Below are 52,798 nucleotides of genomic sequence, written 5' to 3'. Positions count from 1 at the left end.
GAGTAATTTCATTGTTGCATATGCTTGCTCATCATCCTCGCCGCTTTGACTGGACTGCATAAATATTTTCCAAATACTTGGGGTCTCATGGCGCGGACGACTATCCCACAGCGTAGAGACATCTCCCTCTTGTTTTCTAGCAGGGTTCCGGGATCTCAGTGTATCTCAGTTGCAGGCTCCATCCGCGCTAGGGCCAGGGCATGTGAGGGAGGCAGCTCTCATCCGTGTTTCTCTTTCTCGCAGGATTTTTCTAAAAACTCAAGTTCTTTGGAAATAGTGTAATTGCCACTGTATTTGTCATAAGATTTGGAGAAACAGAACTTGGTTTGGAATATATCATGAACAAGTGCTGAGGAGTGGAAATAACCACAATATTTTCTGAAGACAAGAAAGGAAGTTGCCTACCTTGAGCAGGGATACCCCCTGAAGGTGAAGGGGATGTGGATGTGATTAAGGGAGGACCATTATCATCTAGCTGAGGCTTTTGGGCTTGATTTAAGAAACCGCGTGACCTTGACTAGAGCAAAGTCTTGACCCCCAAGGAAAACACAAGGAAAAAATATATACTTAAAAATAATATTTATTTATTCAATAGAAATTTCTCAAGTGTCCAATATTTGTCAGGTGCTGGAAGAGGCACCACAAATTCTCAGAGACCAAAGTGAGACTTTATCCCTGTTTTCATGTAATTTATAGTTGAGTGGAGAGAGCTGCTTTTGATACTAAATTACAAGTAAATGTAAAATTATATTGTGGTTGACATTATGAAAAAAGGGTACAAATGTAATATGTCTGTAAGTGGTATGTAAAACTATAGTGGGGAATGACTCAATACTGAGACCAGCGAGAAGACTGATAGCCCTGCATGTAGATGAGTGAAAACCTGGCCTATGGTGAATGAAGGCTGTGAAGATGCATCAGAACAGGATACATGTGCCTTCATTTTGCCCTAGTTAGTAGAAAGGAGAGAAATCAGGTTTCTGGTTGGAGCATTACCCCATGCACCAGAAGGTCTCAGGTTCTATCCCTGGTTAGGACTAGTTTGGAAGGCAACCTTTCTCACATCATTGTTTCTCTCTCTCTCTTTCCCTTCCTCCCTCTCTAAAAATTAATTTAAAAACATTCTTAAAAAAAATTATTTCAATGATTATTTAAGGCTATCAAGGAAAGACAAGAATATTGTGATGACATGTACGGGAGAGTGGCAATCTTGATAACACCGATAATCTGTTCATTGCTATGCCCAGGTATTGTGCACTTGAGTTTCACCGTTAATAGCCTCAACTGTTATGATTTTCTATTACGGGGAAGAGAAGAGGTAGGATTGAGTTACTTCTACCAAGGAAAGTGAGCATATTTTTAATGAGACTGTGTGGAGTTCTTTTTCAGAAGGCAGCACTTCTCTGAGAGTCCCTCTGGTTCTCAGATAGACCTGGCTCACAGTCACAAAGCAGATCGGATCCATTCTCATAACACCAGAAGACTTGACAAAAATTCTGGGCCTCAGGCTCCTGAAATTCCAATATTTCACCCTGAGTAGGACATGGTACCCACAGACCACCCAGGTAAAATAACCATCTGCTAGACACTCCAACCATGATGTTATGTGAAAAGGAGAATAAAATGAAATTCTGGGCTTTGGAGTTATTCAAAACTTGGTTTGATTTCCAGCTCTATCTATTCTCTGGGAGCCAGACTGCTGAGAATTAAATGAGTTAGAAATCATAAATCTTTTAGAACAATGCCTGGGACATAGCAAATGTCCCACAAGTGTTATGTATGCATTTGTGTGTGTGTGTGTTTGACATAAATGTGAATATGCTGTTATTTTGTGCAATTTAATAGTTATTATTTTTCCATAATCATATATAGTACATGGATGTCTATCTCATCCATATTTCAAAAAAACCTAGTATTTTATTATATGAATATACTTTATTTGTTCTCTGTATTGGTGGCCAGGTAGTTTGTTTGCAGGTTTTTGCTAGAATAAACCATCGGCCATAAATATTTTAGTACTTGCCTCTTTGTACATGGGGGAGCATATTTTCCTAATTGATAACTAAATGTAAGTATCACTGTCTTAGTGTGCACGTTTTCTATTTTAATAGCTACCTCTGAATCAATTTACACTCAAACCTAAATTGCATTTCCTCCCATAGTCACCAACACTAGGTATTATCTGTCTTTTCAGTTTTTGCCAATCTGATGGGCAGTAAGTGGTATTTCATTATTGCTGGATTATTAATAAGATTTATTGTTTTATGATATATTGCAATCATATTCCATATAATTTTGCATCCATTTAAAATTAATATTGTACAAATGCACTTTTCTCATGTTATTAGACAAAATTATTTTCTAGTCTCTATAAACACAGACAAGAACATTGCTAATTCTTGTCATATTCTTTGGGCCTTAAAACATGTTTAATCAGGGTAGCTATCACATATCTATTGACAGCATGTAACCCCTGAAGACAAACGAGCTTTAGCAAAGTAATTTGACACATTTTACAAAATTCACAGGTGAAGTTTTTTCTCCCCTGGTTACTGTTTTAGTAGCAATGTCAATGAAACATGTTAGACAACATTGCATGAAGCACTGGAGACTGCTGTCCAATTGAGGTGTTGGTTAGCAGTGGGACACAGACCGCAGTGTCTCACAGCCATAGGAATTCCATGCTAAATTACTTAATAATGTGCTTTGTGGTGGATATCTTAAATTGGCACTCAATCCCCAAATTCATTCTAAGAGTGCCTTTCCTGTATGACGGAACCTGAAGCTAAACACTGTAACTCTCAGAATCCCTTGCAGCTCTCATTCTAGTACACATTAGATTATATCAATTCCAGTGACTAGTTTTAAACTTCAAAGGTGAGAATGCAATGAAGAGCATCTTCCTGGGTCTTCAGCTGTTGAGTTTTGTTGCAGCCATGTTCCAATGTCCTATCCCCAGCTTTGCAGGTATCAGGGAGCAGTTATGGCCACTTTCTGATCCCTGGATCACAGTGACAGCAATAAGCTCTGAAACTCAGCAGGTTCAATGGCAACCTCCTGATTGCCCACCCTTCTTCTTTTTTTTTTTTTAAATTAAATCTTTATTGTTCAGATTATTACATTTGTTCCTCTTTTTTCCCCCCCATAACTCCCCTCATCCCAGTTCCTGCCCCACCCTCCGCCCTCACTCCCCACCCACTGTCCTCATCCATAGGTGCACGATTTTTGTCCAGTCTCTTCCCGCATCTCCCACACCCCTTTCCCCCCCAAGAATAGTCAGTCCATTCCCTTTCTATGTCCCTGATTCTATTATAATCACCAGTTCATTCTGTTCATCAGATTATTTATTCACTTGATTCTTAGATTCACTTGTTGATAGATGCATATTTGTTGTTCATAATTTGTATCTTTACCTTTTTCTTCCTCTTCCTCTTCTTAAAGGATACCTTTCAGCATTTCATATAATCCTGGTTTGGTGGTGATGAACTCCTTTAGCTTTTCCTTATCTGTGAAGCTCTTTATCTGACCTTCAATTCTGAATGATAGCTTTGCTGGATAAAGTAATCTTGGTTGTAGGTTCTTGGTATTCATCACTTTGAATATTTCTTGCCATTCCCTTCTGGCCTGCAAAGTTTCTGTTGAGAAATCAGCTGACAGTCGTATGGGTATTCCCTTGTAGATAACTCGGTTTCTTTCTCTTGCTGCTTTTAAGATTCTCTCTTTGTCTTTTGCTCTTGGCATTTTAATTATGATGTGTCTTGGTGTGGTCCTCTTTGGATTCCTTTTGTTTGGGGTTCTCCGCGTTTCTTGGACCTGTAAGTCCATTTCTTTCACCAGGTGGGGGAAGTTTTCTGTCATTATTTCTTCAAATAGGTTTTCAATATCTTGGTCTCTCTCATCTTCTGGCACCCCTTTAATTCTGATGTTGGTATGCTTGAAGCTGTCCCAGAGGCTCCTTACACTATCCTCACATTTTTGGATTCTTTTTTCATTTTGCTTTTCCCGTTGGGTGTTTTTTGCTTCCTCGCATTTCAAATCATTGACTTGATTCTTGTGCTCCTCTGGTCCGCTGTCGGGAGTCTGTATAATATTCGTTATTTCAGTCTGTGTATGCTTAATTTCTAGTTGGTTCCCCAATATAACATCGAGGGTCTTATTAGTTTTCGTGTAGATCTCATTAAGTTTATCGGCGGCTTCTAAACAGTTCTTGAGAGACCTTAAAAGTGTGGTTCTGAACTCTATATCTTCCTTTGACAATTTTGTCCTGTTTCTTTGTCTCCGCATTTTGTTATGCTTCCTTGGTGCACCCCCTAGTGGTCTTTGTTCGCAGTCTTATAGTTAAACCTTGATTGTTGTAGCTAATACCAGGGAGGGTTTGACCTCCAGGCCAAGTGGCTATGAGAATCAGCTGTGTCAGCAGTGAGAGAACTTCTGTCCTCTAGGGAGGTGCTAATCTAGCCTTTGCCTGAGGCTATCCAGCAAATGCCTCTGTGCAGGGCTTGGGTAGGGCGGGTCGCACAGGATCAACAGGGTGGGCCAGAGAGAGCAGTTATGGCGGCTCTCAGTCCTGTCCCCAGGGGCTCTGCCTCTCTGAGTCCCAGCACCCGCTGCAAAGCTGGGAGAGAAAGCTGCACTCTCTCTGACCGAAGCCAGACAGTCCCGCTTCTCCCGTTTGAGTCTGGGTCCCTAAAGACTCGCCTGTATCTGGAGCTCAGAGTCTGCGACTCCCTCTCGATTGAAAACAACAGCCGCGCCCTCCGCCGCCAGCCCGCTCCGCGCACTCCGCACCTCAGAATTTGACTTCAGCACTGCGCCTCCTCTGAGTGTCCGTATGCGTTTCTCTTTCCTCCTAGTTGTAGGACTTCCACTCAGCCAGCGTTCCTGTGGTTCTGGGTGATGTCCCTTCCGTCTTTTAGTTTTACTTTTGAAGTAGTTGTTCAAAGCAGCAAACTCCGGTGTTAACCTATGCTGCCATCTTGGTTCTCTGGTTTCTAGTTTTAGCTAGTTCTGTATATTATCCTATATAATAAAAGGCTAATATGTAAAGCGACTGAATGGCAGAATGACCGGTCGCTATGATGTGCACTGACCACCAGGGGGCAGATGCTCAATGCAGGAGCTGCCCCTTGGTAGTCAGTGTGCTCCCACAGGGGGACCACCGCTCAGCCAGAAGTGAGTGCAGTGGCGGTGGCAGGAGCCTCTCTCACTTTCATGGCGGTCAGACATCCCCCGAGGGCTCCTGGATTGCAAGAGGGTGCAGGCTAGGCTGAGGGACCCCACCCTCCAGTGCACAAATTTCATGCACCGGGCCTCTAGTTTTATATAATTTATGGTATGTTGGCTGCTTTCTTCAGAGATTCATCCAAAATCCCTGAGGAAATACTCGATGATGAAAGAAATTACCTTCAAATGTATTCCGAGCTTGCTAATACTTGCTATTCTGTACAAGTTGTGTTTTAAATCTGACTAGTGTTGAGCCAACTTTGGGTTTTCATTTCATGAACTTGTTGGATGTTGTTTGGGTACTCATGGACTTTAGGACCAAGTCTAAACTTCAGTGCACAGTGGAACGTGGTAACCGAGATTCTGTCTTAACTGTCCCTGATGATGACCCCATCCCAAGATGAACACGGACTAAAGTCAGGATAGTGTGTTTGCTGTTAAATGAAGAATTACCATTAAAAAAACAGAAGGGGTTGGAAATCCCTCACCCTCACTGCTGAGAAATCAGGAGCCCGGGGCAGGGGCTCAAGTGATAAGCAATGAAGGGAACTCGGGCGAGCTGGTAACTTTCTCTCGTGTCAGAATCTCATTTGTGAAGTGAAGGAACTGAATTGGATGATGTTATTTCCCAATGACTGACCCATTTGCCCAAAAAAGATGGCTTTTCTGAATAACTGGCAACTGAGAAAGCAAAGGTTTATTATCATAAAGATGGAGATTCAGAGACAAACAAAGGAACAGCATTATAATATTTAAAGATATAATGAGAAATGTGTTCTTATTAGAAGATATTGAGTTGATGGAGGAGTGATATGTTGGTTTTCTGCCATCACTGTGAGATATACATGCCCTGGCATCCTGCTGGCTTAAAGGAAGAGAAACATGAAACAGACCTGGACCCAACTTCCAGCTGTGACAAGCCCAGCTGAGCCCAATGCCCAAAATACCTTAGTTCCTTAGGTGATCTGCATGTCATAAGTGAGCATTAATGTTGCTTTACACTATTAAATTCTGGGGCTGTTTATTATTAATCATTTGTGAAAATAGCAAACTGATATAATCCCCTAGCCACTTTTCTACTTCAGTGTTTTGTTCTTTTCCTTGCTAATTTGTAAGAACTAAAGATATAATTGCCTTTTTGTCTTTTTTATCTTTTTCAATTTCCCTCGAGGACATATGCTTTTTGTTGTTGTTTGTGGGGTTTTTTTTGTTTGTTTGTTTTTTGAGAGAGAGATCTATTGGTTACCTCCCACAAATGCCTAGACTGGGAATTGAACCTGCAACCCAGGTATGTGCCCTGATCAGGAACTAAACCTTCTGGTGTATGGGACAATGCTCAAACCAACGGAGCTACCTGTTGGTCTTACGTCACATATAACTTCTCCAGTTTAGCATTTTATTTTTGGTTACTGTGTTTATTGATTTACAGAAGCTTTTTATTTCTTTATGGACAAATCTGACACTTGTCCTCATGGCTTCAGCCTTTGGTGTTATGCTTAGAAATGCCTGTCTACCTCATGATAACATATGTCTGTTTCTTTTAGTACTTTTATTATTTCAATTTTTTCACTAAAATGACTCCATTTGGAATTTATTTTTATAAAGGATATGAAATAGGTATCTAATTTGTATGAATACTTGGGTCTGTTTCTAGTCTTTCAATTCTCTTACATTGTTCTGTCTTCTATCCAGTTGCACACTATCGTGCTGTTTTATTTCATTTATTTTAATCTCATAGTATGATTTTATTTGCATTGATAAAATGATGCTGTGCCATTTGAGGATGCATATGCAGGTATTAAAAATAGGAAGTAAAGGAAGAAAATGGTAGTCACAAAATTCAGGGGAGTGGTCACTCCGGAGAGTGAGGGTGGGGTTGTGAGTTGGGAGGTGCACACAGTTGGCTTCCGGGGTGCTGCCAACATTTTATTTCCTGACCTGAGGGAGGTCACACAGGGCTTCACCTTTTTAATAATTCTTTTGACAGCATCAATATGTTTTACTTACTTTCGCTATAAAGACAATTTCTCACAGTTTAAGACTGTTTTTAGAAGTTCGTACTTACTAGGAGTCTGTAAAGAGGATTTTAAAAATAGCCAGAGGGGGTGGATCCTTACACTTGGAAAGGTTCCGTGCTGTCAATATAGACGTTACACTGGAACGGTTCACAGTTCATGAAAGTGGAAGATCTCTGCGGGTGGCTGCTCACAACCTCCACACCTCCTTTTCCATTAGACTTTCAGACTTCCAAGTCAGGCCCCTTCCTTCTCGTTCCTTCTTGCCGCTGTGCTAAATGCCCACGTCCAATTTAGGTAGGCAGCGTCTGTGCCTGGCTCCTTCCCCCCCTCTGCCCAGCCTTCTCTGGTCTTTCTCAACCATCCTTACTACCTGTTTGAAACGCTGTGAAGATCACCAAGTCTTGACAGTGGAGCTATCATTGCCAAGTGTTCCTCACACACTTCTGATCTGTGAGTCCTCTTATCACCCACAGTCCCACGGCCTGTTGGGTAAAGTCCAAATTCTCTGCAGGCCAGCACTCCTGGCTCCAGTCTGCCTTTGGCCTCATGCCTTTGACTTTGTACACAACCCCTACATTCAGGGCAGCTGAACTTTGTGCCTTTCCTCTCTGAACAACCTTCCAGCCTTCCTTTGTGCTCCCACCTCAACATCCCAAACAGCCCTCTCTTCAAGGCCTCACATGCTCTCTTCACGGAGCTACCTTCGCCTCGGTTCTGTCCTGCTCCTCACATGCCCCCAATCTTTTCTCCCGTGGATATGACCAGTTAGCAGACTTGTCTGGTTATCTTCCCCACCCCTCCCTCCGCTCCCACCCCTCCAGTGCCCTGTGTCCTTTTTTGCTCAGAGCCCCTCCTGGGATTGCCCGTGACCTCCATGATGAGGCCCGGCAGGGGTGAAGGCCAGCAGACCCCCTTCAGTCCTGTTTCAGGTCACTCCCGAGTGTGAACCCTCTGCTCCAAGCAGAATCTCCTCTTCTCTGTGTCTGAAACACTCGGTGGTGCCCAGGCCACGCCTCCCGTCCATTCTCTCCCTCCACCCTACCTGCCCTCTCCTTTATTTGCATGTTGAAACCCAGCTCCTCCTTTTGCACTGTGTTTAGATGGCACCTCCTCTCCATGGAAACTTTCCTCATTACTCTGGTTAAACTTTCTGTTTCCTACCTCTGAGCTTTTGTGACATTTAATTTCTACTGACATTGGTTATAAATGTCCTTAAATTCTCCGTTTTGTATTTAGTGCTCTAGCCAATTGAATGACCAGTTCTTGGAACTGGTGTGCTGTTTCTTAGACTTCTATTTTACTATCTCCCAGGGCTTTGAGTGTTGTGTCTCAGTGCCATAGGCTACTTAGTGAAGACATGTTGATTGAATGACTACCCGTGTACCTAATTCAATTCTGAGTAAGTACGGGTTTCCCTGGCTTAGGCAACTGCTCCTTTACCTTCTTCATCTCTTACTTTTCTCGGTTGCAGGATGGTGATGATTTCATTCCATAAAAGAATGGGACAAAGCTAAATTGGACAGATGCTCTATACTTTTTAATGTTGTATATTTTTTAAAATATATATTTTATTGATGTTTTACAGAGAGGAAGGGAGAGAGAAACATTGGTCAGCCGCCTCTTGCACACACCCTACTGGGTATGTGCCTATAACCAAGGTACATGCCCTTGACAGGAATGGAACCTGGGACCCTTGAGTCCACAGGCCAAGGCTCTATCCACTGAGCCAAACCAGTTAAGGCTCAATGTCGTATATTTTTATTATCACTTAAAATAAATTTGCTTCTTAATTGAGAGGAAGCCAGTTTCTCTGGGGTGTGGCTGCATTCCCCAGCTAACTTGTGGTAAAAGTTGATAGGGTTTGGATTCTATTAGATAACTTAGGGAAAAGAAGACATCCAATGCACAATTTCAGTAAACTCTACTTATTAAAGGCCCTCAAGCTCTGTACCCACAGGGGAAACAGGCGGTGCCTTTCCCCTTAGGTAAGCTGAGGCCTGACCCAGCCCTGTGCTTGTACACCATCAGACCCCTACTCCCAGCTCCCTGCTGGACATCTGCATTTGGAGGACCCACCAGCACCTTGAACTCGTGACAACTGATACTGCCTCCTTGTTTCCCCTCCTCACATCTTCTTTATCTCACTCGGTGGCACCACCTCCAGCAGTTCCCCAGGAGCCGCGGGAGCCAGCAGAGCCCTCCTGCCCTCCTTCATGGCTTCCACTCCCCACACTGGTTTTCCTAATGAAAACCACCATTGCTTTCATCCCTACATTTAGCCCCCTCTGTTCAACCATTGTGGAATGCTCTTCCTTCTGTGGATTTTCATAGCTCCATTCCGGTGGTCTTTCTAAACTGCAAATGGGCACCTTTGCCAAGGAAACCATACTCCTCTCCTGTTTGCCTGGTGACAAACTCATCCTTGGAAACCCTGCGTGGCTGTCAGTACTGGCCTGCGAGCACCGTGGCTCACTCACTTTTGCTGGACCCAGCACGCTGCCCAGCACCGAATAGCAGATGCTCCGTTCATGTCTGTTGACTTGACTGTGCAAATCAGCCATCGCAGGCAGGTGATCCAGCAGAGAGATGAAATACACTCTCTTCTCTTTTAAGTAGGCATCTTTAAGCTCCCCAGCAGCTAGTAGCCGCCGCATGACGTTGTCCTGCCCTGTCCCTCTGTGCATTTGACAGGACGATCCTCCCCGTCTTGAGCGGCATCTGCTTCTCATCAGCCACAGTGTTCGGGTTGGTGTGACCTTTGTGGGTCACTGAGTTTGGAGTGAGTAGACCTAGGAACTCATTTACCTCTGCTACCAACTAGCTGTGTAGCCCTGGACAAGATAAGTATTTTTTTTTCCTTTTCAACCTCAGGTTTTCCTTTTGTAACATGGCAGTGGCAGTGGGTTAGGGTAAAAGGAGTGGTTTTAGAAATTCTCAGGGGTAGAGGTGCAACAGCTGTCAGTGGGGCCCGGACCTGGCCTCAGCCAGAGCAGCTCTGTCTTGGTGGTTTTGTGTACACACCTTGGTAATACTTCATTGAGCAAAGTTTCCTCAGTCAAAACCTGTTTGAAAATCCCCGGCTAGATGAATTTTAAAATCCCTCCTCCCCTTTTATTATCTCAGGAACGACAATTAACAATCTTATTAATCAGAATAGGCTTAGCTGGTCTTCTGAAAAGGATTTTTTTGCCCTTTTTAACTCCTGGGGCAATTTCTCCCTTTAGTCTTCTTAAAACTGAAATCTAATCATAGGTTCACTGGTTCTCTGGACTGACTTGTACAATCTTGGCCTGCTTGTATTTTTATTGTCTTTCCAACTTTTGCTCTTAGTTCATGCTGAGGTTTGCTGGTTGATTATAAAACAGCTCCGCAGTGAGGTCATCCTGGAGATTAGCGTGCCACTCCAAGTGCTCAGAGGCAGGCTCAGACTTGCTTTCTATAAGCTGAGTGGATAGAGAAGCAGTGGGCATTGAAGCTTTCATTTTAACACTCACCATTGAAAAAAGCATTTGTTTAAAAAAATTAAGATGCAAACTAAAATTCAGTGTATTTGAATATAAAAGGAAAAAAACAACAATACAGGCCTTTGTTGGGTACCTACCATGTGCAAGATTCTGTGCTGGGTGTGTGTGTGTGTGTGTGTGTGTGTGTGTGTGTGTGTGTGTATGTTGGGGGGCGGGGGGTAGTAAAAGCCAAGACTGCATCATGTTATGTCTTAGGGCTTCTAGAGATCAGAAATCTTCCAAGAATGATTCCATTAACCTAAAATTTGAGGTTCATAAATGTTTGTTTCCTATTGAAAGTAAAAAGAGTCCTTGTGAGCCATTTTGACTTTGTTGGTCTAACCTTTACAGATGAATTTAGTTCAGACTTGCTCTTTGCGATCTGACTCTGAATTCTTTGCAGTTTGGACATGAATGGTTCAATGGACAGAAAGCACACTACAAACTCTGTAATAACTGTTACTTAGTGACTGAGTTACTGTTTTTTAAAATAAAGCAAACTTGCCAAAGCAAGCATGGACTTTTGCCTCCATGCTTTTTCACGCGCTGTTTTGTCACCCTAGAACATTCTTCTTCCTGTCCTTACATCTTATTACTATGACTAACTGATACTGTAAGTCTCTGTTTAGAGCATGATGTCATTTGGGAAGCTCTCCTCAGTCTGGGTTATGCACCCATCTGTGTCCTCCTATAACATCTTGCGCTTATGCTTGCTATAGAGAGCACTTGTGTTTTATTGTCTGTTTCATCATAACTCATATAAAGGACTTACTGGGCACTAACAATAAACATACAACATACATATGAATTCACTTAATCTTCTCCATGCTATGAGGTAGATACTGTTATCTTCACCATTGTATACATGGGGAAACTAAGATATACAAGGTCAAGTGACTTGCCTGGGTCACATAACTAACTGAGATTCTAATCCAGGCAGTCTAGCTCCAGAGTCTATACTCTTAAGCATGATGCTTTCCACTACCAGGTCATTGTGGAACCCCAGGTGTATCTTTCTCCCAGGTGTATCTCAGGAGCCAGCAACTTGCTTGGCCGTTAGAAGGCATTAAGGCATACTTGTTGGAAGAGTGGATGAAGCCTCATCCTCACTTCCAGGAATTTCCTGCCTGGGGTCTAGTCACAGAGCTATATAATATGAGGTCAGACCCAGGGCTGAGGGCCTGAGGGCGAGGGAGAGACTCATGCTATCTGGAAGGTGGGGGCCGACGTGTGGGCTCAGCATTCTCCCACAGGAACTTGGGTCTCAGCCAGAGAATGACGGGCCTCTCTGGTTGTGTCAGGACAACCTGAAATGTGTCTTGTGAATCTTGAACTGGTTACCCAGATGACCTTAATTTTAAGAGAAATGTTATGTGTTTGCTTTGTGGAAGTCTATTGAAAACTAAAACAAAAATTTCAATGCCAAAGAGTGAAGAAATTAAACTTGCACAGAACCATCTGTACAGTGGAATTTCCAAAGCTCAAAGAAAGAGCAATTTTCTTTTTAAAAGGATTTTGAGTCTAAAGAGCTTGTGTAAAAGAAGCTGTCATGAGCCAGCCCAGCTTGCAATGCCCCAGGTATGGGCAAAGGTGGGCTGAGGACAGTCGTGAGGGAGGACACATCCTGCCTGCCCTGCAGCTCATTCATCCCGAGAGTTAGGGGCGAGGCATTTACAAGAGCTGCTAAAATTAACAGGTGTTTTTACAGCACTCATTCATGCATGGTCAGGTAGCCTTTAATTTACAGAGTTGATACATTTCAGCAGGAATGTGAGAAAAATTTTTGGTAACAAAGTCTGTGCTTGGTCTTGTCCCTGCCTATGAACATGCCAGATTCTTTCCAAGCATGTGGATTTCTTGCCCCTTCCGCTCCTCTGGGCTCCTCCAAATCCTTCTTCCCCTTTTCCACTGAGCCCTTCCAAAGAACTCCACTGCTCACTCATACCCCCATTTTGGGGAATACGACAACATTTGTAATTTGTAGGTAAAGGCAGTATAATATGATTCTCTCCCACATCAAGTTGTGGCATTTAAGACCTGCTCTTGCCAATTTCTTTGGCATGCCACTTAACCTCTCTGAGCCTTCACAATAATAACAGTTCCTGTGAGGGAATTATTATGGGGATTAACTGAGAAGATTCATGTAAAGTGGCTGGCACAGTGCCAAGCACGGACCACATCCTCATAGGCCAGTGATGGCGAACCTATGACACGCGTGTCAGAGGTGACACGCGAACTCATTTTTTTGGTTGATTTTTCTTTGTAAATGGCATTTAAATATACAAAATAAATATCAAAAATATAAGTCTTTGTTTTACTATGGTTGCAAATATCAAAAAATTTCTATATGTGACACGGCACCAGAGTTAAGTTAGGGTTTTTCAAAATGCTGACATGCCGAGCTCAAAAGGTTCGCCATCACTGTACATAGGCCAATCCCCTACAACAGGGCCCCAGGTGCCTCCTTTTGTCTCTGGGTCCTCTCTGGTGGTGTCCCAGAAGTGACTTTGGGGTTAGAGATGGTCTTGTCACACACCACATACAGTAGACACAGACACGGGGGAGTGGGACAGGGACTAAAACTACTCATCCTGCCCTGACCGGTTTGGCTCAGTGGATAGAGCGTCAGCCTACGGACTGAAGGGTCCCAGGTTCGATTCTGGTCAAGGGCATGTACCTTGGTTGCGGGCACATCCCCAGTAGGGGATGTGCAAGAGGCAGCTGATCGATGCTTCTCTCTCATCGATGTTTCTAACTCTCTATCCGTCTTCCTTCCTCTCTGTAAAAAATCAATAAAATATATTTAAAAACAAAAACAAAAAACACACACAAAAAAACCCTACTCATCCAGTGTCTGTGTCCCTTGTGATGGTAAGGAACCCTTCTCGGATACAGAATAGGATGTGTTAGAGCAGCTTAATTGCTGGCTTATTTGTTAATGCTCCCAATGTTAGCTAGGATCTTCAGCCAAACTCTCCCTGGGGACCCACCCCTCTAACGCATCCTACCAGGTCTCCAACTTCCTCGTACTTACTCCCCCACAGAGCAGGCTGCAGGGATTTTTCATGGGATTAAAGAATAACTATTCTGAAGGTCTCACTATGAGTAAGCAAAAGCTCACTGGGGCAGAGGCGCTCCAGGCTCAAAGTCAGTAACTTGAATTTGGGCGGCCTGATCTCACAGTGTGCTGCTGGGGCAGAGAGAAGCCATAGAGCTGAGTCCTGGCCACCCTGGGTTTGGGGTCTGCCACTGTGGACAGGAACAGGCCAGTCTCTGCATGGGGTTTTTCATTTTTGAAATTCTGAGTTCTCAGTTGTTTAATCCAAATTAGCTGGAACTATGGGGTGGTGAGTGGGTGGCCTGGAAAGACCTGAATTCTGGGCTGTGGGTTCAGCATTTGGCCCTGACCATGATTCACGGAGAAATTCTTTTAAAAACATAAACCCTATCACTCTGTGCCAGACATTTCCAGGCTGTTGACAGTTGCTAACATTTGCTAAGCATTACTGCTTTGCTTAGGCAGGCCCTGTGCTGTGTGTTTGACAGGTGTTGTTTCATGTCACCCTCATTAACACCCCTTCAAGGTAGGCATTATGTCCCCACTCTGCAGATTCAAAACTGAGATGCAGAGGTTGGAAAATGGCATAAAGTCAAATAATTAGAACGTGGGAGAAATGAGACTTGAACCCAAGTCTGATCGATGCCCAAGCCTGTGCATTTAGTAGAACAGAGGAAAAACATCAGCAAATTCTCTGCTTTCCCCCAAACTCAGTGAAATCAGTGGGAATAGAAGTGCTTCCCTTTCCCAGGTAACATAGTCGCCTAACTCCAACACCTTGGAAAAGGGGTGTGAATTTGCCTCCAGAGTTGCCTCAGGGAGGGAGGCTTATGCTGGTGACACAGCCAGCACCATGGGGCTGGTACTGCCTGGTGTTGGCAGAAATAAGGTCCCAGCAAAACTTGTTCTGTGGGAAATGGGGTGTGAGGACTCTCAAAGGAAAGTCTAGATTTACTTGTTTGTATAAAGCGCCAATTGCAACAGCCTTGGTGAGATTTTTGCCTTGTGACCCAGACTGTGAATGTTTGCTGCAGAGTTTGCTTTAGGCAGGAGGACTTGGGTTGGGCCTTATCCAGGTCTGAGGTCAAGGTTGGGTAGAGACCAACAGATGTGCTTTCCAGATTGGTCAGCTTCTCTCCTATCTGCCGTCCCAGGATCTTAGCCAGCACCGGACCCAGCTCTTTCCTTCACAGGCCCCAGGACAGACAGGCCTGAGAGCTGAAGGGATTTGCCCAAAGTCAGAGCTCCTCTTTGTCCCTGGTAAATGGACACATTGAGAACATTGTGGGGGAGGTCTGCCCCCAGTTACTTCTGTTAGCACTTAGCTCTCCTTTTGTGTTGAAGTTTCTCTTCCAGAAACAGACACTTCAGTAAGTGCAGTTATTTGTTGGAGTTTTGCCCCTCTTTTCTTCCCCCGGGGACTGTGATGAGCTTCCAAGTGAGTCAGTGCAGCCTGACTTGAGAATGCCTGAAGGGTCAGGCCAGGCCAACAGGTTATTTATTCAGAAAATGTTTGTGGAGCTCCACTCCCAGAGCTGGAGGCTACTGCGATCACACCACGACTCCTGCCAGCAAAAGAGCTACCACTTTGGTGGAGGCCGCCTACTGATCAGGCGACCTGAGGTACCGTTTCAGAGGATGACTGGGGTATTCCTGGAGCAGAACTGGTGTTAACTCACCCAGGGAGGACTCTGCAGGGGCAATGAACCAGCTGGGAATGGAAGAATGAGCCAAGAAGCCGGTGAGGGGCTCCAGGTTGCAGAGAAGTGACAGTTTGGGGACTACATCGAGTCCAGTGCCTGGAGCAAGAGCTGGAAGAGGGGAGAGATGAGGCTGGAGGGGAAGGCAGGGCCAGGCCCTGTAAATCTTGATGAAAACACTGGAACATTTTCATGAGAGTAACAGGGTGTGAGGCCTCAGGTCCATCTCTCTCTCTTGCTTAAATTGATCTCAGAGAGGAAAGGGAGAAGGGAAAGGAGAGAGAGAAAGAGAAAGAAACATCAGTGTCAGAGAGAGACATCGATCGGTTGCCTCCCATACATGCCTTGACCTGGAATTGAACCCGCAACCTAGGTACGTACCCTGACCAGGAAATCGAACCCGTCACCTTTTTGGTGTGCAGGATGATGCTCCAACCAACTGAGTCACACCGGCCAGGGCTCAGGTCCACACCTTGTTTGCAATCTAAGCATGTGTGACTGTCCACAAAAGTGCATTGTTCTAAGAACTCTGGAGGCAGAATAAGTCAGGGCCTCTAGGCCAGGGATCGTAACTAGCCCTGGTGCTTCACACTGGCCAACACACCAGCCTTTGCCCTTGGACATCGTTTGGTACCAGATACTGGGGCCAGGACGGCTGCTGTGCATCCCACTGCTCTGTGCTTTATTTCCTGCCACCAGTCACAGCACACACTAGATGACATTACTGTGGGCTCAGGCTCTTATCAGCACTGCGGGGAAGGGCTCAGTCCTTAAATGTCAAACATCATATATTTTGTATATATTTTTTCCTAAATGGGACTACCTTCTTGCATGTTATTATTATGAAAGTAATATGTTTCTTAGTGAAAAAATAAAAATCCCAGAAGTGTATACAATAGAAAGTGGAATTTCCCGCCTCACTCATGATCCCATTTCCCCAAGAAAACCATTATTCTCCCAGACTTTGAAAGAAGTGCATATATATGTGTGCCCAGACAGTATCCCAAGTCAAAGCAGGCTCTCAAGCCCCTCAAAATGCCCTTCAGCTCTTTCTGGAAGACCCTAAAAGGGTACCCCACCTGTGTCCGTAAGCCTGTCTGTTGGATGCGGCTCCACAGGACAACTCTATCCTGCTTCTCGAAGGCTTCTTTTGTAGCCACTGCTCACAGAAGCTTGGAGAATATCGCAGAAGCCAAACACCAAAGTCCATGCCATTGGTGCTGTCTCCAGATGTCACCAAAGTTTCCAGTTCTTGGCTGGCAGAGTTGGGACATGGGGAAAGGGCCATCTGCTCACAATGTGTCCACCACCCTGTGTCATCCGGGGCTCCAGGCCTGCCCTGCTTAGATCCCAAGCGTTGTGCAGCAAACCCAGGCGCTGCATCGGGCTCCCCACTGTGGTCTGTGGGGCTCATGCAGGCTCTCCTCTGAGCTCCCAAGGTGGTGTGCAGGGCGTTTCCAAACACTGCTGGGGCTCTATTGGATGTCGGGTGGGGCTATCCTCAGTGCTTCATTGGGCTGCCCAAGGTGTTGCGCTGGGAGGCTTCCCCGGGTGTCTAGGCACTGCTCGGGGCACCTTAGGTGTTGTGCGAAGCTTTCCCGGTGCTGCACCGGGCTCCCCGAGGTGTTTCTTTGGTGCTGGCAGGCGCTGCGCGTGCTCCCTAGGTGTGAGGTGGGCCTCCCGGGCACTTCCCACGGCTCTCCCACACGCTGCGCTGGCCTGGCCTGGCACTGCATCTGCTTCCCAAGGTGTCGCGCTGCGCTCTTCCAGCTCTGCTCAGGGCTCTCCTAGGCGTTGTGCGGGGCCTCACGTTCACTGCCCCGGGCTCCCTAACACATTGTGTTGGGCTATGGTAGGCGCTGACCTGGGCTTCACAAGGTTTTGCACGGGATTCTGGCAGGCGCGGCAGTGGGGGCTTTTCATGGTGTTGGGCTGGGCTCTTCCATGCATTGCGCGGGGCTCTCCCAGCAGCTCCACAGGCTCCCAAAATGTCGCATGGGGCCCTGGCAGTTGATGCGCGAGGCTTCCCAACATTTGGCACAGGGCTCTCCCAGGCATTGTGCCAGGCTCCCCCCAGCGCCCCCGGGCTCTCCAAGCTGTTGCGTGGGGTTCTAGCAGGCACTACATGGGTCTCCCCAAGTTGTTGTGCAGGGCTCCTCCAGGCACTCCTCGGGCTCTCCCTGGCAGTTGCGTGATGCTGTCTCCTGGCTGCGCTGGGCTCCCCAGTTGTTGTCTGGGGCGCAGGCAGGTGCTGCTCCGGGCTTATCAAGGTGCTGCGAAGCGCTCTTTCAGGCGCTGCTGGCGCTCTTTCAGGCTTGTGTGAACCTGTTTCAGGCGCTGCACTGGGCTCCCCAGGGTGATGTGCTGGGCCCTGGCCGGTGTTGCTAAGGCTTCCGAAAGTCTCACACAGGGCCAACAGGCACTGCTCTGGACTCTCCCAGATGCTGTGTGGGTCTCTTTTGGGTGCCGTACTGGGCTCCCCAAGGTTTTTGCGGGGATCCCCAGGAGCTGCTCGTTTTACTGTTGGAGAAGTAAAAAGTTGACTGAAAATAAATAATATCCGGAAAATGTGAAAAATAGTATAACCCAGAAATGGACTAATTTATAGCCATATAAATCATGTTTTTCTTTTAACAATGTTCACAAATAGTTTATAAAAAGACTTATAAAGAGTTGTGTAAATGATTATAATTTTATGTTTTAATTATACATTAAAACATTACTCATGCCCTAGCTGGTTTGGCTCAGTGGATAGAGTGTCGGCCTGCGGACTGATGAGTCTCGGGCTCAATTCCGGTCAAGGGCACATGCCTGGGTTGTGGGCTCGATCCCCCATGGGGGTGTGCAGGAGGCAGCCTATGAGTGATTCTTCTCATCATTGATGTTTCTATTCCTCTCCCTTTCCCTTCCACTCTGAAATCAATAAAAATATATTAAAAAAATTATTTATGTAATGTACAGACAAAAATACTGAAAAGGAAGACTTGAAAGACATAAAATGCCAGCAGGGGCTGCTGGTGGGTGATGCCCATTTAGTCAATGGGAAATTTTGCAGTATCCCAATTTTCTACAAGGAATATGCACTACTTAGGCAAATTGGGGAAAAAAAATTAGGTTTTTGTTTGATTTTAAGAGTGTCATTTGACCATCCTGGTGCAGTTAGGCTTTCATCATTCCTGCCAGAAAAGGATAAGAGAATAAAATGTTCCTAGATTTTTTTAAAGTGCCATAATTAGACAATACTTCAAAAACAATTTAAAAATGACTTAGAGTTTTCTAATAGTATTGCTAACAAGGTTTTTAAGGAATTAAAATTATAAAAAAAAAGTTGTGGGTTATTTGGAAGGGAACAATCTTTCCACACTAAACTATGATCCCTGATTATTACACTAAGAGAAAACCTGAAGCAATCTTCAGCCTTTGAGATATTGACTAATGGTGCACTTCTGAAGCTTCATGGAGTCTCTTTGCCAGTTGGGCTGCAGGATGGGGAGACATGAAGTCCCCCACCCTGGCTTAATAGCCCATGCCTGGGAATGCGGGAGCTACCCACGGCAGGGTCTCCACGGAGGGTGAGAGGAACTCCCAGCGCACACCTCTGAAGGGTGTGGCTGACACCGCTGGCCCCTGGATCAGCTGGGGTAGATGGACCTTCTGGGTCATTACTGTGTATAGATGTGAAGCTGTAAGGGTCCCCCCATGTAAAGGTGAAAACAGGTATATCTTGGAGATACTCTGGTTCTACTCCAAGGCATCACATTAAAGCAAACATTGCAATAAAGCGAGGCACTTTTTTTTTTTTTTGGTTTCCCAGTGCATGTAGAACTTATATTTGAAATATACTGTAGTCTGTTATGTGTACATTAACATTATGCCTAAAAAATGAAGCAGCCCTAGCCTATTTGGCTCAGTGGCTAGAGCATCAACCTATGGACTGAAGGGTCCCAGGTTTTCGATTCCGGTCAAGGGCACATGCCCCGGTTTCAGGCTCAATCCCCAGTGTGGGGCGTGCAGGAGGCAGCCAATCAATGATTCTCTCTCATCACTGATGTTTCCATCTCTCTCTCCCTCTCTCTTCTTCTCTGAAATCAATTAAAAAATGTTTAAAAATGATGCATACCCCTTAATTTAAATATACTTTATTGCTAAAAATACTAACCATCATCTGAGCCTTCAGCAAGTTATAATCTTTTTGCTGACAGAGGATCTTTCTTCGATGTTGATGGCTGCTGACTGATCAGGGTGGTGAATGCTGAAGGCTTGAGTGGCTGAGGCAATTTCTTAAAAAACCACAGTAAAGTTTTCTGCATCCACTGACTCTTCCTTTCAGGAACAATTGTTCTATAGACTGTGATTCTGTTTCATAGCATTTTACTCACAGTAGAACTTTTTTCAGTATTAGTCAATCCTTTCAAACCTGGTGCTGCTTTATTTAAAAAGTTTATGTAATATTCTAACTTCCTTGCTGTAATTTCAAAAATCTTTACAACATCTTCACCAGGAGTAGATTCCATTTAAAAAATAGAATCTCTCTGTCCTCATCTATTAAAAATACCTCCTCACCCATTAAAGTTTTATCATAAAATTACAACAATTCAGTCACATTTTCAGGCTCTGCTTCTAGTTCTACTTCGCTTGCTATTTCCACCACATCTACAGTTACTTCTACCACTGAAGTATTAAACCACTCAAAGTCATTCATGAGGGCTGGAATGAACTTCTTCCAAACACTTGTTAATGTTGATATTTTGACTGCTTCCCATGAACTATAAATGCTCTTAATGGCATCTAGAATGGTGAATCCTTTCCAGAGGTTTTCAATTTACTTTGCCTAGATCCATCAGAGGAATCTCTATGGCAGCCAGAGCTTTATAAAAAGTATTTATTAAATAAAAAGACTTTAAAATTGAAATTACTCCTTGATCCATGTGTCCAGAATGGATGTTGTGTGAGCAGGCATGAAAACAACATTAATCAGAATTCTTGGCTGACCAGGTGCATTGTCAGTGAGCAGCAATATTTTCAAAGAAATCTTTCTTCTGAGAAGTGGGCTAAAGTATTCAGTAAACCATGTTGCCAACAGATGTGCTGTGACTCAGGCTTTGTTGTCCGGGAAAAGTAGATTTAGGATATTCTTTTTTTTTTTTAATTAAATCTTTATTGTTCAGAGTATTACATTTGTTCCTCTTTTTTCCCCCCATAACTCCCCTCCTCCCAGTTCCCACCCCACCCTCTGCCCTTACCCCCACCCCCCAACTGTCCTCATCCATAGGTGTATGATTTTTGTCCAGTCTCTTCCCGCATCTCCCACACCCCTTTTCCCCCCGAGAATAGTCAGTCCATTCCCTTTCTATGTCCCTGATTCTATTATAATCACCAGTTCATTCTGTACATCAGATTATTTCTTCACTTGATTCTTAGATTCACTTGTTGATAGATGCATATTTGTTGTTCTTAATTTGTATCTTACATTTTTCTTCTTCTTCCTCTTCTTAAAGGATACCTTTCAGCATTTCATATAATACTGGGTTGGTGGTGATGAACTCCTTTAGTTTTTCCTTATCTGTTGCCGGGAGCCGGTCCATCCTTGCTGTTTCAAGGGACCTGGCATATATGGCATACTGTTCTTGGCACTATGTGTTTTAACCAAGGTCTCTGAGAAAGGTGGTTTCCCCAGGTAGGGATTTCCCCCTGAAGTTAGGGAGGGAATAAAACCCCTCAACTAAGTGCCAGGCGGGTAATTAATCCCTTTAACTACGAACAGTCATGCTTAAACTACATAATCTTTTCTCCCTGGAATGGAGATAAGAAACGCCCTAACCTTTGTAATAGAGATTGATAGGATTGAATCAACTGGTATAAATACAGTTGTAACAAGACAGAAACACACAGAACTCAGAACACAGAACTAAGGACACAGGGCTTGGAAGACAGGACCAAGAGAGACAGAGCCTAGGCACAGAACCTACACAGAACATTCTCTGGGGACAAAAGAGCTTCGCTGGAGAGAGCATGCCGGAGGATCCTGGACAGAGACTGGCCTCAGAGCCTGGAGGTGGAGCCTGGCGAGAGAGCATGGCAGGGGATCCTGGACTGAACCTGACTGCGGAGATTGACAGGAGAGCCTGACTAGAACCTGGTGACTGAACCTGACTGGAGAACCTGGACAGAACCTCTCTGGAGATCCTAAGCAGAACCTCTCTGGAGATCCTGGCTGGAGATCCTGGCTAGGCTGCTGATCAACTGAACGCTGTCTCTGTGTCATTCCTTCTTCGCCGACTCCGTCCACGCCTTTGGGGACCCCTGGACCCGCTGGGGCTGGACCCCGGCATCTGGCGCCCGAACAGGGACCCCTAGGTAAGCGCCCTGCACTCGGGACGGATCGGACTCCACCGTAAGAAGAGGGTGGATAGTCTTCGCCGACTCCGTCCACACCTTTGGGAACCCCTGGAACAGGATTCCCTTAGGTAAGCCCCCCCCGCCCCCCGCCCTTGAAAACCCCCACACTCGGGACGGATAGGACTCCACCAGGGTGCTACAGACCCCCCTATAGAGGATAAATAGGGTAAGAAGGTGGATAGTACAGAACTTAGATGGAGAAGATGTGCCATACTGAGTCCAAAGAAAGAAGACTCTGTATTGATCTTTAGATTAAGAAGATGTGCCATACTGAGTCTAAAGAAAAAAGACTCTGTATTGATCTTTTAACATATATGCTTGCTAGCAGAGGAATTAAGGTTACTCCCAGTCAGACAGAACGTTTTATACAAGAAGTATGTCCATGCTTTTCTGAGGAAGGAAAGGTAAATGTAATGGCATGGGAGGAGGTAGGCCCAAGGAGCCTTATCCTTAACCCCACTGCAGCCTTTCTACCCTGGGAAAGTGCAGGATTGGCAAGCTCTCCCTGGGGTGATAGATCAGGACTCAGGTAATAGCAGAAAGCGCCAATCCTACTCTTAAAATGGATACAAGAGAGCATTTCAGGTTTTTCTTTTTAATGCTTGCTTTTAAAAAATAAAAAAGGGGGAATTTGCCGGGAGCCGGTCCATCCTTGCTGTTTCAAGGGACCTGGCATATATGGCATACTGTTCTTGGCACTATGTGTTTTAACCAAGGTCTCTGAGAAAGGTGGTTTCCCCAGGTAGGGATTTCCCCCTGAAGTTAGGGAGGGAATAAAACCCCTCAACTAAGTGCCAGGCGGGTAATTAATCCCTTTAACTACGAACAGTCATGCTTAAACTACATAATCTTTTCGCCCTGGAATGGAGATAAGAAACGCCCTAACCTTTGTAATAGAGATTGATAGGATTGAATCAACTGGTATAAATACAGTTGTAACAAGACAGAAACACACAGAACTCAGAACACAGAACTAAGGACACAGGGCTTGGAAGACAGGACCAAGAGAGACAGAGCCTAGGCACAGAACCTACACAGAACATTCTCTAGAGACAGAAGAACTTCACTGGAGAGAGCATGCTGGAGGATCCTGGAGAGGGACTGGCCTCGGAACCTAGAGACAGAGCCTAGCGGGAGAACTTGGCAAGGGATCCTGGACTGAACCTGACTACAGAGATTGGCAGGAGAACCTGACTGGAACCTGGACACTGAACCTGACTGGAGTACCTGTACAGAACCTGGCTGGAGACCCTGACAAGCGAACCCGGCTATGATGATCAACTGAACGCTATCTCTGTATCGTTCCTTCTTCGCCGACTCCGTCCACACCTTTGGGGACCCCTGGACCCGCTGGGGTTGGACCCCGGCAATCTGTGAAGCTCTTTATCTGACCTTCAATTCTGAATGATAGCTTTGCTGGATAAAGTAATCTTGGTTGTAGGTTCTTGGTATTCATCACTTTGAATATTTCTTGCCACTCCCTTCTGGCCTGCAAAGTTTCTGTTGAGAAATCAGCTGACAGTCGTATGGGTACTCCCTTGTAGGTAACTGAGTTTCTTTCTCTTGCTGCTTTTAAGATTCTCTCTTTGTCTTTTGCTCTTGGTATTTTAATGATGCTGTGTCTTGGTGTGGTCCTCTTTGGATTCCTTTTGTTTGGGGTTCTCCGCGCTTCTTGGACCTGTAAGTCCATTTCTTTCATTAGGTAGGGGAAGTTTTCTGTCATTATTTCTTCAAATAGGTTTTCAATATCTTGGTCTCTCTCATCTTCTGGCACCCCTATAATTCTGATGTTGGTACGCTTGAAGCTGTCCCAGAGGCTCCTTACACCATCTTCATATTTTCGGATTCTTTTTTCATTTTGCTTTTCCGGTTGGGTGTTTTTTGCTTCTTTGCATTTCAAATCTTTGACTTGATTCTTGCGCTCCTCTGGTCTGCTGTTGGGTGTCTGTATAGTATTCTTTATTTCAGTCAGTGTATGCTTAATTTCTAGTTGGTTCTTTATCACAACCTCGAGGGTCTCATTAGATTTCTTGTAGATCTCATCAAGTTTATCGGCAGTTTCTAGAAACTTATTGAAGGACCTTTAAAGTGTGGTTTTGAGTTCTATATCCTCCATTTCTGTCATGTTTCTTTGTCTCCGCATTTTTTATGCTTTCTTGGTGCACCCCCTTGTGGTCTTTGTGCACAGTATTGTTGTAGTTAAGCCTTGATTGTTGTCGGCAATACTGGCGGGGATTTGACCTCCAGGACAACTGGCTATGAGAATCAGCTGTGTCTGCAGTGGGAGAACTTCTGTGCTGGATCTCTAGGGCGGCGCTAATCTAGCCTTTGCCTGAGGCTATCCGGCAATGCCTCTGTGCAGGGCTTGGGCGGGGCGGGTCCCAGGGGATCTACAGGGTGGACGGAGCGAGCAGTTATGGCTGCTCTCAGTCCTGTTCCAGAGGCTCTGCCTCTCAGAGTCCCAGCAACTGCTGCAAGCCTCGGAGAGAAAGCTGCCTTCGAGTTCTGATGTCTAGGCTTCGGTCAGAACTCGACGACGCAGCTTTCTCTGCCCGAGAGACTAGCGCCAGTTGCTGGGACTCTGAGAGGCAGAGCCCTCTGGAACAGGAGACCCCCCTCGAGACGCAGCCCATCCCACCTGCTCGCACCTCTGCACCTTAGTATTTGACTTCAGCACTGCGCCTCCTCTGAGTCTCGGTATGCTAGTCTCTTTCCTCCTAGTTGTAGAACTTCCACTCAGCCAGCCTTCCTGTGGTTCTGGGTGATGTCCGTTCAGTCTTTTAGTTGTATTTTTGAAGTGGTTGTTCGAGGCAGAAAACTCTGGCGTTAACCTTTGCCACCATCTTTGTTCCCTAGGATATTCTTAAGGGCCCTATGATTTTCAGAATAGTCAATGAGCAATGGCTTCAACTTAAACTCACTGGCTGCATTAGCACCTAAGAAGAGAGTCAACCTGTCCTTTGATGCTTTGAAGCCAGGCATTGACTTCTCCTCTCCAGCTATATTGCATTTTCTTCCAATATAGAGCCCCTTTTGCCACATTGAAAATTTGCTGTTTAGTGTAGCCACCTTCATTCATTGTCATAGCTAGATCTTCTGGATAACTTACTACAGCTTCTATCTCAGCACTTGCTGCTTCCCCTTGCCCTTTTATGGTATGGAGATGGCTTCTGTTCTTAGACCTCATGAACCAGCCTCTGCTGGCTTCTGCTTTTCTTCTGAAGCTTCCTCACCTCTCTCAGCCTTCACAGAACTGAAGTTAGGGCTTTGCTCTGGATTCAGCTTTGGCTTAAGAGAATGCTGTGGCTGCGTTGATGCTGTATCCAGACCACTAAAGCTTTCTCCATATCAGCAATAAGGCTGTTTTGCTTTCTTCTTCTTCTTCTTTTTTAAATTAAATCTTTATTGTTCAGATTATTACAGTTGTTCCTCTTTTTTCCCCCCATAGCTTCCCTCCACTCAGTTCCCACCCCACCCTCTGCCCTTACCCCCACCCCCCCCCCACTGTCCTCATCCATAGGTGTATGATTTTTGTCCAGTCTCTTCCCCCACTCCCCACACCCCTTTCCCCCCGAGAATAGTCAGTCCACTTCTTTTCTATGCCCCTGATTCTATTATATTCACCAGTTTATTCTGTTCATTAGATTATTTATTCACTTGATTTTTAGATTCGCTTGTTGATAGATGCATATTTGTTGTTCATAATTTGTATCTTTACCTTTTTCTTCTTCTTCCTCTTCTTAAAGGATACCTTTCAGCATTTCATATAATACTGGTTTGGTGGTGATGAACTCCTTTAGCTTTTTCTTATCTGTGAAGCTCTTTATCTGACCTTCAATTCTGAATGATAGCTTTGCTGGATAAAGTAATCTTGGTTGTAGGTTCTTGGCATTCATCACTTTGAATATTTCTTGCCAATCCCTTCTGGCCTGCAAAGTTTCTGTTGAGAAATCAGCTGACAGTCGTATGGGTATTCCCTTGTAGGTAACTGAGTTTCTTTCTCTTGCTGCTTTTAAGATTCTCTCTTTGTCTTTTGCTCTTGGCATTTTAATTATGATGTGTCTTGGTGTGGTCCTCTTTGGATTCCTTTTGTTTGGGGTTCTCTGCGCTTCCTGGAGTTGTAAGTCTATTTCTTTCACCAGGTAGGGGAAGTTTTCTGTCATTATTTCTTCAAATAGGTTTTCAATATCTTGCTCTCTCTCTTCTTCTGGCACCCCTATAATTCAGATATTGGTACGCTTGAAGTTGACCCAGAGGCTCCTTACACTATCTTCATATTTTCTGATTCTTTTTTCATTTTGCTTTTCCAGTTGGGTGTTTTTTGCTTCTTCATATTTCAAATCTTTGACTTGATTCTTGGGATCCTCTTGTCTGCTGTTGGATCTCTGTATATTATTCTTTATTTCAGTCAGTGTATGCTTAATTTCTAGTTAGTCCTTTTTCATATCCTCGAGGGTCTCACTAAATTTATCAGCGGTCTCTAGAAAATTCTTGAAAAACCTTATAACCATGGTTTTGCACTCTATATCCAGTAGTTTGCTTTTCTCCATTTCTGTCATTTGTGATCAGTTTCTTTGTCTCCACTTTTTGGCTGCTTCCCAGTGTTGATAAAGTGGCTTTCTGTGCTAGGTGTCCTAGGCTCAGCCTCCCCAATTACTGAGGTGGACACTCTTGGTGCACCCCTTTGTGGGTTGTGTGCAAAGTCTTGTTGTAGTTAAGCCTTGATTGTTGTAGGTATCACTGGGAGGAATTGACCTCCAGGCCAATTGTCTGTGAGAATCAGCTGTGTCTGCAGTGGGAGAACTTCTGTGCTGGAGACACCCTTCTGGGGCAAGACTTGCTTCAGTGGGGCTTTGGTGCTCACTGAGTCTGCCCCCTGAGTGTGTCCCTTATGGATCTGAGGAGTTCTAATCTGTATGGTCCCAATCTGACCACTGGGTACACAGGCTTTTGGATCTCTAAGGAGGTACTAATTTAGCCTCTGCCTGAGGCTACCCAGCAGGAGCTATGGAGAGAGCTGCAGTTTCCTCTTCCTTGTGTGGGGTTTGGAGGTGCCCAGATAAGGCCCAGCTGTGAAGCAATGCAAGCTGCTGTAGGGCCTTGAGCCTTCTTTTGGATGTTCTGGGTCTCTCTGACCCAGCTGCAGTTTGTTAGGTAATTTTAGATTTCAAAGGGCCAGACCTTTCATATGCAAAAGCCTCTACACACAGCTTGGGTGGGGTGGGGTCTCAGGGGATCAACAGGACGGAGCAAGCAGCTATGGCTGCTCCTCAGTCCTACCCTAATAGGCCTCAAGTCTCAGTGTCCCGGTAATCACTGCAAGCACCTCTGAGAGAAAGCTGCCCTCGAGTTCCACCCGCTGCCAGACAGTCCTGTTTCTCCCTGTATGAGCCTGGGTCCCCAGAGACCCACCTGGAACTGGAGTTCAGAGCAGTCGGGAGCTTGAGACTCCCTCCCGATTGAAAGAGACAACCGTGTCCTTAGTTGCCAGCCCTTTCCCACATGCGCCTCCGTACCTCTGCACTTTACTTCCGCACCTCCTCTGAGTCTCAGTGTGCTTTTCTCTTACCTTTTAGTTGTAGAATTTCCACTCAGCTAGCCTTCCTTTGGTTCTGGATGATGTCCGTTTTGTCTTTTAGTTGAATTTTTAAAAAATATATATTATATATATATATATATATATATATATATATATATATATATATATATGTATATATATATATATATATATTGCAACACAGTATGATTTTTTAATTTTTTTTATTGTTTTATTGGTTAAAGTGTTACAAAGAGTATTACATATGTCTCCCTTCCCCCCTCCTCCCCCCCGCCCTGCCCTTGACAATAAAAATATATTTTTGTTGATTTTTTACAGAGAGGAAGGGAGAGGGATAGAGAGTTAGAAACATCAATGAGAGAGAAACATGGATCAGCTGCCTCCTGCACACCCTCCACTGGGGATGTGCCTGCAACCAATGTACATGCCCTTGACCAGAATCGAACCTTGGGACTCTTCAGTCAGCAGGCCGATGCTCTATCCACTGAGACAAACCGGTTAGGGCTTAGTTGTATTTTTGAAGTGGTTGTGCGAGGCAACAATTTCAGGTGTTTACCTATGCCACCATCTTGGTTTCTCCTGATCATCTTCTTCAGATCTTTCAGTATCATGGACTTCAGGCTCTGGTGAGACAAGCTGCTCTGTAGGACCTTTTCCACGGACACATTTGTAATCAAAGTCCCTAAGTGCCCTCGATATAGCCAGAGAGCCATTCACACGCTGAGTCATTACAGAACCACCTGCACTCTGAATCTGTTCTTTTCCCAGCAGATTACTTGACTTGTGATATTGTATGAAGAAATGAACTTTCCTGTTCCTACAAAGGAAACCTCTCAAGTCTCCACAGTTAGTGAAATAAGTCTGGTGAGGAGAAATGAAGACACCCACAGCTGTTGACCCATTTCTATTTGTACCATGTTTCTTCTCTGACATAGCTCTCATGTGTTCATCAATTTCCAGAAAACCTGTTCTGATTCCATTCTTCACATTTTCAACAGAAGGTGCTCCTGTAGACCCTTTAAAATCCTGGTTATTGGTGATGTGATCTAACAAATGCTCACAGCAGTATTTGGCAACCTGAGAACCAGCATGCCCATCATACAGAGCAAAGAATGACCATGTTTCAAGTCCGCTTGGCAAACCAATCACAGCTGTATGTGCATCCTCCATTTCAACTCGCCAGCCTCGCCTGCTGCTTAGCGCATACCGCAACCCATTACCCTACCCATGGGCATTATGTTTTCCATCTTTGGCTTGTCTAACATGCTCTCATTATGTCTTGATCCTTTAGGTCCGGAGCAGCCCCAGGCCAGCAGGTCCCTGGTCGACTGGCCAAGGCGGCCACGGCCTGAGAGGGGGTGGGATGGGGGTCACCAAGGGTGCTACGGACCAGGTCAGGCAGGGGATGGGGCAGAGGAGGGGAGGAGCCAGGCTGCCTCCAGGGCCCTGGCTTTCGGCGCCCTCAAGGCTCAGATCATCCGGGCATTGGAGCAGCGGGCAGAGAGCCGGTCCTCACCCACCGGCTCAGCCACCACGGCAGAGCAGCTGGAAGGAGAGCTGTCACTGATATTTTCAAGCATGGCTCCGCTGTTGCTCCACTTGCCCTTTACCACTGTCGTTAGGTTTTTGAAGGCAACGTTTTCTTGGACCTGCTTTTTTTCTGTATATTTTTTACTGGGTTTTCATAGTATTGAGTTTGGCAAGTATTGTTGAGTGTTTTCTGCATGACAGAAGCTGGGGAAAATGAGGAAAAGAGAAAAAGACACCGACTTTTCTATTTGTGAGCTCAGGTGGAGTGGAGACAGACAGCGAACCTGAACTTTCCTCACGAAGGGTGAGGTACTACCTATGCCTGAGCCTTTCCAGTCCATGAAGCTGCTCTACTACCCTCACAACCCCCACACCAGGCAGGATAGCTCGCCCCACTCCTTGCTCTGCCTGTGTCTCTGTGATGTTGCAGTTGCTAATTTACTTCCCAAACCAGCCAGGATGCCATAGTGTGATGCTGAGTATCACAGCGCACTCCTGGGCTTTCCTAAACTCTATTCTAACCCCAGTTACATGGTTTATGGTTGTGGCCATTGGTAGATTTTGTTTTTTTTTAAAGTCAAAACCAGATTAAGCTCTGAGGCTATCAGTGTTGTAAACTCTATAATTATTTGGAAAGTGGCCAGCTGGGAGCTTGAAGGGTTAAAGTTGTGTCTGCCTCTGGAGAAACACAGAGCTCTGCGTCCTCAGGAAACTGTCAGCAGCTGGTGTTCACTGTCCTCCATGTCCCAGCATCCTTCTCGTCCACTTCCGTCTCCTACCTTCACCCTGCCCAGATTCTGGAGTGTGGCCATGGATAATGTGCTTTGAGAGGCACTGCTCCATACATGTTAGAACTAGTAGCCCCTCTGAGGGCGTGCAAAGGAGCCTGCCTTGGCAAGAAGTCCATTTGTTCTTCTTGCCCACAAGTCATTTGAAATGGTTTGGTTCAAAACTATTATTTCTGAATCTTGACCGGTTTTTACAGGAACAATTAGGTGTCCTGTGACCACTGCCTCCTATCGTCACTGCAGAAGACGCACTCGTGAGCTCTGTGGAAATGGCCGGGCACTGTGCAAATGAGGCCTTGCCATCTAAACAGCTGCAAAGACATGTGGGATCTCACATCCCACCCAACATCCACTCTCACCTGCCCTTGTCTCCTCTACTCCTGTCTGAATTGTACCTATGAGGTAGGCACTCAAATGAGCTGAGCAAATGTGAAACCGAGATTCAAATAATACCCAGGTAACAATGGGTAATGCTCACATGCATTGCCAGTGGGTGTTTCCTTCAAACCCTACAGACCAGACTTGGCATGAACATCAAGATGAGTCCGTTCACTTCCCCCCAGTTTGAGAATCCTGCCATGACTGGCACTCCTGTGGCAATGACTCTCACAGAAGCTCATGCAACGACAAGAAGCTGCTTGGCCAGAAATTATGCCTAAAACTATACCAGATGGTGCACACCAGGGCTCAGTGTACATAAAGAGTGTATGATAAATATGTTTGCATTTATTTTCTCCTTAAAAATAAAACAGATGTACATATACATACAGAAAAGCAGATCCACTTGACGTGAGAGTGATGTCGAGATCAAAGCTACTAGCAGGATGCAGTGGGCTTCTGCCTCTGTGGTCTGGTGACAAGGGTCACTTTCAGCATCAGGTGTCCCAGTTTGGCTTCCTTCTGAGAAGCCCTTTGGGGATCTGTGTGTGCCCACCTGTTTGTTTCTGCTGCCGAGGCCTTACTGATGCTGGCTGGTTGGCTCGGACGGCCACGTGGCAGAGGCTCCTGCCCTTCCTGCTGCCCAGAGCTCCTGTCCTGCCGCAGAGAATGGCCGTGTGGGAGGAGGTCAGACCTGCGGACAGAGACCAGAGGCTTTTGTCATCTCGCTTTTCTGAAGAGATGGTACGACAGCTTTTAGATTTTAAAAGTTAAATAGCCATCGATTAGTCGTTGGAGGAAGCTCAGCCAAGGGCACTGTGACTCTGACAGATGCCCAAGGTTATGGGCTATGCTGTTGTCGTGTCTGTGAACAGTGTGGGCCAGGTGACTCCTCAGGTCTGTCGGTCTCTAAGGTGCAGACGTCATGAGGCTCACACCCTCTCGGTAGTACATGCTCACATCTCAGAGGAAGCTCCACCTCTGGGTGGTTTCCAAAGGCTGCCATGGTGTCTTAAGATTTGCTTTTTAGTCCAAGAAAGTTACCAGATTCTTCCTTTCTTAAAAGCCAAGAAGGCAGGTTTGAAATGCTATAGGTCACAGACCATCAGCTCCCCTTACCTGGCCCAGAGATGGCTTGGTAGTAGCCCTTTAAGAGAGATATGCCTGGTGGGGGTTGGAAAGACATTGATAGTTGTAGGCAACACTTTTGCTACCCAATAATATATTCTGAACCATAAAATGGATTCATAACTGCAAATGGCTTTCAAAGAATAATTTTTTACAGGTGTAAACAGTAGGTTAAAGACTTTTCTATGAGAAAGAGTGGCTGGAAAATCTTAGCCAAACTTTCCCTGGACAGGTACTTTTGCTCAGACATTTCTGGGTCCTCTGGGGAGATGGAGGCAAAATCAACCTGCCAAGTAGCCATTAGGTCTCTACTAGGCAAAAGGAAGGGGAAAATTCATCCTAAGCATGGCCTTGGAAGGGAGTATGTCCTATATTAGCAGTATTTGGTTTTTCATACAATTAGAAACTGGTGGGAGGAATGAGAATTTCATGGGAAATTAGATTTTGCACATCTTTGCTGGTTGAAAAAGTACTTTGATTTTATTTGATTTACTCTCCAGATAAGTCTAGAGAGAATGACTGAGATAATTTGAACCCTTATCATCCCAGGCTTAAACTAAGGCACCTGGGTCTGGGTGCCTTCTCTCTCTCTCTCTCTCTCTCTCACTGGGAAGGGGTGGAAGTGCTCCCTACATGGGCCTGGGGTGTAATGCCCAGGGCATGAACCTGGACGCACCTATCCCATGAGTTATCACTGGCCAGAGTACATACCTTCTATTGCTTCTTCCTCTTTCAACATTTCTTAAATAATTTTATAAAGAAAAAAGAGCCCTCTTCCTAAAACAGACCATACTTGCTTTAACCAAATGTGTTTACCATTGAAATCAAGTGCCACTTAACTCTTTTCCTTTGAAATTCAAACACATGACTAGACATAGATGTCAACTATCCCAACCATCAAGACAATTTATTCCTCCTATTTTCCCTGCTTCTAATTTCCAAAAATCTAAATTCTTTTTGCTGTAAGAAAACACATGTGGGAAAATTCTTTTTAAAAATGCTGTCCCACACCATCCAAAGTGTTTCCTGACTATAAAAGGAACCCCCACCACTACCAATTGAAAGTCCTTTGGCACAGAACTGGGAGAGAGAGGTAGGGGGGACATGCAGTGTGTGTGGTTGAGTAGGAGGCATATCTGAGCCTTGGAGGCCTCAGGCCCAGTGGACCAAGCAGTGGACTGGGAAGGAGTGGCGGGTACCTTGGCTTGTCCGCTGGCTCGGGGGTATAAAGGGAGGTCATGAGTTTCAGTGTGCTGCTTAGCAAAGTTCACAAATACCTGAAAGAAAGAAAAGAGCAAGAATAGGTATATGCTTCCAGAAGAATGGCACCCTCCACTCACACCCCCCCCCCACTAGGCTTTCTCTTTTCCACAGCTCATAGACAGCCCTGCTGGAGCAGCTGTGTGCTGCGGGAGGGGAGGCTGGCCCACCTGAGGGGCCTGGCCACCAGGGCCCTGCACGAGGCTTGTTTCTTAGAATTTTGAGCTGAGCCATAGGAGTGCCTCTGGAAGGATTCAAAGGATGTGGGGTATACAAGGCAAGGCATATCCCAAGTAGCAGCAGCCTTCTAAACCTCTAAAGAAGAAACTAAAGCAAAAATACAAAACAGGATCTGATCTCATCTCTCCTCTGTCCTTTAGTCAATGTGCAGTGTGGCCGTGACTCCTACTCATGCCTTCCTCTGCTTGTGGCTGAGAAGGTGCTGGTGACTCAGCTTCTCAAAGGCTGTTGGAGACTTGCCTATGCACTGCTTTATTGCACAGTCTCTAAGGATGTCTACCTAAAATAAACACACAGCCACAACAAAATACCCCAGAAAAAACTCAAATGTCCGAATGGATAAAACATAATATAGACATACAATGGAATATTACTCAGTCTTTAAAAGAGGGATATTCTGGCACATGCTACCACACAGATGAACTTTGAGGACATTATGTCAAATGAAATAAGCTAAACAAAAGGGACAGAATACTGCATAATTCCACTTATATGAGGTACGTGGTGTAGTCTGCATTCAGTGGTTATGGTGGCTGTGGGTTGGAGGCTATTGTCTAATGAACAGAGAGTTTTAATTTGGGAAGGTGAACAATTTCTGGAGGAAGATAGTAGTGATGATTACACAACAATGTGAATGTACTTAATGCCACTGAATTGTACATTTAAGACAGGTGATAATGTTATACATATTTTACCACAGTAAAAAGTGATCACATTTAGAAACCCTGACACATGGCATAAATATGTATCAAAACTCACCAAATTGTACAGCTTAAAGGGGTGCATTTTATTGTATGTAAGTTAAGCCACAATAAAGTTGATTTGAAAAGAAAAAAAAAGCCACCACCGCAAACCAGGAAGGTTGAAATAAAGTCATAGTGTGGTGGGGAAGGATGAAGCAAACTCAATGAAATTTGCTAATGATTAAAATAGTGTTAGACAGCAATTTCTGACAGACTGAGTTTCACCCTAATGGACAGATGCTCAGGCATGTCCTGCCTCCCTGTGGTGGGGGTGCCAGCCCTGGTTGGGCTGTCCGGTCGGGACTCCCCTCGGGGGACTTGCCTGGTCCAGCGTGGTCTGTGTGACTGAGTACTCCTCGATGAGCAGGCTGTCCTTGTGGGAGATGAGCAGCCGGAAGATCCTGGCCAGGGAGGAGGAGGGGACCTGGAACTGGAGCATGTTGTGGTGCCTCTCCCTCTGCACGCTGCCCGGGAAGTTCCCCTGGAAGAACTGCTCCACGGGGCTCAGGTCGGGAAGCAGGTCGTCCTTTGGAGATTTGATCTTCATTGTGACGAGGTAGCCATCTCCGAACTATGGACGCCCACAGCGTGGAACAGGCCTGTTAGTAGCGGGTCTGAGGCATCTCAAAGTCAGGAATAGACTCATCAAAAGTCCTGGGGATTAGAGGCCCCCCATAAGCCGTTTGTGCGTGTTTAGAACTAGATGGTCATCACACCTATGTCAAGCTTCCTGTGTCCCACTCCTGGAGGCATGAATGTTCCCTGTTCCTTTCCTTCTCACATACTTGCTGAAGTCAAAGGTGTTTTAGCCCTTGCAGAGATCACGGACCTGCCCAGATGTATATTCTCCAATTTAGTTATATTTCCAGTCTGGCCCTTGCATGAGGTACAAGACTGGCTGCCTCTTCAGCCACCATTTTTTCCCTCCTTGATTTAGCATATTCTTAAGGGCCCTAGGATTTTCAGAATAGTCAATGAGCAATGGCTTCAAGTTAAAGTCACTAGTTGCATTATTATCCTATCTAATAAAAGAGAAACATGGTAATTGGCATACGACCGCTACCCTTCCCATTGGCTAATCAGGGCAATATGCAAATTAACTGCCAGCCAAGATGGCAGCCGGCAGCCAGGCAGCTTAAAACTAACATGAGGCTTGCTTGCTTCAGTGACAGAGGACTCCAACGTTTCCCGCCTGCCGCTGCAGACCTCTGAGCTGCAACTCTAAGCAACTATGTAACAAATATAGAAGCTAAACAAAACCTCAGAAACCTGCTTTAGTCCTCCGGGATTCAGACAGCAGGATCGCAACATTGTAAGCAAAGGCCAGAAACCTACTTTCAGCAGCAGAGGCCTAAGAGCTGGAGCCAAGCCTCCAAGCTAAAGCTGGCCCAGAATAAAAAAAAAGAAAAAAGAAAAAAAGGAGCAGTTGGGAGTTTCAGTCACCCACCAGCCTGAAAACAGCCATCAGCCCCTCACCCAGACTGGCCAGGCACCCCAGTGGGGACCCCCACCCTGAAGGGTGTGTGACCAGCTGCAAATAGCCATCATCCCCTCACCCAGGCTGGCCAGGCACCCCAGTGGGGACTCCCACCCTGATCCAGGCGGTGCCCCAACACCCACCCCATGGGCCCTGCTCTGTGTGTGATGGGGTAGAGCCATAACCTCCCCATCGGCCCTGCCCTGAGTGTGACAGTGGCGGCGCCCCAACCCCCTAATCGGCCCTACTCTGTGGGTGATAGAGGGCGGCACCTCAACTCCCTTATCCACCCTGCTGTGTGTGTGACAGGGGGCGGTGTCCCAACTCCCCTATTGGCCCTACTCTGTGCGTGACGGTACGGAGCCCCAACCCCCCTGATGGGCCCTGCTCTGTGCGTGACAGGGGGTGGCGGCGCAACCTCCCCATCGACCCTGTCTTGAGTGTGACAGGGGGCGGTGCCCCAACCTCCCAATCGGCCCTACCCTGAGCGTGACTGAGGGTGGCATTGCAACCTCCCAATCCGCCCTGCTCTGTGCATGACAAGGGACGGCGCCCCAACTCCCCAATCAGCCCTGCTCTGAGCCCGACCAGGGGCTGCACCTAAGGATTGGGCCTGCCCTCTGCCACCAGGAGCAGGCCTAAGCCAGCAGGTCGTTATCTCCCGAGGGGTCCCAGACTGCGAGAGGGCACAGGCTGGGTTGAGGAACCCCTCCCTTCCCCCCCGAGTGCACAAATTTTTGTGCACCGGGCCTCTAGTTCTGTTTTATAATAAGAAGAGAGTCAGCCTGTCCTTTGAAGTTTTCAAGCCAGGCATTGACTTCTCCTCTTCAGCTATATTGCATTTTCTTCCAATATAGAGCCCCTTTTGCCACATTGAAAATCTGCTGTTTAGTGTAGCCACCTTCATTCATTGTCATAACTAGATCTTCTGGATAACTTACTACAGCTTCTATCTCAGCACTTGCTGCTTCCCCTTGCCCTTTTATGGTATGGAGATGGCTTCTGTTCTTAGACCTCATGAACCAGCCTCTGCTGGCTTCTGCTTTTCTTCTGAAGCTTCCTCACCTCTCTCAGCCTTCACAGAACTGAAGTTAGGGCTTTGCTCTGGATTCAGCTTTGGCTTAAGAGAATGCTGTGGCTGTGTTGGTGCTGTATCCAGACCACTAAAGCTTTCTCCATATCAGCAATAAGGCTGTTTTGCTTTCTTATCATTTGTGTGCTCCCTGGGGGAGCACTTTGCATTTTCCTCAAGAACTTTCCTTTGCATTCACAACTTGGCTACCTGTGTGGTGGAAGAGGCTTAGCTTTCAGGCTATCTTAGCTTCTTGCTCAGCCTAATTGGTTCTAGCTTTCTATTTAAAGTGAGAGGGCTGTGGCTCTTTCACTTAAACACTTAGAAGCCACTGTCAGGGCATCAATAGGCCTACTTTCAACATTGTTGTGTCTTGGGAAATAGGGAGGCTTGAGGAGAGGGGGAAAGATGGTGAATGAATGGACAGTTGGTGGAACACTAAGAACACACAACACTTATGGATTGTGTCATCTTACACCAGTGGTGCCCTGAGCCAGATCACACATAAAAATAAAACAGTATAATAATCATGAAAACATTTGAAATGTTATGTGACTTACCAAAATGTGACACAGAGACAAAGTGAGCAAACCCTGTTGGAAAAGCAGTTGCTGATAGGCTTGTGAGATGCAAGTTTGCAAAAAAACTTCAATTTTTTTTAAAGCGCATTATCTGTGAAGCATAATAAAGTGAAGTGCAATAAAATCGGTGTGTCTGTATTTAATGTCAGTCCAGTTAAAATTCCAGGCTTCTGGAAACTGCACAAAATGATTTTAAAGTCGATGTGGAAAATAAATATGTGAAGGAATTGTCAAAGTAATAAAAAATAAAAAAATCTCAAGAGGGGATTCACCTACCAGATATTACACGGTAGCTGAATAACACGCTGCCATGGAAACAGCTGTGGGACATGGAGCCTCGAGCCAGACACAGTGTCTGGAGGCAGATCTGAGCCTGGTGCCCCCAGGAACTGGGGGGTCAGGAAAGGGGCCTTTCATTTTGATGAGGAAAGGCCACATGGTGACACAGAGTTATGTTGTGACAAAGTAAGCTTAGCTTCTATATCAGTGAATGAAACATAAACTCAAAATCACTTGGAGCTTGGCCAGCATGGCTCAGTGGTTAAGTGTTCACCTACAAGGCACAAGTTCCAGTTGCTGGCTTTATCTCCAGTATGGGATGTGTAGGAGACAGCCAATCAATGATTCTCTCTCATCATTGATGTTTCTATCTCCCTCTCCCTCTCCCTTCCTCTCTGAAATCAATAAAAATATATTAAAAAAAAAGATTACTTGGAAAATAAATATAAAGAAAGCAAATTAAAATTATCAAATTAGCCAAGAATATGGAGGGTGTTTGTTTAAACTTGCAGTAAAGAAGACTCTTTAAAGCAAGACAGTGTACAAAGGGAAAACAGCTAATTTTCAGGAAAAATCACTCTAGTAAGATTACAACTTACCTCCGTGCAGATGAACCCGGGTTGTGATCTGGTTACTGTGGAGATAAATGAAAATACATAAACTAAAAAAGTGTTGCTGACACTGAGCTTATCTTACACTAAATTCAGTCAATTTTTAGTCAATCTTGAGTACTGGCACCTCAGAGGCTCCTGGTCCAAGGAAAGGGGACAGCACGTGCGCATCCTCCCAACTCTGGTGACCTGAGTACCTGTGTTCTTCACTTTCCTTTTGTAAATAACCGGGAATGGGATTGCTGCTTCATGTGATAAATACTTATTTCAGTTTCTAAGAGAATGGCAAACGGCTTTCCAAAGTGGTGAAGCTTTCCTTTCCCACTAGCAATGTGAAGACTTCCAATTTCCCTTCAGCGCCACCAACACTTGGTACTGCTGGCCTTTTGATTTTAGCCTCATAGTCTGCAGTGGTACTTTCTGCTATTCATCTGTACCCCCTAGTGCCAAATGAGGCCAATGATCTTTTTTTTTTTTTTATCCTCACCTAAGGATACATTCTTACTGATTTTTGAGAGAGGAAGGAAGAGAGAGAGAGAGAGAGAGAGAGAGAGAGAGAGAGAGAGAGAGAGAGAGAGGGAGAGAGAGAGAAATGTGAGAAAAATGGACCCGTTACCTCCCTTACATGCCCCAACTGGAGACGAAACCCACAACCTTTCCATGCACGGGCTGATGCTCCAACCCAATGAGACACCCGGCGGGGCAAGGTTGGGCATATTCACATGTGTCCACCTTAGTAAACAGTTGTTTTCCCCATTTAAAAAACTTGGTCATTATTCTCATCATTGAGTTTTGAAAGTTCCTTATGTATTCTGGTTACAAGTATATCATTTGTAAGTATTTTGTTTGTGTCTGTGGCTTCTATTTTCATTTTCTGAATGGTGACTTTTGAGGGGCAAGTGTTTTAGTGTGTGATGAGCAGCAGCTCAAGACATGGACCTACCAGAGTCAGCCCTGCTGGCGGGATCCCATGCAGAGTGAGTATAGAAATGATGTAACACAAACATGTTACCACACACACTCACACTCACATGCACATCACACACACATCACACACACTTACACACACATAGGACAATGCCCACACAGAAGCCAAGAACTGTGACTAAGTGGTGCTAGCCACAGGGTGATCTTGGACCTTGTCCCAGCCCTGACTAAACAGGAATGATGAAACAAGGGCACATCCATACCTCTGGCAAGATTTGTTTACGAAATGATGGAATTTTGTTCCTTGATGAGGCACCTGAGCTATGTCTGCGGCTTTGATTCAAATAATTGTAAGTGCTCATCCCATTTGACACTAAAAAGGAGAAAAGAGGAAAAGGTCAGTTAGGAACCATCATCCACAGTAGGCACCTGCCCAGCTCCCCTGAGCTGCACCCTGGGGTGTCAGGTCCTCATCCAGTTACTGGGGAGCTGCTGGACAGACGGCTACTGCACAGCCCGCCTGGCCTTAAGGCAGCAGCCAGCAGCTCCTCACACTCTCCTGAGCCGCTGTCCCCCTCCCCTGGTCCCTGGAGGGGCTGCCCTGCCTGCCTCACAGCCCATAAAGTAAATATGGCCCTGTGAGTAGTGCCTGCCCAGCACACTAGTTATTAAGCCGATGCTCTGGCTCCAGCTGTGGCAGGAGCAGGCCCCCCTTGGGGTGCTCGCCCAGGTGCAGGGAGCTCCACGGAGCAGAGCCTCATGCCCTGCCCTGAGCAGTCTCAACAAGTGCTGTTGCTTTTGTTGTGTTTGGACCTGACTTATCTGTCCTGATCCACTCCACCTGGCTCCTCCCGCATTCTTCCTCCTTCCCTCCCAACCTGGGAAACAGCCGGAGGATAGAAACTTGCACTTGGGTATATTCTGGTGGGTTTGCACAAATACCATCAAAATCAGCGTGTGCGCATGTCCTCTGTGTCTCCCAGAGCTCACACTTATTCTGAGTACATTTTATGTAAAACATTGAACCCTGACAGGACAATGAAGTAGGGGAGGCACAGCACAGAACTTGAAACCTCACAGGCGAGGAACTTTGAGGCCTGAGTGCAAAGTACATGCTTTAAAAGGACGTCCACCAGTTTCTCCTCCAACATCAGCTCGGGGCGATTTCTAGAATCCTGCTCTTCCTTAATTTCACCCAGGATGCTCTCTGATCCATGTCCCACGACTGTGGCTTTTCTCCTCCGTCCTCAGTGGGCACTTTCCACGTCCTGCGTCTTCCCAGCAGATCTCACCCTCAGTGTCTCTCCCACTCCCGTTCTGAGGACTCATCAGGATGCCCCTGTCCCAAGCCTCCCGTGTCGTGTGGCCGCCTGCAGTGCCCCCTGCGGCGTGTTGGTGCCTGGTGGACTCCCTCCTCTGGAGTGCGGAGTGCTTCCAGTGACTTGCAGAAAGGCAGTGGGACCACCTGACGCCTGGGCGAGGGAGGCTGGCTTCCGCCTTGCTGCCCCCTCTCGTCCTCTCATTTGCTCAGCAGCTGAGTTATGATTTGCTGGTCATGTTGAAGATGCATGTGGCAAGGAATGGGAGGGGCCACCTGCCCAAGACTCCTGAGGACTGACCCTCCAACAGCCTGGTGATGCGCCCGGAGTGGGCCTCCCCGGCGAGGTGAGACCACAGGCCCAGCCAGGGCCTGGACTGAAGCCTCAGGAAAGACCCCGGCCAGAGGGCCAGCTGAGCTGTGCTGGACCCGACCCACAGGCACTGTGAGGCAATACACGTGTGCTTTGAAGAGGCTGCATTTCAGGCTAGTTTTCCTAGAAGGAATATCCCAACGTTACCTGGAAACTTATTCTTTGGTGTCCAAATGCCCCAAAGTAGACATGTTCAATCCTGAACTCACTATGCGTCTCCCCTCTCAGGGTGTCTTCCTGTCCACCCCCTCCTGACTTCCAAAGAAAGGCTGCACAGGCAGGGGCAGCCCCGCCCTCCCCTATTCAAGGACATTGATGCAGCTGCCAGGGGCCCTGTGCCGCCACCTTGTGGACAGGAGGAAACCACCAGTCCTCCTGCAGCTTGTCTGGCTAGTGGACACCCTGTCTGTCACTGAGTGGGGTGTTTTCCTTGTTAGGATTTTAATGAGCGCTTTCCTCAGGCCCCCGTTCTATTTCCATGGGGTCCTGGTCCTGACTTAGACCCTACTTATCTCTCTGAACACGTTAATCTATACTTTTTAATCTTTCGTGTTTTCTGCAGTTCTTGGAACAGGATTGGCCCTGCTGCCTCTCAGTTCAGGGTTTGCCTTTTGGACACGGAGCTTGTTTCTGGCCAGTGGAGCGGCCACCTGCCTCAGGTCACATATGAACATGAGGGGAAAGGACTGGCCAACCTGGACCGGGGCTGGGGGGAGGGGGCGTACTTAGGTAAAGATGGAAGATGAACAGTTGCCCGATCATCAGGAGGCTGATGAGGTCCAACACCACCACCAACACCGCGATTGTCACAAACACTGGGGTCTTTGCCTTTAGGTGGAAATATGGCAGGAACAGAAGCCAAGTGTTCTGACTGTTGATGTCTATGGAGAGAAGACAGACACAGGCATTCAGCGCCTACTGACATGGTAGCACCTCTCCTCAGGGGAGCACCAGGGACAGAGCTTGGCATGGGGTAGGGAGGGTGGGGGAGGGAATACCAGCCTAAAGCAGGTGACCACCTTCCTGTCCAGGTGAGTATCTCCCAGCCCAGGAGAACTCTTCCTCCCCAATTAGTGAGCACCTGCCTAGCCAGGTGAGCCCTTGCTCCTTACTCAGGTGTGTGTCCTGCCTTTACCTAAGTGCCCTTGTAGCCCCCGCTGTCTGCAGTGGCTGTTATGATTCCTCCTGATGGGTCCAGAAGGTGAGGCTGAGGGAGGGTAACTATGTCTAGGTCACAGAGCCTGACCCCTGTGCCTGACCCCCATACCCACCCTGTCCTGCAGGCCTGCAGCCTGGCCAGGCCCTGGCCATTCTGCACCAGCCACTCTCACACAGCCCTGGCAGGCTGCAGCCGCCACGGGGTGGGGGCATTTCTAGGGCATGGTCCCCAGAGCCGCTCACAGCCACACTGCTCCCAAACATGAAGTGCGAGAAAAGTCTTGAAGGCTTGCGTGGGCGGAGCAGCGAAGACTGATTCCAGGCTGAAGGGTTGACTAAGATAGAGGAGAAACCTGAGGGGAAGCTACCAGAGCAGCAGCACGTACTTTGGTAGTGGGGATCCGTGCGGAGCACACGTGGGTCGACATGATGCTGGATAACAATATATAACAAGATGGAAACAACACAAAGCAGCCAGGCCAATGCGGATGCTAAGGAGCTGAAGAACCACCTGTGGGAAAAGCAGACACGGCTCAGAGCTGGGACAGCTGCCCCGAAGCACAGTGACCAGCATCAGCCCATCCCCATGTGTGGGGGACTTAGGTGCCCAGGCAGCATAGGGCATGTTCCGTACAATGCCTGACCTTGGCACGAGCAACCCTGACCCTGAATGCTGCTCTGATTGCCTGGTAGAGCTCAACCCTTCGTTCTCATGCTGTCTTGAGCATTTACAGTGCTAGGTGACGTCAGTGATTCGTGAACACTGATCACACTTACAGTTTTATGTTGCTTCACAACATACAGATGATGTTCTCATTTAATTTCCATCAGAGATTGCAAAACGTGGGACCACCCTCAGCTCACAAAGGTAAACTGACTCACCGAAATGGGGTGTTACCTTCCCAAGCTGCCTGGCCCACCTAGAACTTCCGGGCAAGATTCCATGGTGTCCCCAGCCTCCAGCCCAAGGGCCAGTCTGCTTTTCCCTGCTCCCCCTTATTCAGGACAGGGCTTCCTCCCAGCCAGGACGCCTTGCATACAACCTCTCTGCTTGGGGCCTGACAGCTCAGTGGACAGAAAGCGAAGGGACGCAGACCAGCAGGTTAAAACTCTCCAGCCTAGTCCGTGCCCTGTGGAAGGGGCTGCTCCTCTCCAATGCTAACAAGGGTCTCCAGCGATATATGCTGTGAGGATGGACTCCACATGGCATGTTCAGGGTCGGCTCCATCCAAACACGTTTCAGAACCAGACAGGGAGACAGGAGGGACCCTGAGCTCCATTGTACTGAACAATGGCACACAGCCCCCTCTGCCCATGACCCCCACTCTAACCATGAGGCCCCCAGCCCGCAAACCCTACTTCAGGGCCCCCCATGACCCTCCCCTACCTGCCAGCTCCCTCACCAGTAATTTCTGCTCCCAATACAGTTGTTGAGCCATTTGCAGTGATGGTCAAAGCCAGCGATGCATTTGTTGCAGGCCCGGCAATGTTTGGCTTTCTCGCTCCTGAAAGGAAACGTTTGGAAGAAGCAGCTTGTCAGCAACCTGTGCAGGTGAAGAATGGGGTCAGAGGCCCCTCAGCCAATAGGGGGAGGGATCAGGCAGCAGCAGCCCCAGTCAGCGTGAACCTGTGTCCAAGTGGTGGGGCGGCTCCCCTCGGCCACGCCTGCCACGTGGTGCCAGGGTTTGAGGCCTGGGGCCCGGGCTAGGCTCTGCCCTGAGCCGTGGGCCCCACTACCAGGCTGGCCACTTAAGTTCCCAGGCCACGGGAGACCCAGGTACCTGACCAGCCCTGTGAACCACTGGGGCGGGGGCTCATCTGAGAAAGCCCAAGAAAGACAGTGCTCTCTGGCTTTTAGATCTGCAAGGGGCCGGGGAGGCGGTGTGTGTCAGAGGTCACAGCACCAGCCTGCTGCATGTAAACAGCCCCTGCTTCTTCAGGGAAGCAGCATGGCACTGCCCTTCATGAGGGGCTACAGCGTTAAACCTGGCAGTCCACCCAGTGGGTGCCGGCCATGGTGCAGCCTGGCCTTACGCCCCAGCACTCACACGGTGACCCCACATAGGCAGCAATACAGATCTTCTATAACATGGAGGTGTTTGGATCTGTCGAACGTGGGCACTGGTTCACTGTAAATCTTCTTCCTTCTCACATTATCCTCTCCCGGGTCGATGGAGACACACACGAGGTACACTATGACATGGAACAACAACATCCCGCCGCTCACCTGTGGGAAGTGTGTCAAGGAGTAACTGAGCCCAGGCCCCACACAGCACAGCACAAGGTGTCCAGGCCCTGGCGCCTGACCAGAGCTGTGGGCACAGCTAGTGGCAGGGACCGAGGACAGCCTCTCCCACCCCTCATTTCTCCCTCCAGGAAGGACAAAGCAGACGTGCTGGAAGGAGGCTTTCAAATTGGGCCACGGTCCTGCAAGGGGCGAACAGGTACATTTCTAAGGGTGTGGGTCCCATGAGCTTCACCAAGGGAAAGGCCTGTGTGCCCAGGTGGGCACCAAGCTGCACTCTGAAGGTCGTGGGAGAGGGCAGCCAGCCTTATTGGGGAACGGACAGGAGGTTGGCCAGGTGGCTGCGGGGCATCTTCTCTGGGAGCAGGTGAGGCTGGGACTGAGCTGTGTGGCCCAAGGCCTTTGGTCCTATGACTATGCTCCGCTCACACACCAGACCACTGCCAGGGAGTGTGAGGGCAGCATTCCCTCCACTCGGACCCTCAGCCTGAAAGTGGAGGTGCCAGGGGCACCGGTCCTGGGCTGCCCAGTCAGCTTTGCAGTGCTGCCAGCGGCCAACTTCCCAAGCCTTTTTCAAACTGCTATGTCCCTTGGGTACAAAGAGGTGAGTCCTCCAGGGGAAAGGGCCTGTGATTTCTAACCCCTCCCCACTCTACACAACAGGCAGGTGATGCCCAGTAAAAGGATACTCCATAGGCAATGTACTTCCACATGCCAGGCAGCATGGGAATAAAAATGCCAAACATGGCTAAGGCCAAGGTCACAAACATGGCCCAGGATACTGCCTGGTATCCGTGGAGGGGCTTCGACCAGCCGTTCACTCTGGACAGGCGAGGCGGCAATGTCTGCTGCGCCCTGCTTGCGGGTTCTGGGAGGACCCTTCTCTGGCTCCTGCCACAGCAGTCCATCTGCAAGAGGGAAAAGGGGAGCCTGGCAGGCCACGGGCTTCCTTCCCACAGCCAGGCATGGCCAGGGACACCCCAGGGGCTGGAACCCCCATCCCTGCCTCCCCTGGGACCACTGGTGGTAGCAGGGGTGGGGGGGGGCAGGGCTGGAGCTGGGCTGGAGCTGGCAGAGGACCCTGGACAGGGGAATCCAAGGCGGAGCCATCCAGGCAGCCACGACGCAGCTGTGGCCAACAGCTCTTAGAGGGAATGTGGCCCACTGGGCTCAGAAAACGAAGGGGCACCCACTCACCAGCACCCCGGTGTGGGCCCTCCCAGGCCCTCGTGGCCAGGGAACAGCCTACAGTGATGCAGATAGCTTGGGTCAGGTCAGGAGCATGGCCCAGGCCATCATATAGGAGTGGCTTTATAAACAAGTCCGGGTCTTGTTCATAGAGGTGCCTGGACTCATCAGGAGACCCATCAGTGTGAGATGAAAACAGGCTCAACACCAGGCCCTCATCCCCGGGGGCAATGAGGCAATGGGGGAATAGATAACTGCTGGTGTGATGAGGTGATCTTTTATTCTATAGATTTCCTCCCTCAGAATTCTTCCTGCAAGTTCCCCTCTAAAACAGAACCAGACACCGGTTTTGCAGAGAGTTGTGTTATTTTTTGTGCAGGGACAGGGAAGGCCTGTGACCTCTGGGCATCCAGGTATCGCCCAGGTAGAGGGGGGGGGGGGCGGGCAGGAGCACTGGGAAAGGAAAGGACTGGGAGTCAGAGGGACCGCGGAGCATTTGAGATGTGGGGCGGAGGTAAGTGTTATTTCACAGCTGCTGCAAGTGGACTTTCAGAAAACTCTGCCACATTATGCCCTGTGCAGACATCATTGTCTGTTCTGAATAATATGTATAGAATATATAGTTGATATTAAGAAATATTCTCAGCGTTTTTCTTATTACTTATGAATTCCCTTGGGAATTTTCCCCAGAACACATTTTGGCTGCTGTCCACTGCTTTTGGTCATCCACTGTGGTTCTCTGAGTGTGACAGCAGGTGGACATGGGGTCGAAGTGGCCACAAGCTTACTTGGGTTTCATGACAATCTCAGGGTGACCTGAGAGGAAATCACTTATAAAACCAGAGCAAGGTACCTATGAGGGGGTGGAGGGTTGGGGAGAACGCAGAAGGTAATATTAGTATAAAAACACCATGCTGATATAAGAACCAACTAACAGGAAAAAAAAAAAACCCACAAAAAACCCAACATAGCCAAAAATCAAAGTCCAGAGAGGAATAAGAAAAGAAATAAGATTACCTACAATAGATGGATACCTCAAAGTTGTAACTGGATTCAGATTTTGTACAATTTAATACAGAGCGAGTCTACAAGTTCTGAGAATCTCTGGAACTTAAAATAGATGCAGCCAAAGCATCACAAAAGTGTGAGAGCAAACTGGAAGCTCCTAACGTGTGAGAGTGAAAGCACACGGAAAAGGTTCTCACCATGAAATCGGAAAATTACCCACAGTGGTGAGCAAATGAATCTGCAATTACATCTGAATCAAATCTACAAGGGAATCCAGTTGGAACAAAGCCTGATGGCAGAGTTATCCGTCTTTGCAACTGTCACAGGCACCCTTGGTCAGACGGCAGAGGAGAGCAAGATGGCATCTGCCGAAACTATGAGCACCAGGCATACACTTACCCCCAGCTTCTTAGGACACAAAAATGAAAGCAGTGACTGAAGCCCAGAGCGCTCCCAGGCGGTGCTTGGGGCTTTCTCAGGAGCTCCAGGCTCCCCAAGGTGTTGGGCGGAGCTCTGGCTGGCACTGATGGTGGTTTCCCAGGATGTGGTGTGGGACCCCTGCAGGCTCTGCTTGGAGATGTCCCGGGCAATGCTTGGGGCTCCCCCAGTCCCTCTACCAAGCTCTTGAAGGTGTTGGGCGGAGCTCTGGCTGGCACTGATGGTGGTTTCCCACAATGTGGTGTGGGACCCCTGCAGGCTCTGCTTGGGGGTCTTCCAGGCAATGCTTGGGGCTGTCTCAAGTGCCCCAGCAGACTCCCCATGGTGTTGGGTGCTTCTCTGAGCTCCACAGGGTGTTGTCTGGGGCTTCTGCAGGCACAGCTGGGTCTTCTCACAGGTGCTGTGTGGGACTCTTCCCGGTGCCGTGCTTGGCTTCCCAGCCTGTTGGGTTGGTCTCTCCTGGGCACTACGTGGGTCACTCACAGGCTGCATGGAGCTCTCCCAGGGCTTCGCTGGGCTTCTGCAGCTCTGCACAGCGCTAAGGGATGTAAATGGATTCTGTAGGTGTAAAGGGTACGGATTGCCATTCCCCACCTTATGGTGCTATCACTGATCCCTTCTCAGCAGGATCTGCACTCATCCCATTAATAAAAGCCACGTGTAATTTTCACCCAGTTTGAAATATGTGCAAAAGGGAAAATGTGTATTTAGTTCAAATTCTTATCTCTTGGGAGATCAGTTAAAAAAAACTGAGACCAAATATCTGGCTTCCTGCTTATTTCTGGGTTGAAATTGGCACAAGTAAAGTGGGCTCCCCTTGAGTGCTCCCACAGCCTCCCTGTGTGGACAAAGTGCCAAGTCTGGAACAGCCCCTTCCCCCACCCAAGGGAGTAACTCCAGGGTAATCAGCCACCCATCCATCCAACCACCCACCCATCCAACTTCTGCTGTCCATCTCTTTGGGGCCAGACCTTGTGGGAAATACCACTTCCTACAGCAGATTCAGCTCTACCCCACCTGCTCCACACGTAGAGAAATGAAACAATAGTGCTGTCCCATCTCCAATGGCACAGACCCATTTCTCTATACTTCTTAAGGGGAGGTGTGCTGGTGAGGACCCCAGGACTGGGAGAGCAACAAAGACGACAATGGCCAGAGCAGGCTCATTCTCTCTCATGAAGCCCACTTCCCACCACCGCCATGCAGCCAAACTGCTCACGCCCTAGTGCTGAGAGCCAGGGAAACGCTCTTCCTCCCTGTCCCGCCTAACACACAGCTTTCATATTGCCGCTGGATATGAACACACGCTCCACCACACACACACCACCACTACCACCACTACCACCACCACCACCACCACCACCACCACCACGTACCATGTACCACACACACACCACCCCAGCCCACACACACCACACAAAACACAACACATACACAAATACACGTGCACACACACTACACACACATACACACCACATATGCCACTCACTGGCATCTTTATGACACTATGACCTCTGTGTAAACATGTCTAAACCCCGTCACTGGACACAGACCCCAACATTTATGAATAGTTTGCTGTGTCTTGCTGGGTCTTGGACTATCTTTCTGGACGTCCAGTGGCCAAACCTGCTAGTCCCCTGGTGAGAACAGAGTAAGAAGTGAAGCACGCACCTCCCTTGCAGCCACACACACTCTCCTTGCTCAATTCTCAAAGTCGTCCTGACTGAACCAAACAGTGTGCACGATCTTACTCAGGCCAGGCCAGAATGAGGACACGGAACCAGTCCCCAGGACCTCCCTGGTTGACATGGCAACAACATAGACCAAGGGACCTCATAAAGCCCAACCCATGACCATGCCCATTGCCAGTTGTGGGGGAGTGGAGGGAGGGTGGGGACACCCTCTGAACATACCCATTGCCAGTTGTGGGGGAGTGGAAGGGGAACTGGAGCAGACCCTGTGGAGACCCCAAAGATGCGACGCAGGGGGCCTCAGACAAGCTGGGCTGGTGGGCAGCACCACCCTTCATCACCTTCACTTGAGTTGATTTTACAAGGTCCTCAGTTCTACCTAGAATGCTTCCCGTCACAGCCCCTCAGTGGCAAAGCATCCAGCTCATGGCCCGCCCTGACCTCCTGCTTACCGTGGCCCAGGAGTCAATCCCCACTTTCCTCATCACACTTGACAAATCAGCTGTTTTGCTCCAGAAGCTGAGACTCGCATACTCTGTCCAGGGTGTTGGTGCCTCTGGGTCAGATCTCGGGACCGTGGCACCAACACAGCCGCCTGGGCCTGATGGCCCTGCCAGATGCCCTCTTAGTGGCCACAAAAGTGCCACAGCAGAAGGAGAGGAGTCAGGAAATGAGGGACATGTGAACACCGTGTGCCGAGTGGGTGTCATGTGCCAGAGAGGGCTTTTAATGGAAACCAATCGGTCACTGGGAACCAGCTCACCCAGGGACCACATCTTCCTTTGGCTAGCTTCATTGCCTCTACATGAATGGCAAGATCCCAGCGATGGGACCACAAACATTGCTGAGCGCCTCCTGTTGTTCCTGTTTCTCCTGGTTCCCCATATTCCCTTGCAGGCCCAGGTTGCCACCTTGATACCAGACATGCAAGGGTCTGGCTGCCCACTGCTACCAGAGTCAAATAAGTAGAGACAAGGTTGAATCTTTATGGTGCGTTTTATTAATCAGATAGCCAGCATCTGAGCAGCAGGTGTAACACCCTGAAAAGACTGCTCTGACATTTCATTTCAAACCAGGTTTTATACAGGGATAGTGGGTGGGGAAAAATCTAAAATCGGTGAGTTTCCAGGGTCTGCCTTTCTTCACTGTCCTTGCAGAGACTAGCCCCGGAGAAGATTAGCCGGGAAGGCTGTCTCCATTCAGAGAGGCCCTGTCCTTGATCTGGACTCCAGGCCGCCTCCTCTCCAGGGCCTGTTCTTCCCTGCAACACACGCTCCAGTTCCCCAGGGTCTGTAAGAATAGTTCTTCTTTAGAGGGCATAGCTATTGAACAACCGTGATTCTATCAACCTGACTGGTTCCAGTTGATCTGGCCCATATCCAGAGCCCTTTTCAATAGGAGCCAGGAGTCTATGAAGAAACTGTTTTTCTTAGATGAACCAAAATCGTTTCAAGTAGAAATAAAAATTCAAATACACATAAAAGAAGGAAAGTCATTGAACTACAAATTAAAAATTCCCCATTTAGAAAATATCAGGCTCTGAGGGCTTTATTGGTGAATTCTATCTAATGTTTGTGTTTGTCTGTTTACTGTAAATCCTCTCCTGAGGATATTTTTCCATTGATTTTTAGAGAGAGTGGAAGGGAGAAGGAGAGACACACAGAGAGAAATGTCTGTGTGAGAGAAATACATCGATTGGTTGCTTCCTGTATGAGCCCTGACCAGGGCTAGGGATTGATACTGCAACCAAGGTATGTGTCTTTGATCAGAATTGAACCCAAGACCCTTCAGTCCATGGGCTAAAGCTCTATCCACTGAGCCAAACCAGTAAGGCTCTACCTAATGTTTTTAGAACAAATAATTCCAACCATACACAAACTCTTTCAGAAAACAGAGAAGGAAGTAATACTTGCCAATTCATTTCATGAGGCCAATATATGATACCAAAACCAGACAATGAATGTCAACATAAAAGAATATCATAAGCTAATATCATTCATGAATGTGGAGGCAAATATCATTAACAAAAGATTAGCAAAGAAATTCAGTCATACACACACACACACACACACACACAGGATTATACACTGACTAAGTGAGGGTTAATCCAAGAATACAAGACTGTTTTAACATCTGCAAATAAATTAATATAAGAATATTAATGAATTAAAGTACATTAAACATATGAGCGCACCATACAGAAAGAGCTCTTGACATAACACATCTGTTGATAAAAAATTTCACAACCTAGGGAAAAAAAAACCCTCATTCTGATAGAGAGCACTGATGAACCTTAGAACTAATCCACACTTTATTATACCAAATGCTTTCCCCTTAAGATTGGGGCCAAGGCAAAATGTTCACCTCTAATGTGCACTCCACATGTTACTAAATTTCCAGCCAGTGCAATAAAGCAAGAAATAGAAAGTAAAGGCATATGAATTTGAAAGTAAAACTGTTAATTTGCAGGAAACATGATCCTATCAAATCTGCGATAAAGCTAACAGAAATGATAAGATAGCAAGCTGGTAAAATAAAACCAATATAAAACAGTCAATTATGTTTTTATGTACTAGTAATAAAGAACCTGAAAACAGTACTAAGAAATCTATACTATTCACAATAGCATCAAAAATAATAAAATGATAAAACAAGTGCACAGTCTATCTACTTAAAGCTGTAAACTATTGCTGAGAGAAATGAAACACAGTCCAAGTAAACGGAAATGTTTACAATATTTATGGATTGAAACACTCAGAATTGTCTTGATAGAAAATTTGCCCCAAATTGATCTATAGATGTTCCATGATCTCTACTGAATCCTCACCAAGTTTTTATTTTTAATTTTTAAAAGAAATAACAAGCTTATCCTAAGGTGTTTATGAAAATTCAGAGGACTTAGAGTGGCCAACATAATTTAGAAAATAAGAACCAAATTGGTGGACTTAGAGTACCTGACTTCAAGTTTCCCTAAAAAGCTAGAGTAATAAGACTGTGGGACTGGAGTAAAGATAGACATAGAGATCAATGGAACAGAATAGAAACTCCAAAAAGGAAACTTTATGTTTCTGGACAATGGATTTTAAATAAAGGTGCTAAGGTAACCCAAAGGGGAGAAATGAGAGTGCTTCAGCCAATGGTGCTAGAACATTACTTAATCATAGGAGCCCCCACCCAAAGAATTAACTTTCTGCCCAACTTCACAACCTACATACAAAATAACTCAAAATTTGTCACAGACCTAAATTTCAGATCTAACCTATAACACTTCAGATGAAAAACAATAGAATAATCTTTGTGATGTTGAGTTAGGAAAACTATACTTCTTCAAAATTAAAATCATTTGCTCTTCAAAAGTCACCATTGCAAACATAAAAACATAGGTCACAGACTGGATTAACATATTAGAAAAAAACATTCTTGTATGCATAATGTTTATAGAACTTCCAAGATTCATTAATAAGGAAAAACAACCTAAGTGTTGAAATAGGGAAAGATTTGAACAAACTGTTCACCAAAAACAGCACATAAATATATGTTCACATCATTGGACATGAGGCAAATATGAATTAAAACTGCAGTAGTTTACCACTGCATGTCCACTGGAAGAGCTACTATCAAAACAATGACCAACACAAAGTGTTTAAAATATGGAATAATTGGAAGTTTCACATAATCTTAGTGAAAATATAAATTATTCCACATTGGAACAAAGATTGGCAGTTTTTCCAAAATGGAAATATATATTTATCAATGAACCAGCAAGTACAAAAAGTGAAAACACAGGTATACATGGCATGTGAGTTGGGAGGACAGATCTTGTCACCAGAATGAGGTCCACACTAGATTGTACGGATTTAATTGATATTTACAGAACATTTTATCCCCAAACAGCAGAATTTACATTCTGCTGAAGTGAACATGGAACATTCCAAAAGATGTTCACATATTAGGATGCAAAATAAGTCTTAACAAATTCAAGATGATTGAAATCATATGAAGCATCTTATTGTATCACAATGGCATGAAACTAGAAATCAACTATAATAAAAAAAACTCAAAACATTCAAACACATGGAGGCTAAATAGCATGTCATTAAACCATAAATAGGTTAACAATGAGATCAAGGAAGAAACAAATATTACCTGGAAACAATGAAAATAAATACACAACAACTTGAAATCTATGGGACAGAGTGAAAGCAGTCCTGGGAGGGGAGACTCATAGCATTACTGGTCTACCTCAAGAAGCAAGAACAATCTCAAATAAACTATCAAACCCTTTGTCTAAAAGAACTAGAAAAAGAACAACAAACAAAGCCTAGAGTAAGTAGAAGGAAATAATAAAGATCAGAGGAGAAATAAATGACATAGAAACTAAAATAGCCACAATACAAATAAGCAATGAAACCAAGAGCGTGTTCTTTGAAAAGATAAACAAGATTAATGAACTTTCAACTACCCTCATTAAGAAAAAAAAAAAGAGAGGACTCAAGTAAATAAAATCAGAAATGAAAGAGGTGAAGCAACAATTGACATCACAGAAATACAAACGATTGTAAGGAAATATTATGGACAATTATATGCCAACAAATTGGACAACTGGGGTGAAATGAATAAATTTTTAGAAATATACAATCTTTCAAAACTGAATCAGAAAACCTGAATAGATCAATTACAACTAACAAAATTGAAGCAGCAATAAATAAAAACCCCCATTACACAAAAGTTCTGGATCGAATGATTTCACAGGTGAATTTTACCAAACATTCAAAGAAGAACTAAAACCTAGCCTTCTGAAACTATTTCAAAAAATTCAAGAGGAGGGAAGACTTCCACTCTCTTTTTACCAGACCAGCATTATTCTAATACCAAAATCAGATAAAGACACTACAAAGAAAGTAATT

The 52,798-nt window shown here is 46.5% G+C and overlaps 2 protein-coding genes across 3 annotated transcripts; both read right to left on the bottom strand.

The window, feature by feature from the left end:
* Positions 1-27,971: 27,971 nt before the first annotated feature.
* LOC132229726 (protein phosphatase 1A-like) lies at positions 27,972-34,072 on the bottom strand. The gene is given in 6 exon segments (XM_059686217.1): positions 27,972-28,702; positions 28,705-28,806; positions 30,711-30,848; positions 31,274-31,301; positions 32,482-32,559; positions 33,848-34,072. Coding segments are annotated over 6 exon segments (1,263 nt in total). The 3' UTR covers positions 27,972-28,010.
* Positions 34,073-37,531: 3,459 nt separating this feature from the next.
* Positions 37,532-44,554, bottom strand: LOC132229433 (probable palmitoyltransferase ZDHHC11B). 2 transcript variants are annotated; one of them, XM_059686064.1, is made up of 7 exons: positions 44,256-44,554; positions 43,370-43,548; positions 42,725-42,826; positions 41,708-41,832; positions 40,889-41,044; positions 38,736-38,845; positions 37,872-38,027 (listed from the first exon to the last, which is right to left on the bottom strand). In XM_059686064.1, exons 1-7 carry the CDS (start codon positions 44,472-44,474, stop codon positions 37,986-37,988), a joined length of 933 nt encoding a protein of 310 aa, XP_059542047.1. In that variant the 5' UTR covers positions 44,475-44,554; the 3' UTR covers positions 37,872-37,985. The 2 variants fall into 2 exon arrangements, 1 of the variants encoding a protein (XP_059542047.1); XR_009451684.1 differs by lacking the exons at positions 37,872-38,027; positions 40,889-41,044; positions 41,708-41,832; ... (1 more) ...; positions 43,370-43,548; positions 44,256-44,554 and adding an exon at positions 37,532-37,568 and having other exon boundaries at positions 38,736-39,223.
* Between the last annotated feature and the right edge of the window lie 8,244 nt (positions 44,555-52,798).

The sequence above is a fragment of the Myotis daubentonii genome, chromosome 3 (assembly GCF_963259705.1).
Source record: "Myotis daubentonii chromosome 3, mMyoDau2.1, whole genome shotgun sequence".
In the NCBI taxonomy this organism is placed as follows: domain Eukaryota; kingdom Metazoa; phylum Chordata; class Mammalia; order Chiroptera; family Vespertilionidae; genus Myotis; species Myotis daubentonii.
Note: the sequence above shows the minus strand (reverse complement) of the source record. Positions and strands in the feature narration are given on the sequence as shown.

Bases quoted from the DNA above. Each gene is read 5' to 3' on its own strand.
- LOC132229433 (XM_059686064.1), bottom strand. From the start codon at position 44,474: ATGGACTGCTGTGGCAGGAGCCAGAGAAGGGTCCTCCCAGAACCCGCA. The intron at 42,827-43,369 runs GTGAGTGCTGGG...GTTTCCTTTCAG, and splicing joins TGCCTATGTGGGGTCACCGT to GAGCGAGAAAGCCAAACATT. The intron at 38,028-38,735 runs GTATGGATGTGC...TCCTTAGGTGAG, and splicing joins GTAAACAAATCTTGCCAGAG to GATAAAAAAAAAAAAAAGAT.